The sequence below is a fragment of the Glycine max genome, chromosome 6 (genome assembly GCF_000004515.6).
Source record: "Glycine max cultivar Williams 82 chromosome 6, Glycine_max_v4.0, whole genome shotgun sequence".
Taxonomy (NCBI): Eukaryota; Viridiplantae; Streptophyta; class Magnoliopsida; order Fabales; family Fabaceae; genus Glycine; species Glycine max.
Window position 1 is genome coordinate 32,751,464 of NC_038242.2, and position 72,089 is coordinate 32,823,552.

A 72,089-nucleotide genomic window follows, 5' to 3' on the forward strand; every position below is an offset into this window, starting at 1 on the left:
ATAGGCTGGACCCTGGCATACATTCCTGGTATTAGCCCATCCACATGTATGCATCGAATAAATTTAGAAGATGGAGCTAAACCAGTAAGACAACCACAGAGAAGACTCAACCCGGTGATTCTTGATGTAGTGAAGAAGGAGATAACCAACCTTTTGCAAGTTGGAATCATTTATCCTATCTCCGATAGCCAATGGGTGAGTCCCGTCCAGGTAGTCCCGAAGAAGACTGGCCTCACAGTGATCAGAAATGAGAAGGAGGAGCTGATTCCTACTCGGGTGCAGAACAGGTGGAGAGTCTGCATTGACTATAGGAGGCTGAACCAGGTTACCAAAAAGGACCATTTTCCCCTGCCATTCATTGACCAGATGCTTGAACGCCTGGCAGGTAAATCCCACTACTATTTCCTTGATGGTTTTTCTGGTTATATGCAAATTACTATTGCTCCTGAGGATCAGGAAAAGACCACATTCACCTGCCCCTTCGGCACTTTTGCTTATAGGAGGATGCCTTTCGGCCTGTGCAATGCCCCTGGTACCTTCCAGCGGTGCATGATTAGTATTTTCAGTGATTTTTTAGAAAATTGCATAGAGGTGTTTATGGATGATTTCACTGTATATGGATCCTCTTTTGATGGTTGTTTGAATAGTTTGGAAAAAGTTTTGAATAGATGCATTGAAACTAACCTTGTTCTAAATTTTGAAAAATGTCATTTTATGGTTGAGCAAGGTATAGTTTTAGGCCACATTATTTCCAATAAGTGTATTGAAGTAGATCCTGCAAAAATTTCTGTTATTTCACAATTGCCTTACCCCTCTTGTGTGCGAGAGGTGCGATCTTTTCTTGGTCATGCAGGATTCTACAGGCGCTGTATAAGGGATTTTAGCAAAGTAGCCCTTCCATTGTCCAACTTGTTGCAAAAGGAGGTGGAGTTTGACTTTAATGACAGATGCAAAGAGGCTTTTGATTGCCTCAAAAGAGCGCTGACTACCACCCCCATCATCCAGGCACCCGACTGGACAACCCCTTTTGAGCTTATGTGTGATGCATCAAATTATGCATTGGGGGCTGTCCTTGCTCAGAAAATTGATAAATTGCCCAGGGTGATATATTATGCTTCTAGGACTTTAGATGTTGCCCAAGCAAATTATACTACTACTGAGAAAGAGCTTCTAGCCATAGTTTTTGCTCTTGAAAAATTTCGATCTTATTTGCTTGGTACTCGCATTATTGTTTATACTGACCATGCAGTTCTAAAGTACTTGTTGAAGAAGGCTGATTCTAAGCCTAGGTTGATCCGATGGATGCTCCGGCTCCAAGAGTTTGACTTGGAGATCCGTGATAGGAGCGGAGCACAAAATCTAGTTGCTGATCATTTGAGTCGGATCGAACGTGTATCTGATGCAGATTCACCTATTCGGGATGATTTCCCGGATGATCATTTGTATATACTGTATAGTATTTCTGACTCTCTTTCTACTCCCTGGTTTGCTAATATTGTCAATTATTTAGTTGCTTCTGTTTTTCCTCCCTTAGCATCTAAAGCCCAAAAAGATAAAATTAAAAGTGATGCTAAGCATTTTATTTGGGATGACCCCTACTTGTGGAAATTGTGCAGTGATCAGGTCATTAGACGGTGCATTCCAGATCATGAGACTGACTCAGTCCTGCAGTTCTGTCATTCTTCCGCACCGGGAGGTCATCTGGGTGTTCAAAGGACAGCTCGCAAAGTGCTTGATTGTGGTTTTTATTGGCCCACCATCTTTAAAGATGCATGGAAGAGCTGCAGCACTTGTGAGCAGTGTCAGAGAGCAGGAAATACACTTACATGGCGACAACAAATGCCTCAGCAACCTATGCTATTCTGTGAGGTGTTTGATGTAAATAAAATGCTAATCATCATATACACCAATATACACATACCAATTCCTTAATATTGGAACTGTAAATAAAATGCTAATCATCATTCAATTCCCTTTATTAAGTGATTCATCAATCAAGAAAATAAGTGGTTCTTTATAATGGTGTAATACACTAATCCATTCCTTTTAACAATTTTTTTAGTCTCGGTCACAAATTTTTTATTCTCAAAGAAGAAAAAAAAATAATCTTAATTTTTCTATTATAATTCGTGAAAGCTAATTCCAATATTAGCCCCTTATAGAACTCAATGAAAGGCGTACATTGATCCTAGGAAAAACCATAAGCCATTGACAGAACATTCAAACCATTTATATCCTTATTTCGAATGTCTAAAGAAAAAAAAATCCTAACAATCAAATAATGATTACCTTCTCTAATACCATTTATTAGAATATCTTTCATATTTATTCCTTATTCTTTATGCAGAAGTTAAAAATTCACAAGTCTATAATCTAGGACAATTCACCAAAATGTCCTAGGATCTCTACAACATGCTAGCTTATCAAGAATTAGCTAAAATACTTGGATTTGTAGTTAGTTCCTAATCAAAGAATTCTTCAACATTTGTTGAATCGGGAATAACCGACGGCCTTATGTTTGTCCCTCAATTGGAGTCTCTTTATTCCTCAACAAGACCTTCGTAACTCTTCAGATGAGTAGAAGAGAAACTATATGCGATGGATGTGGAACCCTCTACCCTGACATACATATAATTAAGAAAAAGAAAAAAAAATGGAATTTAATTAAATCATTTTTTATTCAAATTACTTAAACCAATTCACGTGGGTAAAATGGTCACATTCACTTCATTATTACCAAACAAAACTTATTAAAAACATCTTCGGCTTAAAACAAGGCCATCCAAGTTTACAAAAGAACTCAAGTTAAATAGTGGAATAAAATAAAGTAAAATACTTGTTTGGAACATCATGCAATTAAAATAGAAATCCATGCTCCAACGTTACATCTTATTAGAGCATTGTGTCTCAATATCCTCTAGCACAGGGTTCTTTAAAGTCATCCACCTAGTGATCTTCTTCCACGAACACAAGGTTCGAGATCATCACATGATCCAAACACAAACAACACATAGGAAGTGACAGTTGTCATATTTATAAATAAAATACAGATAACCAAAGATATAAGCAAAATACATTATAGAAATATTTATAACATAGCTTAACTTAATACAATCCATGTCACTTCACCACTTTATCATTTAAAATTCATTTTTCAATCACCAATCACATTACACATGAATCACACACTCGAGTCAAGGCATAACAACACTCACCAATTTCATAATAAGCAATTCATAGGAGTTATGCAACAATTATACTAAGTGATGAGGACATGACCAAGAGCAAGGGCAAGGATCCACTTGAAGGACTTGGAGGGCCTATGACAAGGGCTAGAGCAAGGAAAGCCAAGGAAGCTCTTCAACAAGTGTTGTCCATACTATTTGAATACAAGCCCAAATTTCAAGGAGAAAAGTCCAAGGTTGTGAGTTGTATCATGGCCCAAATGGAGGAGGACTAAATGATACCACTTTGTCTCAATTTTAGAGTGTATAGTTTGTCTAAATAATGGCCCAATCCTTGTAAAGTTGGCTGACCAAAAATATGTTTTGGGTTAATCAACTAAAAGGGCTTTAGTTAGGTTTAGTTCAAGTTGTAATAAGGGCCCAATTGGCAACCTAGGCATCAACCTTTTGGGAGACCAAATGGTGGCTGACTTGTTGGCTGTTGGGGGTGACTTTTGGTTGCCACAATTTCAGTTACACTCAGCCATTAAGTTTTTTTTAATTCCCTAGGTTAATGGCATTAAGTTATTTTAATTCTAGGTTAGTGGGTCATTACTAAAATCTGCTGTAAAGCTTCTATATATGCTAAACCATTTTATCAATAAACACAAGTTGAGTTCTATTCAGAAAATCAGAGTTTATCTCTTTTATCTTAGTGAGAGTGATTCTCCTAAATTCTTGAGTAATTCAAGAACACCCTGGCTGTAACAAAGGACTTTCACAACCTCTGTGTGTTGCCCTCGCCGAAAAGAGTGATTTTTTCCTTCCTTTCATCTTCAACCTTGTTCTTTCAAACCACAATTCCAGAAAATCTACTTCTGCCCAGAATTATCTCGTGGCCATAACTCTCATTTTACGCACTCAAATTAAGTGATTCTTGACTCCAAATTGAATTTCAAAACGAGACCTTTCACCTGGTTTTGGAATCACCTCATTTGGAGACCTGTAGCTTGAGTTATTGCCATTTCTATATTTCTGCCCAGCCACCACTTAACCTACATTTTACCATCCCATTAATCCATTTTATGCCAAGAACCACCTTATTAAGACCCACGAAATTAACCACTTATTTTCCATCCTTTCCTTAATCAATTCCGCATTTCCATCAAGGTTTAATCCTAGACGATCCTAAGTCAGCCCTTGTGCCATGAGGGTTCATATCACTAAGACTCAAGTCTATATGCAATGTGGTACCATGTCAATGAAAAACCACACTAGGGCACTTAGGAGTACATAACAAGACATGCCACACAATGGGTATGTCAGGTCACCTTCACTAAGTAAAATCATAAGGTGATCAATCAGGATCACTCTGTTTTGTGAGAATGCTCCAACCATATGAGATCAACATAAGCTTAAAGGAGCACTCAAACTGAGTGTATTTACCCCCAAGGCCTAAACCCTGAAGAATCCCTTAGGGCCTCACCTTTCTGATTTAGGTCCAACCCCTAAAACAAATATTGCACGCAAACGCTGCTCATGATTTTTTTTATACCACATGCACGACCTCACACTTGTTCTCAATCACGTTTAACACATTGCACTACAATTTAACACTTCAGGTTCCTAACTTGGAACCCTACACTTTCCTTTTAACACTTTGCGAATAAATTTTTTTCTCAAGGTAAGCACTAGTCGGGTTATTATATAATTCACTACTCACAACATAAATATTGTCACATCAAGTATTAACCACACACTTATTCACAACCAAATCCCATGTTCACAATTTAGTATCTCACAATGTCACAATCCACCATCACATGTTTACGTGTATCTCACAAATTAACACATGTTCAACTTTGCAATTATACTCAATTTCAATAACAATGTTATAATCTCAAAGGAACATGTTATCACACCTTATGAATCATATATAATATTTCAATATACATGTATCTCACAATTCATCACATATTCAATTTATTACTTACACCCAATTTCAATCACAATTTCATGATCCCAATATAATAGTTTATCACACAAATCTAGTAACTTAATTGTCCCAAAAAAAAATTATACAAAAATGTTTCTCACAACATGGTTCCAAGTTCACATGCATAAAAGATGCGGCAACAATATCTCTATTGGAAATCAAATGGAAAATATCTAATATTCAAAAAGTGATAAACAATATATTAGATATATCTTTATCTTTATTACATGCAAAAAAAAAAAAATTTCACATGTCTGTATATATACAACAATATATATACTTACCAATTCCTTAATATTGGAACCGTAAAAAAAATCCTAATCATCATTCAATTCCTTTTATTCAGTCATTCATAAATCAAGAAAACAAAATAATCGATTCTTTATAATGGCATAATATGCTAATCCATTCCTTTTAACACTTTTTTTTGGTCTAGGCCCACAAGTTTATTATTTTCAAAGAAGCAATACAATATTCTTATTTTTCTATTATAATTCGTGAACACCAATTATAATATTAGCCCCTTATAGAAATCAATGAAAAGCGTAAATTAATTATGGGAAAAGCCAAAAAGTCATTGACAGAACATTTAAACCAAGTATCAGTTATTTTGAATGTCGAAAGAAAAAAATCCTAATCAAATAATGAGGACCTTCTCTGATACCACATGCTACAATATCTTTATTCTTTAATCCTTATTCTTTATTTTTTATGAGGAAGCTAAAAATTCAATGGTCTATAATCTAGAACAATTCACTAAAAGCTCCTAGGATCTACAACATGCTTGATTATTAAGGATTAGATAAAATATTTGGAGCTATAGTTAGTTCCCGATCAAAGCGTTCTTTGATATTTTTATGTAGCGGCTTAGTATATTGGCTATAATAGCCTTCTTATAACGTGTTAACCTAACAAGGTTCCCATTATTTCCTAATTGGTCAACACTAACATCTGCACATTTAAGTTAATATCATCTTATTTAGTAAACTAATGAGCTCACTTAATTTGATCACATAAAATAAAACTCACTAATGATTAAAAAAAACTAATATAATTGTCTTGTAATGTTATCCCATGTTAACTATTGGATTAATTATAAAATTCCAAAATATTTGTGCAATTTCTATTAAATAAAGGTGAATTAAATGAGTGGATAATAAAAGATTACTTTGTCTGTTGTAAAATAAGTCGCCTTTGAAAAAAAATTGTCTAAAATAAGTATCATGTTGATTTCCTTTTTCGACTAATACTCCTAATAATTGTCACTTCAACTTTTCAATGCAATATTACTAAGAGTAGTTTTGTAAAATTACTATTCCCTATCACATATTTATGAACTTTTCTTGATTTGTGTAAAACAACCTACAATGAGACCTATTTTGAAACGAAGGGAGAATTTTCTATGACAATTTTTTTCTTTATGAAAAAGCGTGTCTAATTTTTTTCAAATATGTATAATCTTGCATAAATTTAATTATTTATATGTATATCTATTAAATGAATGCATTGATGCTAAATTCAATTTCATTAATAGATAGGACTAGCAATTCTTTAGGCAAAAACATGCCATGTTTTGTAAATTCAAACACCCATTTAATTCGTTCTTTAAATATTTTTGACTTGTTTAGGTTAATCATTAATTAAATTGAGGTCTATTCAATGCATAGATATTCAAAAAAATAATATCTTTGATAAATCTTTCTCTATATAATTGACATTTTATTAGTCTGCCCTTTTGTTCTATAGTGTTCAAAAAGTGTAACAATGGCTCCTAGCTCCATATTCCAATTCTCAATTCTCTTGGGTCTTTTCTTAGTTTCATTCTTGGGTGTTGAAGGGGTACTTCCCCAATCATGCAATCTTTGATGCAATCCTACCCCCCAAGGGCATTGGATAGAAAACTCTAAAAAAAGATTGGGCTAGAGATGCAGGAGAAGGCCCTAGGATTCTCATGAGCCTTAGAGTAGATTTTGGGCCCATGGGCTAAGTATGAACCCACTTTTCTTTGTAAATATTAGAATATGTTTTCCTTCTTTTGGGCCCATTGTCCTTCCCATGGAAGTATGAGAGGTTAATTTTAGCCTCTTGATGCTTTCTTTCCTTTTCTCTCCTATAGAAGTAAGGCCTAGGATGTGACCTATGCCTTCCACTATAATAGTCACTGAGTTCTTCACTCAGGCTCTTGCAGGAGTCATGACTACTATACGAGACATGTTTTTCTTTTCTTAACTCTTTTAGTATTCTCCTTCTTTATTTTTCCTTTATTTGGTCCCTCTCATTTTGATTTATTTCTACCCTCCCTTTTCCTTTTACTTTTCTTTCTAGTTTTTCTTTCCATAGCTTGAGGGAACTCAACTCATCAAATATTCTAGATAGAGGATCCTTATGACTAGTACCCTCACCATTAACACTAGATGAATGATGACTCATGTTGGTTCCTAAGTTGTGGTTCTTTCTTGTTGGGGGTATGCAAAAGATAAAAGCTAGGGTTCAAAAGAACTCAAGATAAGCGTGATAAGCTAGAAGAAAGTATTATGCTATAACAACATAAAATAGGCATGACTAGTAAAGAAAAATAAGCTATGAACGTAAGCAAGAATTTAAAGTGCAAGAAATGTAAACCAGGCGGATCCTAAGAGAGTTCAAATAACCAAATTTAATCCCAACAAAACACTCACTATCCTAAGGGAAAATTGACTAAAATTATTACACACAAATGGAAGTAGGGTAACCTTTTGGAGGCTCCCAACACACTTACAATGAAAGGCCTTTTATTTACAAAATTTGAAAGCAATGAAGGTAAACGTACAAGTGTCCAATTACAAGTAAGTTGCCAATTACAAAATTATAAAAGAAAGTCCTCAATTTTGGTGGTTGTTCTCTATTTGGTGTTTCACTCAATTTGGAGTGCTTCGTAGTCAAATAGCTCTTAAGGTGGTTGGCCCCTTGCTTCTTGTCTCAAATTCTTTAAGGGATGGCACCAATCCTCCTTTCCAATTCCCTATAAGGCAACTCACAAACAAGGAAACAAAGAGACAAGCAATAACCAAAGACCAAAAAATAAAATGAAAGCTAAACAAATAGATTTTTAACAAGACAAATTTCCGAGGATTATTCAACAATTAAAGCAATGAAAAGCATATAAAAGCAAGCTAGGACTCAAAGAGAAACCTAGAATGGCTCCAGGGTAGAGTAAAAGAAACTAAAAAAAGACTCAAGAAACCTCTAGTTTTTGCACTTGTTTTCACACTACTTTTCAATTGAAATTTCAAAACTAAGATTGGTCTAAAATAGACACTAATTACAGAACAAATTTTGAGCCAACACAACAAGCACACTTCCCTTTCACTTTTTTTTCCTGGACACTGATTTTCCTGTCAACTTGTATGATTTTTCTTATTTTTTCCTTTTATCCATATCACATGGTTGTTTTTTCTAATTTTTTTCTAGACGCCTAGAGAATTAAGTAAATATTTCAGCTCAAACTTTGCAATGACCAATTCCTAGTAAGTTTTTTTTTTCTATTTTCTTTATAACTTATTATTTTTTTTATTTTGAATATGTCAGGGGGTGGTGAACATCAATTGGATGGGGCACAAAGATTCTTGTTGGATGCTCTCAATGCTTAAATGCAAAGACTATTGAGAGAGAACAACAAGGAGTTGTATGAAAGAAATGAGCGATTAGAGAATCATTAACATCATGAGGAAGAAAGGAGAAGAGGAAATGGTGGTGGTCCAAGGCCAAACCCAATTGAAGGAGTTAAGCTCAACATTCGTTCCTTTAAAGGCAAAAGTGATCCAGAGGATTATTTGGAGTGGGAGCTCAAGATAGAGCATATCTTCTCATGTAACACCTATGAGGAGGCCCAAAAAGTGAAGCTAGCAGTCGTGGAATTCTCGGATTATGCTCTTGTGTGGTGGAACAAATTGCAAAGGGAGAGAGCTAGAAATGAGGAGCCTTTGGTGGAAACATGGGTTGAGATGAAAAGGATCTCGAGGAAGCGGTATGTGCCGGCAAGCTATACTAGGGACTTAAAATTCAAACTTCAAAAGTTGTCCCAAGGTAGCAAAGACATTGAGGAATACTATAAAGAAATAGAGGTGCTCATGATTCAAGCCAAGATAGAAGAGGATGAAGAGGTAACTATGGCTAGATTTCTTAGTGGTTTAAATAATGATATCCATGATGTTGTTGAGTTGCAGGAATTTGTTGAAATGGAGGATTTGCTTCACAAAATAATCCAAGTAGAGCAACAATTGAAGAGGAAAGGTGTGGCCAAAAGGAGTTCCACTAATTATGGTTCTTCTAGTTCGAAGGACAAGAGTAAAGGGGCTGCTACCTCTAATCCACCACCTATACCATAAAAAATTCCTCCAAAATTCCAAGAACAATCCTAAAAAAAGAGCCGGGATGTGAAGTGTTTTTGGTGCCAAGGCTTGGGATATTATGCATATGAGTACCCTAACAAGAAAGCCATGATTCTTAGAGATGGAGAGTACATTAGTGAGTTCGAAGTTGAAAAGGGAGAAGAGAGTGAGGATGATGAGGTGGAAGTGAAGAAAACACCGGAGGGGGAATTGTTGATGATTAGGCGGTTACTTGGCCATCAATTGAAGTCTATGGAGGAAAGTCAAAGAGAAAACATTTTCCACACTAGATGTTTGATCAATGGTAAAGTTTTCATGGTGATCATTGATGGAGGGAGTTGTACCAATGTGGCAAGTGCAAGACTTGTGTCTAAATTGAATTTAGTCACAAAACCACATCCTAAGTCGTATAAGCTTCAATGGCTTAGTGAGGATGGAGAGGTGCAAGTAAGGAAGCAAGTGGAGTTGGATATTTCCATTGAAAAGTACAATGATAAGGTGCTTTGTGATGTTGTTACTATGGAGGCTAGCCACTTACTCTTGGGGAGACCATGGCAATTTAATAAGAGGGCTAATCATGATGGTTTCACCAACAATATCTCTTTCACGGATCAAGGCACAAAGATGTGCTCCAACCATTGAGTCCACAAGAAGTGTGTGAGGATCAAAGAAAAATGAGAGAGAAAATTCTTCAAGAAAAGAGAGAAAAAGAAAAACAGAGCCAAACACTTGAGAGTTCAAAAAGTGAGGACAAAAAGAGGGAAACACAAGAGAGGAAAAAGATGAGTGAAACACTTGAAGTGAGGGAGAATTTTCTAGCTACAAAAGGAGAGGTCAAAGGGTTGTTTCATTCAAAACAGCCCCTATACTTGTTGATTTGCAAAAATTATGTTTTGACCACTAACACTTTTGAAAACTTAGAATTGTTTTCTCGTGTGAAAACTCTTTTGCAGGAATTTAATGTGTTTCCATCAAGTATTCCAAGTAGGTTGCCACCATTGAGGGGAATTGAGCATCAAATTGATCTCATGTCGGGAGCTTCTTTGCCTAATAGGCCAGCTTATAGGAGCAACCCTCAAGAGACCAAGGAGATCCAAAGACAAGTGGAAGAACTCATTGGTAAGGGATGGGTAAGAGATAGCATGAGTCCATGTGCTGTCCCGGTAATTTTGGTTCCAAAAAAAGATGGTTCTTGAAGGATGTGCTCCAATTGTAGAGCTTTAAACATTATTACTATTAAATATAGGTATCCAATACCTAGACTTAATGATTTTCTTGATGAATTGCATAGTGCTTATTTCTTTTCCAAAATTGATTTGAAAAGAGGTTACAATCAAATAAGGATTAAAGAAGGAGATGAATGGAAAACCGCTTTCAAAACTAAATATGGATTATATGAATGGTTAGTTATGCCTTTCAGTTTGACTAATGCACCAAGCACTTTTATGAGATTAATGAACCATGTTTTGAGAGAATTCATTGCTAAATTTGTGGTGGTGTACTTTGATGATATCCTTGTTTATAACACAACCCTTGATTTGCATGTTGCACACTTAAAATTGGCGTTGTGTGTGCTTAGGAAGGATCAATTGTATGCTAACCTTGAAAAATGCATTTTTTGCAAAGACCATGTTGTGTTTTTTTGGTTTTGTAGTGAGTTCAAAAGGGGTTCAAGTTAAGGAAGAAAAGGTCAAGGCTATCCAAGAGTGGCCTACACCTAAAAATGTGACCGAGGTGAGAAGTTTTCATGGCCTAGCAAGTTTTTATAGGCGATTTGTGAAGGATTTTAGTACCTTGGCATGACCTTTGAATGAGGTAATTAAAAAAAATGTTGTTTTCAAATGGGGGGATAAACAAGAAGAAGCGTTCAATGCTCTTAAGCAAAAGTTAACCAATGCCCCCATACTTGCTCTACCAAAATTTTCAAAATCTTTTGAAATTGGATGTGATGCTTGAAATATTGGGATTGAGGCTGTATTGTTACAAGAAGTCCATCCAATTGCTTATTTTAGTGAAAAATTAAGTGGTCCTACCCTTAACTATTCTACTTATGATAAGGAGTTGTATGCCTTAGTGAGAGCGTTGAAAACATGGCAACACTATCTTTATCGCAATGAGTTTGTGATCCATAGTGACCATGAGTCCCTAAAATAGTTAAAGGGGCAAGGCAAGCTAAACAAAAGGCATGCCAAATGGGTGGAATTTCGTGAGCAATTTCCTTATGTTATTAAACATAAAAAAGGAAAAAGGAAATATTGTTGCGGATGCCATGTCAAGGAGGCACTTTTTGCTTTCTATGCTTGAAACAAAAATGATTGGATTTGATTGCTTGAAAGAAATGTATGAAGGAGATGAAACCTTTGGTGAAATCTTAAAAAATTTTGAAAAGTTTTCTAAAGATGGTTTTTATAGATATGAGGGCTACCTTTTCAAATAAAATAAATTATGTGTGCCCAAGTGTTCTACTAGAAACTTGCTTGTGTGTGAAGCCTATGAAGGTGGGTTGATGGGGCATTTTGGGGTCCAAAAGACCTTGGATACATTGTGTCATACCCTAATTTCGTCCGGGGATTATTATTTGATGATATACAACCTTCGATTGGCCGCTTTGAGATACTTGGCACCCTTTGTTGCACGATATGTGAAGTCCCGAGACGTGCCGAAAATCAAAAGGAAGCAGGCTTACGCGATCTGTGAAAATTCCGTAAGGTGACGGAAATCGAAAGGAGGTGTTTTTCGTAATCCGTAAGTTTTCGTAACTTCTTCAAAATCTAAAAAAGAGTAAATACATAATCCGTAAGGATTCGTAACCTTGCGGAAGGAAAATAAGTATCGTTACGAAATTCGTAAAGTTTCGTAATGTTACGGAAAAAGAATTACCAAAAAAGGTAAAGGGGGTGCATTTAGTAAAAAGGGGGATACAAATAGCAATCAGGCCCACTTGGGGTTGCTTCTGGAGGAAGCAACCTTGCTCACCTAGGCGACCTGAGCTCGCCTGGACGAGCTGAGCTTGCCTGGGCGAGCTGGGTGGCAAGCTCCTCCCCTATTTTGCTATAAATAGGGGGAGGAGTGAAGAGAGAAGGGGTTCAGCCTTCTTGGCACTTCGTATTCTCTTAAATTTGTTGAGGAAAATTGTTTTTGTGAAGAAAATCCATGCCGAGGCGCTTCCGTAACATTTCCGTAACATTTCCGTGAGTAATTACGTGAAGATTTTCAACCGTTCTTCGACATTCGTCGTTCGATCTTCGTTTTCTTCAGTCTTTAACTGGTAAGTACCCCAAACCGAGCTTTTCAATTCATTCTATGTACCCGTGGTGGTCCACATTTTGCTTCATGTATTTTTATTCTCGTTTTCATTTACTTTCCGTACCCCCTTTTGACGTGCTTCAGTCATTTATTTAATTCGTTTCTCGCCTAATCTAAAAATAAAATAAAATTCCACCGATCATTTAAATTGTATCATCCGTTAACTTCTGTTAAAATGAATTCCTACCGTTCGGTCGTGTCGTAACCACGTTGGAAATCAAAAAAGAGGTAAAATAATAATATAATAATCTAAAAAATATCTTTTAGTAAAATGAAGCACAAAAATCAATCGGACGTTTTTTCTTTGGGATTTCTCATTCTTAATTGAATTGACTAATAACTAAAGCGAAACTAAGGCTAAAATCAATTCGCCAAGTCAAGCTCGTCCACCAAAAAATCACTAAAAAAAGGGTTTGAAAGTTTTATCTCAGCTTTTTCTTACCAAGTTAAATGGATCATTTTTAAAGGCCCAACACCTTTAAGTGATCACCTTTCAAGTAAAAGAATCGCTTGATTCACCTTTAAAGAAAGAACTACGTAGGTCTGATTTCCTCATTGATGGAGGGTACGTAGGAGCAAGAGCCCCGCTTTTGTCGACCTCAAAAATAAAAAGAATAAAAGTTAAGATAACACAATTTCCACAATTCTAAAAAATAGGTTGTTGTCCTTTGAGACAAGCGTAAGAGGTGCTAATACCTTCCTCAAACGTAAATACAACTCCCGAATTTAGAATTTTCGTTTTGATCGGTTTCCTTCGGTTTTTCCGACGTTTTCCACAAATAAACGTTGGTGGTGACTCCGCGCATCTTTCCTCCTTTGGAAAGCACACCCGTGAGCCTCGCCTCGCTCGCCCGCAAAAGGGCACGTTGCGACACATTGAAAGAGCATTTTTATTGGCCTAACATGAAGAAAGATGTGCAGAATTTTTGTGAGCGTTGTATCTTTTGCAAAAAGGCCAAGTCAAAGGTAATGCCTCATGGTTTGTGTTAGTTGTCTTATACGACTAACTTTTGTGTAGAAAACATTTTCCAAAACTTGTATAGTTTCCCCAATTTATAGTTATTTTGTAGATATTTGTAAATAAATCTTGTTTTATTGTTATAGCTATCTCTAGAGTATCTCCCATGTGATTTAATGATAAAATTTGCACAATTTCAGGTCAAAAGAGGCTAAAATCTTGAAGTGCTAAAGTGGCAGTTGCACTCAGCTCCATTTGGGCTCAGTGCGCATCCACCGCTAAACGCAACTTCAGCGTGCTTAGCACGACAGAAGAATAAATATCAAGGCCGCGTGCTAAGTGCAAGATCCGCTCGCTAAGCACGACGGTTGTCTTTAGCCAGGCTCAGTGCATGACTGGCGCTAAGTGCGAGGGTGACTCTAAGTGAAATGTCACGGATTCAAAGCATATTTAAAGCCTGTCTTGTGCAGAATTAGGGTACATACACACAATTTTTAGCAAGCAATACAGAATTCCAGAGCAAGGACACCGTAGTGCTAAATTTGAGATAAAAGCTCTAGAGGCAGCTAGAGGAATAGCTTTGCAGAGAAGCCTAGGGTTCATCAATTAGAGAGAGATTAGTGAGCTGTAGAGTGATTGTGAGGCGCTGAGAAGAGGAGGAGGGATCCCCCTTCTTGTGTAAGGAACAATTATTTTGTACTTTCAATCTCATTTGTGTTAGGGTTTTTCTGTAATGACTGACTAAACACCCTTGTTGGGGATTTCTAAGGAACAACTGATGTAATTACTTTAATATCAAATTAATTGTGTTTTATGTGTTCAATGCTTAATTTCCGCATGCTCTTGGTCTGATCACCCATTTGTGTGTACAGTTAGGTGACTTTAGCATTGGGAAATGTATTGTTGCCTTAGAACTTGATAGAAGCAGGACTGAATAACTACATTACCAGGGATGGATTGTGGGTTTTGGTTTTCTAAATATGTTGTGATGATAATGCTGTTTAAGTTAAGCCTAGTCTTACAAGAGGGATCAACGGACGAAGCTTAGGTTAAATTAGTCTAAACTTACGAGGGATTGTAGTTTAGTATTTTAGGCTACAGCATAGAACCCAAGAACATGATCAATTAGAGAAATATCCTCATATGCATCAACTTGTTTGTTAGAAAGACCCAATGCTTTTTACCTATTGCTTCAACTTTTACTTACTTGCATTTACTGTTTTTACCATAAAAATAGTTTATTTCTGTTTTTAACCATCAATTATCAATGTTTGTTCCAACAATGCCTTACTTCTGAATAAAACTTTGTCTAATAAGCAAGTTCCTTGAGTTCGATACTCGGATCACTCCATTTTAATTTTAAATACTTGACGACCCGATGCGCTTTATGGTATTTCATTTCCATTGAATATATTTGTTGAAAATTGGAGAAAAGGGAACCATATGGGAAAATGAACATTTTGTATACCCGTTTACCAATTCCGGATTCTCCATGGATTGATTTATCAATGGACTCGGTTTTAGGGCTTCCTATAACAAGTAATGGTAAGGATTCCATATTTGTTGTTGTTGATAGGTTTTCTAAAATGGCTCATTTTATTCCTTGTAGAAAATTTAATGATGCTAATCATGTGGCGGATTTATTCTTCAAAGAAGTGGTGAAACTCCATGGATTACTAAGAAGCATTGTTAGTGATAGGGACTCCAAGTTCCTAAGCCATTTGTGGAGGATGGGGAAAGTTGGGTACTAAGTTACTATTTTCTACTACTTGTCACCCTTAAACAGATGGACAAATGAAGGTCATGAATAGGACTTTGGGTACCATGCTAAGGACCCTTTTGAAAAAGAATCTTAAAAATTGGGAAGTTAGCTTACCTCACATTGAATTTTCTTATAATAGGGTTGTGCATAGCACCACTAGTTGTTCTCCTTTTGAGGTTGTTTATGGTTTCAATTCACTAACTCCTCTTGATTTGTTGCCAATGCCTAATATTTCAGTTTTTAAGCATAAGGAAGGACAAGCCAAAGTGAACTATGTGAAAAACTCCATGAAAGAGTCTAGGCCAAAATTGAAAAGAGGAACGAGAGCTATGCTAGACAAGCCAACAAGGGGCGCAAAAAGGTTGTTTTCTAACCCGGAGATTGGGTTTGAGTTCACATGAGAAAGGAGAGGTTTCCAGAGCAAAGGAAATCCAAGCTTCAACCAAGAGGGGATGGTCCATTTCAAGTACTTAAAAGGATAAATGACAATGCATACAAGATTGAATTGCCCAGTGAGTATAATGTGAGTACTACATTTAATGTCTTACTTAACTCTTTTTGATGCAGATGGAGAAGCTGATTTGAGGACAAATACTTTTGAAGAGGGAGAGAGTGATGTGGACATGGCAAGGACTAAGGGCAAGGAACCTTTAGAAGGACTTGGAGGACCTATGACAAGGGCTAGAATAAAGAAGGCTAAGGAAGCTCTTCAACAAGTGTTAACCATGCCATTTGAATTTAGGCCCAAGTTACAAGTGGAGAAGCTTCAGATTGTTAATTGTACCATGTTCCAAAAAGAGTAGAGGGTGCCACCTTTGTTGATTGGTTTTATTAGCATTTTGTTAGTTGAAATAAAGGCCCAAAATTGTGTTAAAGTGGCTGTCAATTCTCTTTGGATTTGCACCACCTATGGGCTTGTTTTAATTTGAAGAAATTAAGGTTTAATAAGGTGGAAACTCTAGGCTTGTCGCTGCCTCTTGGCTGACCAGGAGTTGTGTATTTTTCCACATGTTTTTGTGTCTTAATTCTAGTTTTAATTAGGTATAATGACACCATCAATTGTTGTGATTGTTGATATGACACCATCAATGCATGCACACACATGAAGATCACAAGGTGATTTGCCATTATTTTCTCCTATTTCTTAACCTTTTTTGCACCATTTTAAGTACTGATTAGTCTTAATTGTCAAATTAATTAGGCAATTGTATTATTTGGGCCCATTCAGCTAATTTGATGTTTTTAATCTAATTTTAGGAATTAATGAAGCATTGGGCTTGAATACAGAATTGGGCTTGGATTTGAAGAGGACAGACTATTTTATTCTACTAAATTAGATCTTATCTTATCTTATCTTATCTAGATATTATTTAGATTTGATCTCATCTAGATATTATTTCATCTAGATCTTATCTTATCTTATCTAGATTTGATTTGGTTTTATTTATGGGCTTGGATTTAAAACAAATTTGTAAGCTTTGGGCTGGAGAACTATATAATAGCACCAAGGTTCTAGTTTAGGTCTCTCTCTCTCTCTCTCTCTTCTCTCCTCTCTTTCCTCTTTCGTTTGGAGTTTTAGGCTTCTCTTCTTCTTTTAGACACTTTTTCATTTTGCAATTCCAATTGTTACTTTTCGTTTTAGCAATAAAATTTCGTTCTCTATTGATTAATGGAAGGCTAAGTCTCCAGTGTTGTTTTCTCTTGAGGATCAAGCACAGTTCTCTTTGAGGTTCTATTATTACTATTAAATTCTGTTCAATTTTTCCTCTTCACTAATTACTCTGAAATTATTGCTATTAATTAATGCATGCTTAGTGCTTGATTAATTGTCTCTGCGCTTAATTTACGTTCATGCTTAATGATCGTTCATGATTAATTGGTGTATGTGTTGCTTAATCACATAATGAATGCCTTATGTTAAATTTCGCTTAGTAATTTAATTTAGGGTGGGATTAAGTGGTTAAAGTGATAAAGGAAAAATTCTCGCAACCTAGGATAAGAGACTTGCTTGTGAATCAAGGGGAAGCAACATATTTTAATTCTGATATTTTTCTAATTCAATTTTACTCGCTATTTAATTTACAAAAGCAAACACCCCCCCCCCCCCAATTTGTTACTATTTCCTACTATCTGTTATGAACATTTGGTTTATCATTGCTCGTTGGAAAATGACCTAGGATCACTTCCTAGTTACTACATTTTAATGTTTATTTGATTCGGGTACGGCCTCGATCAAATTTGGCGCCGTTGCCGGGGAGCAGTGTCCAAAGGTTCGTAATAGCTAGTGTCGTGTTAGTGTTTAATTCTTTCGTGTTTTATGTTTAATTGTTAGTGTGTGTGTTAGTGTTGTTTAGTGTCTTGGTATTTTGTTTTGTGTGTGTTCTGTTTTAGTTTTTCTGTTAAGCGCTTCTCCTGTTTCAGTTTTGAGTGTTTTGTTGTGAATAGTGTTTTGCGACGGATTTAGCGACCACTTTTGCTTGCGGCAAAACAGAGAAGTAGTGGAAATCATGTAGCGACAGATTTTAGCGACCACCCTTGCTGAATTATTTGGGATTTTTTGTTTTAGTAGTTAGAGTCGTTATTTTTGGCTGAATTTTTTTGTGGTAACTTCTTTTAATCCATATTTTGCGGGAAAAATAGCTAGAGCCTTTAGTTTGGTCAGATTTGAAAGTTCCAAAAAAGTAGCAAATTTTATTTTTGTCAAAACTTCAAACGACCATAACTTTTGCTTCGGGTATCAGAATGACTATTATTGTATATGTATTTGGAGTAGAAAAAAATTTCCCATGCCATGGCAGCCTGCCATAGGTCTTCTTCTTCCAAAAATTGCAATTCTATCAAAAGCTTTTTATTTTCCAAGTACTATTCTCTTATTTTTCTTAACTTATCATTTTTAGCTTATATAGTTAGACTTCGAAATTTCATTTGAAATTTTTTGTGCTATCTTCTCATCATTTTATAAGGTCGCTCACAAAATTTCAAGTCATTTGGATATCATTTAATGGTAGTTGTAGTTCAAACCTACACACTATTACTTGCATAAGAAGGCAACTAGTTTTGCATGTTGAATGTAGTGTATGACTAGAGGGAATCCATCTGACTTACAACCCTTTGATCCTGAGATAGATAGGACATTTCATAGATTAGTTAGACGACATTTAGTACCTTTTGAGCATCCTGAGCATTCTATTATCGATGATTTTGAGCATTATAGTTTTGAACATTCTGATTTTGTACATTCTGAGAACATGGCACAACCTCCTCCCCGTGAGAGGACTCTAAGGGAAATGGCTGCACCTGATTTCACCTACGAAAGCATGTGCATCCAATACCCTGATGAGGATGTCCCATATGTTCTCAAAACTAAACTAATCCATTTGCTTCCAAAGTTTCATGGCCTTGCAGGTGAAGACCCACACAAACATCTGAAAGAATTCCATATTGTCTGCTTCACCATGAAACCCCCAGATGTCCAGGAGGATCACATATTTCTGAAGGCCTTTCCTCATTCTTTAGAGGGAGTGACAAAGGATTGGCTTTATTACCTTGCTCCATGGTCCATCACGAGCTGGGATGACCTCAAGAGAGTGTTCTTAGAAAACATTCTCCCTGCTTCCAGGACCACGACCATCAGAAAGGATATTTCAAGCATTAGACAATTTAGTGGAGAGAGCCTACATGAATACTGGGAGAGATTTAAAAAATTATGTGCCAGTTGCCCTCACCACCAGATTTCAGAGCAGTTTCTCCTCCAATATTTTTATGAAGGACTCAGTAACATGGAGAGAAGTATGATAGATGTTGCCAGTGGTGGAGCCCTTGGAGACATGACCCCTGTTGAAGCAAGAAATTTAATTGAGAAGATGGCTTCAAACTCCCAGCAATTTAGTGCTAGAAGTGATGCTATTGTCATTAGAGGAGTGCATGAAGTAGCCACAAATTCATCTTCATCAGTCGAGACTAAGAAGCTTGAAGGTAAACTAGATGCCTTGGTTAACCTGGTAATCCAACTGGCCATGAATCAAAAATCTACACTTGTCGCCAGACTCTGTGGTTTATGCTCCTCTGCCGATCACCACACAGACCTTTGCCCTTCTGTGCAACAATCTGAAGCAATTGAACAGCCTGAAGCTTATGCTGCAGACATCTACAATAGACCTCCTCAACCTCAGTAGCAAAATCAGCAACAACAGAACAATTATGACCTCTCTAGCAACAAGTACAATCCTGGGTGGAGGAATCATCCCAACCTTTGATGGTCGAGTCCTTCACAACAGCAACAATAACAACAGCCTTATTTCCAGAATGTTGCTGGCCCAAGCAGACCATACGTTCCTCCACCAATCCAGCAGCAACAACAACAACAGCAACATCCCCAGAAACAACAAACAGTTGAGGCTCCTCCACAACCTTCCCTTGAAGAACTTGTGAGGCAAATGACTATGCAAAACATGCATTTTCAACAAGAGACCAGAGTCTCCATTCAGAGCTTAACTAATCAAATGGGACAATTGGCTACACAATTAAATTAACAACAGTCCCAGAATTCTGACAGATTACCTTCTCAATCTGTCCATAATCCCAAAAATGTGAGTGCCATTACATTGAGGTCGAGAAAGAAGTGTCAAGGACCTCAACCAGCAACATCTTCCTCATCCACAAATGAGCCTGCCCAACTTCACTTTACTCCAGAAAAAGATGATGACAAAAATTTAAAGAGTAAGTTACCTAACAATTTCTATGCAGGTGAATCTAAATAGAAGCAACATATCCCTCTTCCATTCCCTCCAAGAGCAATTTCCAACAAAAAAATGGAAGAGACAGAGAAGGAGATATTGGAAACATTTAGAAAAGTAGAGGTAAACATACCTTTGCAGGATGCAATAAAGCAAATTCCAAGATATGCTAAATTCATGAAAGAGCTGTGCACTCATAAGTGGAAGCTTAAAGGAAGTGAAAGAATTAGTATGGGCAGAAATGTCTCCACATTGATTGGTAAATATGTTCCCCAAATCCCTGAAAAATGTAAAGATCTAGGTACATTCAGCATACCTTGTATTATAGGGAACAATAAGTTTGACAATGCCATGCTAGATTTAGGAGCTTCTGTTAGTGTTATGCCTCTGTCAATTTTTAATTCTCTATCTCTTGGTTCTTTGTAGTCAACTAATGTGGTAATTCACTTAGCTAGTAGAAGTGTTACCTATCCTGCTGGTTTCATAGAGGATGTCTTAGTTAGAGTTGGTGAACTGATTTTCCCTGTTGATTTTTATATTTTGAATATGAAGGAGGGATTTTCTAAAGGATCAGTTCCTATCATTCTAGGCAGACCTTTTATGAAAACTACTAGAACTAAGATAGATGTATATGCAGGCACACTATCTATGGAGTTTGGTGATATAACTACTCATTTTAATATTCTTGATGCTATGAAACACCCATCTGAAGATCTTTCTGTATTTTGTGCTGAAATAATTGACCATATTGTTGATGAATACATGACTGATCTTCATTCTAATCTGCATGCCTGTCACTCTTCATGCATTGAATCTGAATTTGTACTTGATCATATGTCTGAATTTGATGTTGAGAGTGAATCTAAATTTGATATTGATTACATGTCTAGTGATGTTTTACCTCTTGAGATTGATTTTATAGAGTAAGATAGAACTAACCATGTTTTTGGAAGTACACATACCTCTGACTTTCTATATGAGGTACAGGCTGAGAAACCATCTCTTTCTACCATTATCCAGCCGCCCACACCAGAATTGAAGCCTTTGCCATCAAATTTAAAATATGCTTACTTGGATGATAGCAAAAGTTTTCTAGTGATTATATCTGCCTCCCTTGTTGATGAGCAAGAGGAGAAGTTGTTATCAGTTCTCAAGAAGCATAAGAAGGCTATAGGCTGGACCCTGGCGGACATTCCTGGTATTAGCCCATCCACATGTATGCATTGAATAAATTTAGAAGATGGGGATAAACCAGTAAGACAGCCACAGAGAAGACTCAACCCGGTGATTCTTGATGTAGTGAAGAAGGAGGTAACCAAGCTTTTGCAAGCTGAAATCATTTATCCTATCTCCAACAGCCAATGGGTGAGTCCCGTCCAGGTAGTTCCGAAGAAAACCGGCCTCACCGTGATAAAAAATGAGAAGGATGAGCTGATTCCTACTCGGGTGCAGAACAGTTGGAGAGTATGCATCGACTATAGGAGGCTGAACTAGGTTACCAAAAAGGACCATTTTCCACTGCCATTCATTGATCAGATGCTTGAACGCCTGACATGTAAATCTCACTACTGTTTCCTTGATGGTTTTTCTGGTTATATGCAAATCACTATTGCTCCTGAGGATCAGAAAAACACCACATTCACCTGCCCCTTCGGCACTTTTGCCTATAGGAGGATGCCTTTCGGCCTGTGCAATGCCCCTGGTACCTTCCAGCGGTGCATGATTAGTATTTTTAGTGATTTTTTAGAAAATTGCATAGAGGTGTTTATGGATGATTTCACTGTATATGGATCCTCTTTTGATGTTTGTTTGGATAGTCTGAAAAAAGTTTTGAATAGATGCACTGAAACTAACCTTGTTCTAAATTTTGAAAATGTCATTTTATGGTTTAGCAAGGTATAGTTTTAGGCCACATTATTTATAATAAGGGCATTGAGGTAGATCCTGCAAAAATTTCTATTATTTCCAAATTGCCTTACCCCTCTTGTGTGGGAGAGATTTTAGCAAAGTAGCCCTTCCACTATCCAACTTGTTGCAAAAGGAGGTGGAGTTTGACTTTAATGATAAATGCAAAGAGGCCTTTCATTGCCTCAAAAGAGCACTGACTACCACTCCTATCATTCAGGCACCTGATTGGACAACCCCATTTGAGCTAATGTGCGATGCATCCAATTACACATTGGGGGTTGTCCTTGCCCAAAAGTTCTCCTTACTTCAGCTTACTTCTTTTCCACCATGACTTAGGGAGTTTTTCTTTTCCTATCTCTTCCTTTACTTTTATTACATTTGTCCGATTCTATTTGATGGCTTAATTGCTTTTAATCTGTTAATTGTGCTACATTGAGGACAATGTGTTGTTTAAGTATGGGGGGAGTGTGTTCTTTGGTTTTTGTTTTGTTAGTTGTGTTAAATTATTTTAATTTTGTTAGTTTTGTTGTGTTAAATTTGCATGTTTGTCTTTGAATTATAGGATATGTTCAAGTAATGGGTAATTGTTCTGAAAATAAAAGTCTCTTGACATTTTGTGATTTGAAATCCTTGTTTTTCCTCTACATGTAATGATAGTTTTGAAAGCTCAATTTGAAAGTGATAAGTTTACCTTTGTGAGAATTTGAGCCATCCATCATCATAATCGTTTGGTGTGTTTTGCCCCATTGATTGCTTGCACAATAGCCTTGGCTTGATTCTTGTTGATGCTTCCTAATTCACATGCATATTTGGAAATGATTTAGGCAATTTTGTTCTTATAAGCTTCTAGCCAAATGGACTTACCATGAATTAATTCATTTGATAGCCCCTTTGAGCCTATGTTCCCCTTTCTTTGTTTTGAAGCTCATTACAAGCCTTAAGTGAAAAACCATGATATCACCTTACCCTTAAGGAATATTGGAGCTTTGAAATTGTTTTGGGAATAAGTGTGTGTGTGGTGGGGGGGGCTATGTTTCATTGGAAGATATGATTTTTGGCCATGCTTAATGTTTTATTTTGGCCATGCTTGATGAATATATATATTGCCTAGTTCTTGCTTTAATCTTCAATTTCGTACTGTTCAATCTAAAAAAAACAAGTAAAAAAAAATTCAGTTTCTGCAAATTCTTCAATTTCGTACTGTTCAATAAAAAAAGAAGAAGAAAAGAAGTGAAGTTGAATAAATGAGGTCTTGTTATGAGGACTTGATTTGGGAGCCTTGGTTGATTTTGTTGATATTAGAGGGTTTGGGTTTACTACTTGTCCTTAATTTCCACTTATTCCCCATTGCTCCACTATTCCTTTGGGATTTAGCTACTTATTCCATATTTTTCCCTACCTTGTCCTTGACCCCATTACAACCTTAAAAGACCTTTTGATCCTTATGTGCTTGTGTTTATGGGTTGATTGTCAATTTTAGAATCTTGCCAAGTCTATGTGGTGTTTGTTTTCATGGGTGCTTCGAGAGTAAACAATAGCCTAGACACTTGAGAGATAGAGTGTATATCTTGTGAGGCTTTATCACTTTTCATTATTGAGCAGATTTACTATTTTGCCATGATTGGGTTGCTTGGATGATTTTCATGAATGTCTTGTCTCTTTGGATCTCTTCATGTTAGATGTTACCCATTCCTTTCATTCCTTGATGTTCATTGAGAAATATGTAAATGTTTTGTTTGTCTCTCTTTGATATCCTTGGCTTTTGTTCTTTATTTCATTTTGCCTAGGAGTGCAAAAGGCTAAGTATGGGGGGTTTTGATGTGCCATTATTTTCTCTTATTTCTTAACCCTTTTTGCACCATTTTAAGTAATGATTAGTCTTAATTGTCAAATTAATTAGGCAGTTTTATTATTTGGGCCCTTTCAGCTAATTTGATGTTTTTAATCTAATTTCAGGAATTAATGAAGCATTGGGTTTGAATCCAGAATTGGGCTTGGATTTGAAGAGGATAGACTATTTTATTCTACAAAATTAGATCTTATCTTATCTTATCTTATCTAAATATTATTTAGATTTGATCTCATCTAGATATTATTTCATCTAGATCTTATTTTATCTTATCTTAACTAAATTTGATTTGATTTTATTTATGGGCTTGGATTTAAAACATATTTGTAAGCTTTGGGGCTGGAAAACTATATAACAACACCAAGGTTCTAGTTTAGGCCCCTCTCTCTCTCTCTCTCTCTTCTCTCCTCTCTCTCCTCTTTCGTTTGGAGTTTGAGGCTTCTCTTCTTCTTTTAGACACTTTTTCGTTTTGCAATTCCAGTTGTTACTTTTCATTTTAGCAATAAAATTTCGTTCTCTATTGATTAATGGAAGGCTAAGTCTCCAGCGTTGTTTTCTCTTGAGGATCAAGCACAGTTCTCTTTGAGTTTCTATTATTACTATTAAATTTTGTTCACTTTTTCCTCTTCACTAATTACTCTAAAATTGCTGCTATTAATTCATGCATGCTTAGTGCTTGATTAATTGTCTCTGCGCTTAATTTACATTCATGCTTAATGATCGTTCATGATTAATTGGTGTATGTGTTGCTTAATCACGTAATGAATGCCTTATGTTAAATTTCGCTTAGTAATTTAATTTAGGGTTGGATTAGGTGGTTAAATTGATAAAGGATAAATTCTCGCAACCTAAGATAAGAGACTTGCTTGTGAATCAAGGGGAAGCAACATATTTTAATTCTGATATTTTTCTAATTCAATTTTACTCGCTATTTGATTTACAAAAGCGAACAACCCCCCCCCCCCCCCCCAATTTGTTACTATTTCCTACTATCTGTTATGAATATTTGGTTTATCATTGCTCGTTGTGAAACGACCTAGGATCACTTTCTTTTGATTTGGGTACGGCCTCGATCACAAGGACCATAACAATTCTTGTAACATGGCTTGGCTTGAAAGGAATTTGGTTTTTCTAAGAATTCAAATACCATGCGATAAAGAGAGCAATCAATGTCTTACAAATTTCACACAATCCCTCCTTCTCATATCAACAATCATCCAAAGACCTATCAATTTTTCAATCAAATTGGGCCTATGCCACTATTTTTAAAACTTGAATCATAGCTTTATTTTCTTCACTTCCTTAATCATCTTTTTATTTTTTCTCTCTTTTATTTTATTTTATTTGGAAGGACTAAAGTTTACAAATGTTTAAGAATTAAGGTTGTGAAACAAAATTCAATGAACATGAAAATGACCTATGATTGTACCCAAATTGATCCTCGGGCGTACTTCCCCAAACTTACTTTCAACCCAACATACAATTGCTCTACTATCCTATGGTTCTAAGGTTCACAATAATCAACAACAAAAATACCTTGATCATGTCTAAAGAGACACACAACATTAATCACAAGAGAATAATTCAAAGCCAATTTTGCCATCATTAATCAGAACATTGGTCATGTCTAAAGTGGGACACAACATTATTCAAAGGGTTGCACTCATCATTCACATTAGAGATACACCACTCAAACTATTTTTCAAGCATTATAAATTTGTCATCAAAGTCATGCAGTACTTGAATTTTCTAAAAACACAATGCATACAATACTTGAATTTCAGCTGAGTGCTCTTGATGGAGGTGAAGCATAACAACCATCTTCTGAATCCTAAGTGACTCAAAAGGACTCCATTGATGTGCAGGATCTAGTGGAGCTTCAGCTTCTGAACCTTCTTCCATTTGGTTAATGTTTCTAGCTGCAAGCTCTCTAGCCATTATCCATTCATGATCAATAAACCTCATTTCAAGCTTCTTGAGACGCCTTTCGGTAATCTCACCAGAGGCTATGGTAAATACCAAAGTCTCATTAGATACATCAACATTGAAGTAGTCAATGAATCTTGAGGCAAGCACAACATGAGGAAATTCACAATCCACCAGGCAATGAATTTCAACATAATGTCTTCAATCAGCAGTACCTAGTTCATCTTGATATCTGATTTATTCATTACCTGAGCATGTTTGCATGACCTTGGTGTGAGAATGTAGATAATGAGGTAAACTAACATTCTGTCCTTTGCAGTCAGTACACCAACTCCTAAGCAATTCTTTAAGTTCCTAGCCAGGTCAAGAAGCATTCCCCTATAGGTTTGCATCTTGTTGTACCTATCAAGTGTTTCATTGAACTTGCAGACTCCACCTATGTCCAGACCAATTACTTCCTTCCACAAAGCGACATCAATGACTATATCTACTCCATTAACAGTAGATAAGAGGTTACCTTCAAGCCTTAACTGCACCAGCTTTGACAGTCCTTGTACTTCCAACAGATTGGGGAAGCTGACCCTTGTTGAGAAAACAATTAATACGATGCATTAATCGATTCAAATAGAAAACCTTAAACCATAGCACCATAATAGCATGAATGATAATCAATTAAAACATAGGGTAATTGATTAAAATAGAAAGTTTCAAAACTTATAAACATATAACAACTCATTGTTTAATCTCTTGATAAACAATGTTTTCTCAACTTGACCTCTTACAAAAGATTTTCCAACTAAGAAATTGCTTAATCTTTCATACCAAGACCTAGGTGCTTGTTGCAAACCATACAGAGCCTTTTTTAGCTTGTAAACATGATTAGGATGTTTTGAGTCTACAAAACCTAGAGGTTCGTCTACATATATCTCTTCTTTAATGTATCCATTGAGAAAAGCACTATTCACATCCATTTGGTATAACCTGAAATCCATAATACATTCAAAAGAAAATAGCAGTCTAATTGCTTCCAATCACACAATAAACATTAAATAATTGATTAATCATAAACAACGATCAACAAATGAATTCAATGTTCAAATTACATAGGAAATGTCAAAAATGTTAAACCAAAGTAAACTAAGCTAAACTTAATGTCCCTATACCCTAAGTCTGATCTCTAACTCGGAGATAATACTGTGCCCACTGGATCCACAACGCCTTTAATCTCTCTGGCTCCAATAGTCTAGGATTGTTAAAATACTGCATGATGAAATAAATGATAATAAGTTAATAATGTAATACAAATTATAAAAAATTGAATTTGTTTGAAATAAACGTACCGCTTCCCAGTTATTCCTAAAACTTCCTAAAATGATGGTGGACATCCAGTGCATGACATAGTAGCCGCACTCAGTACTTCCTTTTTGTCTATTACACTAAATACATAATGAAATTTGGACATCATCAAGACCTTTAGGCTGAAATTTGGACATCAGTTGTTCCCTCATGTAAATGACGTACCTTGGCGACAATCCACCTAGCAGGAGTCTTTGATTTAGGCTGTGGAGCATCATCAAGACCTTTTAAAGCACTGTTCCAGATAAGTAACAATTAAAAACTGGTGTTGTTGAGGTATTTCAATGCAAATGTATTGAAAAGAACACTAACCTATTAATAATCCCCTTAAGGTAGTTGTCTGGCCTGTTATGCAATGAACAAAACCAGACAACTAGGTGTTCCTTGGGCAGGATGACCACCATCTGCCAGTGTTCGCTGTAGTGGAGACGAATATGGGTTAGTATATCAGTAAACATTAATTAAATTAAGTTATTTAGGTAGGCTCTAAGATAGACATCGCGTTTTGAACTCTGCATCCAAGTCTTTATGTAACTTTCAGACTCAAATTGTGATTGCCCAGACCTCTGAATGGACTGTGGCTCGAGGAATCCATAGATATCAGAATTCCTCGCTCGCATACTTGTACCAGTGAGATGCCTGTTTATGTTAAGTCAAAGTTAAATATTTATGAATTAAAAGCAATAACTTAGGTAATTAAAAGTAATCTAAAATGACTTACAGAATCCACAACTGTAACACTGATATACTGAGACATTGACCACCGTGTGTGTGTGTGTGTGTCATGAGTTCTCTTGCTTAAAATGCATGATACATAGCTGCTTCATTCAAGCCCTAGCTATTTGCCAAGAGAATGCAACAATCAGTTTCTATTTACAAGTGCCTTGAAGCTTTGTTAAAAGAGGAACCTCTTGGGCCAGAAGACCATCAAATTCTCATTTTTTTTAACTTCAAATCTTCTCAAATTAAATCAGTAAAATTGTTTTAAATCATCTTCTACTCAAAACTCATTATTCAAATCATCAAATTTCATATAAAATAGAAAATTCTCAAAATTTTCAGTTCCAACCATATTCTTATATCCTATAGAATCCTTCAAATTATATCAATTTTTGTATTCATTGTGTTTTAAACCCACGACTGCAACTGGATTTTTGAAGTGCATGGTTGCTTCTGTTTCAGGGTGAGGAGGGATTAGTACATTTTCAGTGGCTTGATCGCACACAAAATGTTGTTGAGAAGACGTGTTCGGTGCCTGAAAACTACAGGGTTTGTCCAAAAGCCACTGAAAATCTCTGCAGATCTTTCGTATTTATATCCGAAGGTTGAAAATGCTGGTTGTGGTGCCAACTAGTACTTGATTTGTCTGCTATCAAGCCTGTTGTTTCTGGCTTCACCTCATCACTACTGTAGAGAGAGTCTGTAGTTTGACGCTGCACTAACATGGTTCCCAGAAAGAAAGGGGTGTTGTTGAGATATTCAGACCATTTAATGTCTTCTTATTCCGATGATTGCAAAGGTACAACAACATGAGCATCTTTATCTGCCTTGGTGGAAAAGTCTACTTGCAGCCCCCATGTTATTGTGCTGCTATGATCAAGAAAGTTAGTGCTGCCGCTTTGTAATTGGATGTTGCAGCTACTGATCCCATTGCTTATGCTTGCATTGTTGTTATTTCTGAAGGTACTTGTTTCCCAGTTCTGAACCCCATCAGAGGATATGGAAGAAGGGTTGTTGTTGTAGGGCTGATATAAAGATGTGGAACGTGATCCTGAATGGTTGGTGTGTTTTGGGGAACTTGCATGAGACAAAGAGGGTGTGGAGAGACATAGTGGCTTCTCCATGCAAGCCTCATATATTTACCTATGCCACCTTCATTAAGGCATTGACCAAGAAAGGGAAACTTGGGACGGCTCTGAAGTTGTTCCGTGGCATGTGGGGCAAGGGTGGTAAACCAGATGTTGTGATATGCAACTGCATCATTGATGCTCTTTGTTTCAAGAAGAGGATTCCTGATGTGGCGTCCCTAAATTAATGACTGGTTTAATAGTAATGGTTTAAATAACAAAAACCATGGTAGATTTTTTTTTCTTCTTTTTCTTTTTCATTTCTTTCTCTTTTCACAATAATTAGGTTCAGAAGGAAAATCCTCACTATAGAGTCCTGAATGGCCAGTTCACAACCCTATTTGGAGTCATTTCTTTCTTACCACTCGTAATCTCTAAACTATTTTGCTGTTTCAAAAGGAAGAGTATACCAGCCATTACTTTAGGTCGTCACGTGATAATAATAAAATAAAATACGGTCCGTCAACACCGGGTCCCCAACAATCCTCCCAAGCTTCCACAACATCCAAGTAATTCAACATCCAAATCATCACAAACTAACAAACAAGCAAAATAGGGCAAAGACAGAAAACTCTGCCCAAAACTCAAACCAAAATCACAGCCTTTTCTCACTTAAAGACCCCAGTAACATTTCCTTCGTTCCAAATTCATTAACCGTTGGATCGACTTGAAAATGTTACTGGAAGTCTCTAGTACATAAGTCTACATTTTGACCGTTGGGATCTACTAGCAAACATCCAGAACTCATTCTGTACTACTCTTTCCACAGCCAACCACACAAGCATTTTTCTGCACAAAGCCAAAATTCTGCCGCACCTATTTGACAGCAAAATTCTGCATAAGTGCAGATTTTCGAAAACCACTCATGCCTTCATCCAATTTTGCCCAAATTGAATCCTAGAAGTCCAAAATCATGTATCAATCATGTCTAAACCAAGGACAAGCTTCAAACCACAGCAACACAAAATCTAGGTATCCAAAACCCCTCAATTTAATGGATTTTCAAGGTTTGAGAAGTGAAATTGAGAATAGGGTAAATTTGAAGCAAACTCTCACCTCACACAAGTCTATAACATCAATTTAAACTTGTTCAAACTGGATTTACACCTAAAATTCCCCCGAATAAAAATTTGACTCCTCAACACCAAAATTTACCCTAGAAATGGCTCTTTGTTCACTTTGGTCATTTGTTTTTCTCTCTAGCACAGCCCAAACTTTCTCATAAGTCCTAAATGGCATTTCAAGCTAGAATTAACTCACTCTAACCTCCAAATACCACTAAATCCAGATTTGGCCTTCCAACTCTCAAAGTCTCACTCTTTTTTCCACTCACAACACCATACTCTCACCTTCTAACCCTAGGTTAACTCTACCCTTCATCTCTAACAGTTTTCCATAAGCAATTTCAGCACATAACCATCACAAGCATCATCATAAAAACCCTAAAACACAATGGGTAAGCTTAACTCATCCAAACATGGCAAGTTCAACATGCTTTCAACAAATTTCTTCACAAATAACCATCATGAAGCAGAAACCTAGCAAGACTACCCATCATATCTCCCAAAACCCAATACCCACGAAAATCAAGTGAGAAAGAAGTCCACCCAAACCTGAAATTTCGAGGTCCCACACGTAGAGATGTGCTTCACGACTCCGAAAATGCCCTCCTTTCGCGATTTGGAGCAGAAATGATGACCAAAGGTTGGAGCTTTGTTGGAGCTTCAATGGTGGAGGAAGAAGAAGAGAATGGCAACGTGAGAGAGAGAAAAGAGCTTTCTGAAATTTTCTTTTGGCTGAGTGAGGAGAGAGAACATCTTTTGGTTAAAAAAAAAAGGCTTTTCTCTTTTCTTATTATTTTATTTAAGCTATGCCACATGTCTCCATTTGAGTGGAGCAAAAAGGGCCCACTTTCTCTTTTGATTGTGACCCATACTCAGCCACAAAAAGTGAGAAAATTCTGACCTTTGAAACGCTAAAATCCTACCTCGGTTTGTGTGCCATTTCTCTGATTCCAGTTCCTCGCATTTCTCTGCGTTCGTCGGGGTCAGTTTTCAAAAGTAAGCAATATATATATCAAAACGCTCAGAATAAAACCCCGAGCGTGGTTCAGAGGTTGGTTTTGCTAAATTTTAAGTCGCCTGCAAAACGATGATTTTTAAACTAATTAATTAAGAATTAACCCATAACCTCCCAGTTTTGGACTTCTCTTCCTTAATTAGCCTAACCCACGTATCTTGCCCCCCACTATTCCTACTTCTACCACTATTCCTACTTCTACCAAGAACATATATGCATATACACTGAATAATACTTATATATATATATATATATATATATATATATATATATATATATATATATATAATCATTCAAAATACATCGTTTTCAAAAATTTCGGGTAGAAATTTCCAGGATGTTACAATACTCCCACCCTTTTAGGAATTTCGTCCCCGAAATTAACTACTCTATGAACAAACTTGGGTACAATTCTCTCATCCTATCCTCCAACTCCCATGTAGAATCACCCTCATCGGTTCCCCACTGCACCTTCACCAACGCGATCTCCTTTCCTCTCAACGACTTCATTCTTCGGTCAGTGACCTTCTGAGGTTGTGCTTTATAGGTGAGGTTATCCTTCACCTGTACCTCGTCCACTGCAAGTATTTGTGATGGATCTGGGTTGTACCGTCTCAGTTGAGAGACATGAAACACAGGATGCAAATTCGATAAACTCGGAGGTAAGGCGATATGATAAGCTACAGGCCCAACCTTCTTCAAAATCTGGTACGGACCTAGATACTTGGGCGTCAACTTCCTAGATTTGAGAGCTCTTCCAACCCCAGTGACAGGAGAAACCTTCAAAAACACATGTTCTCCTTCCTGAAAATCTAGTGGCTTCCTCCTTCTATCATAATAGCTCTTCTGCCTATCTTGAGATGCTTTTATCTTCTCTCGAATCAATCTCACTTGTTCGTTAATCTGTTGTAGCATTTTAGGTCCAAGAAGTACTGCTTCTCCATCATCGTACGAACAAATAGGAGTTTTGCACTTTCGTCCATATAAAGCTTCAAAAGGAGCCATACCAATACTGGCTTGGTAGCTATTGTTGTAAGTAAACTCAATCAATGGCAAACAATCCATCCAGCTACCTTGTTGCTCTATAATACACGCCCGAAGTAGATCTTCCAAAGTCTGAATAGTTCGTTCAGTCTGACCATCTGTTTGAGGATGATAAGCTGAACTAAGCTTCAGCTTTGTCCCCAAGGCTTCATGTAGACTTGTCCAAAATCGCGAAGTGAACCTCGGATCCCTGTCTGATACAATACTAGAAGGAATTCCATGCAACCTTACTACTTCCTTGATGTACAACTCCACTAGCTTCTCCATTCTATACTTCATATTCACTGGAATAAAATGAGCAGATTTGGTGAGTCGATCTACTATGACCCACACAGCATCATGTCCACGACTAGTCTTGGGTAAACTAGATACCAAATCCATAGATATGCTCTCCCATTTCCATTCCGGAATTTCCAAGGGCTTCAATTCTCCTGATGGTCGCTGGTGCTCAGCCTTAGCCTTTTGACATGTCAAACATCTTGCTACATATTCAACTACATCTTTCTTCATGCCATGCCACCAAAAACTTCTCTTCAAATCTTGGTACATCTTAGTCATTCCTGGATGGAAACTAAGACGACTTTTATGCGCTTCTTCCAAGATCTTAACTTTCAAATCATCTAAAGATGGCACACATATCCTCCCCTTGAATCTAATTAACCCGGTTGTGTCCTTCTCAAACTCCACATCCTTATCTCCCAATGCATCTAACACCTTGCCTTGCAAAAACGGGTCATCCTCTTGAGCCTCGCGTATGTGATCTATGAATTCATTGGTAATCTGCAACACTCCCACAAATAAGCTCTTGGGTCGCACCTCGATTGCTAGATTCAAATCTCGGAATTCATCTATCAATCTCTGCTCCAAACTCATCATAGTCGCAACATGTAAGGGCTTCCGGCTTAGCGCGTCGGCTACTACATTAGCCTTTCCTGGGTGGTAGGAAAGACCAAAATCATAATCCTTGAGGAACTCCATCCATCTTCGTTGCCTCATATTGAGCTCCTTCTGATCGAACAAGTATTTGAGACTCTTGTGATCACTGAAAACTTCAAAACGAGTACCGTATAAATAATGCCTCCAAATCTTTAAAGCAAAGACCACCACTGCTAGTTCCAAGTCATGGGTCGGGTAGTTAACTTCATGAGGACGTAATTGACGTGAAGCATAAGCCACTACTCTTCCCTCTTGCATCAACACACACCCCAGGCCTTGCCCGCTTGCATCGCAATACACTTCAAATGGTCTCTTAGGGTCGGGTAAAATTAACACCGGAGCTGTCGTCAACCGCCTCTTCAACTCTTGGAAACTTTGATCACACTTCTCATTCCAGACAAACTTCTCGTTCTTATGAGTCAACTTAGTTAGGGGCAATGCCAATTTAGAAAATCCCTCAATGAATTTTCTATAATAGCCAGGCAACCCCAAGAAGCTTCGAACCTCCGTTGGAGTTGTCGGTTGTTGCCACTCCATAACCGACTCCACCTTGTTCGGATCCACCGCAACCCCGTCCTTAGAAATCATGTGCCCCAAGAACTGCACTTTCTCCAACCAAAAGTCACATTTCGACAGTTTGGCGAACAACTTCCTATCCCTCAGGATATGCAACACAATCCTCAAGTGCTTCTCATGCTCCTCCTTATTCCTTGAATACACTAGGATATCATCAATGAACACAACCAAGAACTGATCCAAGTAATCATGGAATATACGGTTCATATAGTCCATGAAAATAGCCGGAGCATTAGTCACTCCAAATGGCATGACTAAATACTCGTAGTGCCCATACCGGGTCCGAAACGCAGACTTTGGGATATCTTCCTTCTTAACTCGGATTTGATGATACCCCGATCGCAAATCTATCTTCGAAAATACCGTCGCTCCCCTCAATTGGTCAATCAAATCATCTATCCTTGGTAGAGGATATTTGTTCTTGATAGTGACCTTGTTTAGCTGCCGGTAGTCTACACACATCCTCATACTTCCATCCTTCTTTTTAACCAACAAGACCGGCGCTCCCCACGGTGATGCGCTTGGGCGAACAAATTGTTTGCTCAAAAGATCCTGCACTTGTGCCTTCACCTATGCTAGTTCTACCGGAGACATTCTATAAGGCGCGATCGACACTGGATTCGCCCCAGGCACCAAGTCAATAATGAATTCCACTTCCCTCTCTGGTGGTAATTCACAAATGTCGTCAGGGAAAACCTCTGGAAATTCTGACACCACCGGTATACTACTAACTTCAGCGTCCTCTTCCAAATTCATAGAGAACAACACCATGTAAGTTCGAACATCCTCCGTTCCTTCGTTGGTCGCATCCCCTTTCAAAGATTCACTTGGAACTACATCTCCACCAAACACTAGCATCTTCTCCTTGCAGTCTAGAAAGATATGGTTAGTAGATAACCAATTCATCCCCAAGATCACATCTAGGTGAGCTAAAGGTAGGCAAATCAAGTCCGCCATAAAAGATTGACCCTCAACAATTATAGGACACTTCAAACACACCTGAGAGGTGGTTACAGGCTCGCTCGTCGGAGTAGACACCACCATATCATATGGTAACTCCGTCGCACATAACCCCAACCTCTCCACACATGCATGAGATATGAAAGAATGTGTGGCACCCGAATCATAAAGTACATCTAGTAGTTTATCAGCAATCAAACACTTACCCCGTATCAAATCGTCGGAGGCAGCTGCTTCTGAACCACTCATAGCAAATACCCGAGAGGGTACTTTTGGTCTTCCACCACTAGTGTTGTTGTTGCTAACATTACCACTCCTTGTGGAATTAGTGGGTCCACGATTGACGGTGTTGGAATTGGCAGTCACCGTCGGTCTCCCAGTCACCCTACATTCTCGAGCATAATGGCCCACCTTGCCACACACATAACAACGGTTCTCCTGTGTCTGCTGGAGTTGTGGGCAATTCCTCTTAAGATGCGATCCCCCACACTGAAAGCACTGTACCCCAGTCCCCCTTGACTGGCTCATGTTGGAGGTAGCCATAGGTTGCTTCCCCTTGTTGCTAGCATACGGCTTCATCCTCTTGTTACCATTTCCTCTAAAAGGATAGTTTCTCTGCAGTCCTCCAACGCCTCTAGCTTGCCTCTCCTTCATCTTATCCTCAAAAATCCTGCACTTTGTTACCAGCTGGTTAAAATCCGTGATCTGCATATAACTAACTGCCTGTTGGATCTCCAATCGAAGCCCATTCTCGAACTGAGCACATAAATCTTCCTCATTCCGAGCATCTTGGTATTGAGGCCAATACTGCAGAAGCTCATTAAACTTAGCCGTGTACTCCCCAACAAACATGTTTTCTTGCTTCAAATCCAGAAATTCCCTCGCCTTCCGCTTCCTGAGATCTCGTGGAAAGTAATTCTCCAGGAATTTATCCTTGAAGGCATTCCAAGGAATCAAGCCTCCAGGTGCAACAAACGAAGGATTCACGAACTTCCACCAATTCTCGGCCTCCCCTTGGAGCATAAATGTCGCATAAAGGACCTTATGCTCCTCAAGGCAACCCATCGCCTCGAAAATCTTCTCCGTCTCAGCTAACCACAACCTAGCACCTTCCGGATCATAGTCTCCACTAAACTTTGGCGGGTGGTTCTTACGGAAAGCCATGAGTCCCCGATACTCCGCCGGCTCCACATCACGTTCCTGCACTAGAGTTTCCAGCACATCGGTGATGCGGTCGAGGACATCACAGTTCTGATCCCTACCACGTCCTGCCATACCTAACCTGTAGGGAAGCTATTAGTACCCAAGAAATCCTAATGAGAGAGTGTACCACACAGGCTATGACAGTTATAACAACATCCTTCTCTTTATACATACTTATACACACAACAATCCTATGAATCAATCACACATTCATGCTCAAGACAAAAAGGCAGAAATACACACCATGTGTGACTTAACGTCACTCCCCGAAACCTACTTCCAAGTTTCAGAGATACACAGCATTCACACAGCAAGACCATAACAGGTTCACTAGGATCCAACTTTTGCTCTGATACCACCAATTGTGGCGTCCCTAAATTAATGTCTGGTTTAATAGTAATGGTTTAAATAACAAAAACCATGGTAGATTTTTTTTTCTTCTTTTTCTTTTTCATTTCTTTCTCTTTTCACAATAACTAGGTTCAGAAGGAAAATCCTCACTATAGAGTCCTGAATGGCCAGTTCACAACTTTATTCGGAGTCATTTCTTTCTTACCACTCGTAATCTCTAAACTATTTTGTTGTTTCAAAAGGAAGAGTATACCAGCCATTACTTTAGGTCGTCACGTGAAAATAATAAAATAAAATACGGTCGGTAAACTCTTTTGCAAATAAAGTTTGCTAATACTTTCTTTTCAAATAACAAGATTAAACATAAGTACATTCATCATTTAAAAGTTGTCCAAAATATGGGAGTTTTACAAAATACATAGTGTCATCCAGAGCAAAGGTGTCCACTGTGGTGGCTTTAGCCACACGTATACAATCATCAAATTCCTATACAATAGGTCTACCCATACAAAAACAAAAGAGTAAACCTATCAGTCAGTCCTAGATACACCCACCCTCAAAAGTATACAAAACTAATCCAATGAGTTGTCTACTATGATGAAGAGCCTCCACTGATCGCCATCTCTCCAGGACCACTATCCTCCGTAGAGTCTGCCTCAGATGCCGACATGACGTCCTCGGGAGAATCCACCTCAGGGAGTGGGTCCTCATCACCCTCTAGAAAGTCAAGAGCATCCACATCAGGCTCAGGAGGTAGCTCCTCGGGATCCTCCTCAGGGTCTTCCTCGGATGACGTCACCTCGATCACTTGGACTGGCTCCACTAGACGGTATGGTGTAGGCGTGGGTAGTATCCACTCCACAGTACGCTGAAGCGTGCGCACAGGTTCATCTGGATGCACCAATGAAGTAGCCGTAAATCGAATCGTGCCCCGAAATCGGCACCTCGTGTTGCCTTCGAGTGTCTCCCAAGCTACCTCTAGGCACTCAATCTCCACTCGATCATGGATTAGCTGCGCCGCCATCACGATCTACAAGAAAGAAAAGAAAGGGGTAGACTCTTTCACAAGAATCTAACTAGGCCGCAACACAATGCGTCTCATAACACTACATGCAAGTAAAAGGGGTGTCTCTAGGCTTTTCATCTCTGGTAATCGATTACACAGCCTTGGTAATCGATTACCAGAGGCCAAACTCGAATTACACAGCTTCAGGACATGAAAACCTGAAAAAGGCACTGTGTAATCGATTACACATACCTGGTAATCGATTACCAGTGACCTATTCCTCTGTGTAATCGATTACACAGACTGGTAATCGATTACCAGAGGCCTCCACAATCTTCCAGTTCCCTTTTTAAGCCTGGTAATCGATTACACCCCTTGGTAATCGATTACCAGAGACCATCTTAGCCTCCTATCTTCATTTTTAAGCCTTGTTATCGATTACCCACCCTTGGTAATCGATTACCAGAGGCCATATCCCATATATCAATCAAAATTCATAGCTGGCCAGCCACCACACAAGCCTCCTTGCTTTGTGGTCTTTGTTCCTTTTATCTGTTGACTGCTAGGAGCTCGCCTGTTTAGGTACATCACAGGTTCTCACTGACTGACTATGCCCGGGTTGGGTCGGGATTGGTCAAGCTTGGTTTTGGGCAATAGCACCGCACCTGACGTCCCCAAGGTCTCCTGACCCCCGCGACATATCTCCAGGTACCACTCTGTGGTCAACGAATAAAAGCAGGAAGTTTCACCCTTCTACACTTCCTCATCTCAAGCTTGTAGGATTATGGGGTACCCATGACATGTGGTACTAGGTGTCAGTCGGGCGATGGTGCACAACAAGTTTTCCACATCCACAAATCGTGCATAAACCCACCATCGCCTGTTGCCCACCTCCAACTGAGCTCACGTACTCCCACGTAGCCCATATCCTCGTTTCTCTCAACACCGGGTCCCCATCAATCCACCCAAGATTCCACAACATCCAAGTAATTCAACATCCAAATCATCACAAACTAACAAACCAAGAAAAATAGGGCAAAGACATAAAACTCTGCCCAAAACTCAAACCAAAATCACAACTTTTTCTGACTTAAAGACCCCAGTAACATTTCCTTCGTTCCAATTCGTTAACCGTTGGATCGACTCAAAAGTTTTACTGGAAGTCTCTAGTACATAAGTCTACATTTTGACCGTTGGGATCTACTAGCAAACATCCAGAACTCATTCTGTACTACTCTTTCCACAGCCAACCACACAAGCATTTTTCTGCACAAAGCCAAAATTCTGCCGCACCTATTTGACAGCAAAATTCTGCATAAGTGCAGATTTTCGAAAACCACTCATGCCTTCATCCAATTTTGCCCAAATTGAATCCTAGATGTCCTAAATCATGTATCAATCATGTCTAATCCAAGGACAAGCTTCAAACCACAGCAACACAAAATCTAGGTATCCAAAACCCCTCAATTTAATGGATTTTCAAGGTTTGAGAAGTGAAATTGAGAATAGGGTAAATTTGAAGCAAACTCTCACCTCACACAAGTCTATAACATCAATTTAAACTTGTTCAAACTGGATTTACACCTAAAATTCCCCCGAATCAAAATTTGACTCCTCAACACCCAAATTTACCCTAGAAATGACTCTTTGTTCACTTTGGTCATTTGTTTTTCTCTCTAGCACAGCCCAAACTTTCTCATAAGTCCTAAATGGCATTTCAAGCTAGAATTAACTCACTCTAACCTCCAAATACCACTAAATCCAGATTTGGCCTTCCAGCACTCAAAGTCTCACTCTTTTTTCCACTCACAACACCATACTCTCACCTTCTAACCCTAGGTTAACTCTACCCTTCATCTCTAATAGTTTTCCATAAGCAATTTCAGCACATAACCATCACAAGCATCATCATAAAAACCGTAAAACAAAATGGGTAAGCTTAACCCATCCAAACATGGCAAGTTCAACATGCTTTCAACAAATTTCTTCACAAATAACCATCATGAAGCAGAAACCTAGCAAGACTACCCATCATAACTCCCAAAACCCAATACCCACGAAAATCAAGTGAGAAAGAAGTGCACCCAAACCTGAAATTTCGAGGTCCCACACGTAGAGATGCGCTTCACGACTCCGAAAATGCCCTCCTTTCGCGATTTGGAGCAGAAATGATGACCAAAGGTTGGAGCTTTGTTGGAGCTTCAATGGTGGAGGAAGAAGAAGAGAATGGCAACGTGAGAGAGAGAAAAGAGCTTTCTGAAATTTTCTTTTGGCTGAGTGAGGATAGAGAACAACTTTTGGTTAAAAAAAAAGGCTTTTCTCTTTTCTTATTATTTTATTTAAGCTATGCCACATGTCTCCATTTGAGTGGAGCAAAAAGGGCCCACTTTCTCTTTTGATTGTGACCCATACTCAGCCACAAAAAGTGAGAAAAATCTGACCTTTGAAACGCTAAAATCATGCCTCGGTTTGCGTGCCATTTCTCTGATTTCAGTTCCTCGTGTTTCTCTGCGTCCGTCGGGGCCAGTTTTCGAAAGTAAGCAATATATATATCAAAACGCTCAGAATAAAACCCCGAGCGTGGTTCAGAGGTTGGTTTTGCTAAATTTTAAGTCACACGCAAAACGATGATTTTTAAACTAATTAATTAAGAATTAACCCATAACCTCCCAGTTATGGACTTCTCTTCCTTAATTAGCCTAACCCGCGTATCTTGCCCCCCACTATTCCTACTTCTACCAAGAACATATATGCATATACACTGAATAATACTTATATATATATATATATATATATATATATATATATATATATATATATATATATATATATATATATAATCATTCAAAATACATCGTTTTCAAAAATTCCGGGTAGAAATTTCCAAGATGTTACACCTGAGGCCTTGGAGATTTTTTGTGACATGAGTGAGCGTGGTTGTGAACCGAATGTTGCTACTTACAAATCGCTTATTAAGTACATATGCAAGATACAGCAGATGGAGAAGGTTTACGAGCTGGTGGATGAGATGGAGAAGAAGAAGGGGAGTTGCTTGCCTAAAGTTGTTACTTATTGTTACTTGCTCAAGAGCTTGAAGGAGCCGGGGGAGATTTGCAGGGTTTTGGAAAGGATGGAGAGAAATGGATGTGGCATGAATGATGATGTTTATAACATGGTGTTGAGGTTGTACATGAAATGGGATGATGGGGATGGAGTGAGAAAAACATGGAAAGAAATGGAGAGGAATGGATGGGGACCAGATAGGAGATCATATACCATCATGATTCTTGAAAACTTTGAGAAAGGGAGAGTAAAGGATGCCGTGTGTTATTTAGAGGAGATGATATCTAAGGGAATGGTGCTAGAGCCAAGGACGAAGAAGCTAGTAAGTTCCATGAACATTCGGTTGAAGGGGAGGACAGAAAAATAGGAAGATGTTAAAGGGGGGACAACTAGTCTTTGAGCCTTGAGGTCTTGGAATTTGGTCTAATTGAAATGTTTGGACAATGTCTCCTTAGGCTTTGTAGTTTGGTTTGGTTGTAATCAATTTAGAAGTATGTTCACCTTGGTTGTAAAGCCTAAACCAAAACCATTATATCAAGTTTTGTAGAATGGTGAGAGGCAGGTTTAGAATCTCTAGTGGAATGCAAATTGGCAGTAGTGTTTCACTCATGTAAATTGGCATTAGCGGGTACCAGTTCTTCAGAGATTTCAGAGACTTGTTGAGCTTTTAGAAGGAAATATGGTTATGGAAATGAGTAAAAACACTCGCTCCAGTAATGGTAATTAGTAAACTGCAAGTTAATGTCCTTTTTATGGGTATAGCTAGAACCTCAAGCATAGTTAGCTACATAGCGTTACTGATATGCATATGTATATATAAACAAAGTAAATACAACAGAGTAACTTTCAGATTTCACTAGTAATTGCTATATTGCTTCTCTATCATAGGTGAAATCCTTGAAGTGATTGATCGAGCTCTTTGTTATAAATAAAATGTTTTTAGTTGTGCAATTAATATCAAAACTATCCAAGGGAATACATACAATGTGACATAGATCACTTTGACATCTAAGGCTTCATTCAAGCTATCAGTTCAGCCAATTTAGCTACATGCTCTACTCAATCAAAATGGCTCTAGGATTGAAGACATATCTACTGTAATAATATGTCAAAAGTTGCACAGATTTTCCTTTTTCTTCTCTACTAGTCCAGGATGTTAGGACAAAAAAAATGAAAATTTCCAGCAAAAAAGACCATGTTAAGAGCTGGTTCTCATATGAACATCTTGAAAACAACATAAAGAAAAAATACATGTAATTTCCCTGTGATTGAGGTCGTACCCGAATCAAATAAACATTAAAAATGCAGTATCTAGGAAGTGATCCTAGGTCGTCTCCCAATGAGCAATGGTCAACCAAATGTTCATAACAGATAGTAATAAAACAGTAACGAATAGGGGGAGGCTTGTTTGCTTTTGTAAATTAAACAACGAATAGATGTGAATTAGAAAATATCATAATTAAAACACATTGCTTCCCCTTGATTCACCAACAAGTCCCTTATCCTAGGTTACGAGAGTTTATCCTTTATCAGTTCAACCACTTATCCAACCCTAAATTAAATTACTAAGCGACATTTAACATAAAGCATTCATTATGTGATTAAGCAACACATACACCAATTAATCATAAACGATCATTAAGCATGAACGTAAATTAAGTTCAGAGACAATTAATCAAGCACTAAGCATGCATGAATTAATAGCAACAGATACAGAGTAATTGGTGAAGAGGAAAAACTAATCATAATTTAATAGTGTCATACCCTAATTTCGTCCGGGGACCTTTGCTTGATGACGTGCGACCATTCTTTGGTCCTCGTGAGGTGCTTGGCACCCATCATTAGGCAATTTGTGAAATTCCAAGACATGCCGAAAAACCAAAAAAAATATTGATGCACAATCCGTAAGTTTCCGTGACACACCGGAAATCAAATGGAAGCATCGTTGCATAATTAAGTGAGGTTCCGTAACATTCCGTAAGTCAAAAAGGGGATGATTATGTAATCCGCAAGGTTCCGTAACATTACGGAAAGAAAACAAGTATCGTTACGAAATTCGTAAGTTTCCGTAACTTTACGAAAAAAGAATCACCAAAAAAATAGCAGATGGGGGTGTACTTAGTAAAAATGGGGGTGCAAATAGCACCCAGGCCCATTTGGGCCCTCCAGAAGATTCCTCCAGAAGGCGGTTGCTTCTGGAGGAAGCAACCCTGCTCGCCTGGGCGAGCTGGGCGGCAACCACCTCCCCTATTTTGCTATAAATAGGGGAGGAAAGCAAGAAGGAAATGGTCCAGCCCCTTTGGCACTTCTCTCTCTTTCGAATTTGCTTGGAAAAATTGTTTCCGCGAAGAAAATCTAAGCCGAGGCGCTTCCGAAACGTTTCCGTAACGTTTTCCGTGAGGAATCTCGCAAAGGTTCGAACCGTTCTTCGACGTTCTTCATTCGTTCTTCATCGTTCTTCGATCTTCAACGGGTAAGTACCTCGAACCAAGCTTTTCGATTCATTCTATGTACCCGTAGTGGTCCACATTGTGTTTCGTGCATTTTTATTCTCGTTTTGTTTACTTTTTATACCCCCTGTTGACGTGCTTAAGCCATTTTACTTAAGTCGTTTCTCGCTCAACTTAAAAGTAAAATAAATTTCCACCGAACGTTTGAATTGTATTATCCATTAACTTCGGTTAAAATAAATTCCGACCGTTCGGTCATGCCGTAACCACGTTGGAAATCAAAAAGAGGTAAAAAATAATATAATAATCAAAAAGACATCTTTTAGTAAAATAAAGCGGAAAATCAATCGGACGTTTTCTCTTTGGGATTTCTCATTCTTAATCGAATTGATTAATAACTAAAGTGAAACTAAGGCTAAAATCAACTCGCCTAGTCAAGCTCGTCCACAAAAATAGGCTTTTGAAGTTCGTCATTTCAATTTTTCACTAAGTAAAATGGATCATTTTTAAGGTCCAACGCCTTAAAATGATCACCTCTTAAAATCAAAAAGAATCACTTGATAAGCAAGAACTACGTAGGTCTGAGTTCCTCATTGGGGATACGTAGGAGCAAAAGTCCCGCTTTTGTCGACCACCCCGAGAGATCGTTAATGGTCCGATGCCTTAACGTTTCTCTCCTTTCAAAAATAAGAGATCGTTAATGGTCCAATGCCTTAACGTTTCTCTCCTTTCAAAAACAAGAAATCGTTAATGGTCCAACGCCTTAACATTTCTCATCTTTCAAAATCAAAAGACCGTTTAATGGTCCAACACCTTAAATGACCTTTTGTTCAATAAAAACATATTTTACAAAAAAGACAAAAATAACTTAACCAAACACTTTGTTCCAAAAGAACTACGTAGGTCTGATTTTCTCATCCCAAATTGAGGAATACGTAGGAGCAAAGGGAAACACCCTTGTCGACCACAAAAAAGGAAAAAAATATAAAAAGGGTATAAAGGATATAAGAACATAAAAGGGAACATAAAAATCAAAGTCATGTTTGCACATTCGATTAAAGGCTGCCGTCCCTTGGGACGGGCGTATGGGGTGCTAATACCTTCCCCGTGCGTAAATACAACTCCCGAACCTTTCACTAAAAAGTTCGTAGATCTCGTCTTTTCCGGTTTTTCCGACGTTTTCCTCAAATAAACGTTGGTGGCGACTCCGCACGTATTCCTTTCGTGGAACACGCATCCCGCGAGTCTCGCGTCGTCCTCCCGCCGAAGGGTAGGTTGCGACAGTTGGCGACTCCACTGGGGACTGTTTTTAGAGAGTTAGGCCATTTAATTTTGTGCAATGTTTTACCGTGACTTACCCCTTTGTTGGTTTCCTTTCATTATGTTCTTGTGTATATAAACTCTTTGTTGCTTTTAGTGCGTTTTAAATGTATGCATGAGGTAAATATTTATTCATTTGATGCACACAAACACTAACACTATTTGCACACACTGTGAGTGAAAAAGGGCCCTATACCCGGGTTCATGGGAACATAAGGAGTGGAGGTGAATCTGTGATCGTGCTAGGTCTCCGACTTGCTTGATTACAGTGAACCCTCATCTAGAGCTTTTCTCTTTGAAAACTTATTGTTGCTAGTAGTCCCTACTGCTGCAATATGTTCTTCAAAGGGGATGATACCTCTAGAAACCATCAAGAGAGATATAACTACCTTGGGGTTTATTGCTAAAAGCCTAGTTAGTTCTCTCCCTTATAGGTCCCTTAAATAGGGGCACGGAGCAAACACGCTGCGTGCCATCTTTCACACTGCCATGCATGAGTATCATATACCCTTTTGCTTATGTTCGGTAAATATTGTCATACTGTGTACATTCCCGCATTGTGTCTTTTGCATAGGCATTGCATATGGGTTCTTCTTGATCCCTACTGTAAGCAAACCAACGGAGGGTCCGTGTCGCCTTCTTAAAAACGTGCGTTGGGGCATTTTGCTACCCCTAGACGTCGTATCTAAGAAGGGGACAAATTCCCCGGACCCCCGCATTCCTAGATTGCATCTGTGTCATATGCATTCCATCATGCATTCATCCATCCCACCCATGAGATATCGGAGTTTTGATTTGCACCAGCTTTTGTCTCACTTTAGTAAACATGGGAACAAATCAAACCAGCAAGAGGTTCTACCAAGTCAAAGTCAAAAGCCCAAATACCACCAGCATCAAGGAATTAGGGCGGTTGATGGAACCCCTCCAAATGCAAGCCTTCCGCAAGACTTACGGAAAGATCTTAGAGTTGACCATAGCAGAGGTGTCCATAGAAGCCATTGCATCACTTACCCAATACTACGACCAGCCTTTGAGATGCTTCACATTCGGGGACTTCCAATTAGTACCAACCATTGAAGAATTTGAGGAGATTCTAGGATGTCCTCTCGGGGGAAGAAAACCATATCTTTCCTCCGGGTGTCTCCCCTCTTTGAGCAGAATTGCAACGGTGGTCAAGGATTCCGCAAGAGGTTTGGACCGCGTAAAACAGACTCGGAACGGCATAGCGGGCCTACCACAGAAGTACCTAGAAGACAAAGCGAGGGGTATGGCCAATCAAGGAGAATGGGTCCCGTTTATGGATGTGTTAGCTTTGCTAATTTTTGGGGTCGTCCTCTTTCCAAACGTGGATGGTTTGGTAGGCCTAGCAGCAATCGACGCTTTCCTTGCTTACCACCATAGCAAGGAAAGTCCGGTGGTAGCTGTCTTGGCAGATCTATTTGACACATTTGACCGAAGGTGCGAGAAGAGTAGCGCACGGATCATCTGTTGCTTACCCGCCCTCTGTGTTTGGTTGGTTTCACACTTGTTCCAACAAGACACAAGACATCCATGTCCGCTCCTGAGCCATCGCTCGTGTACTGAAAAGAGGAGAATGGATTGGGACCAGCTCTTGGCCGGGATAGGAGGTAGAACAATCAGTTGGTTCCCCCGATGGAAGGAAGGAAAAGAAGGAGTCCTTTTCTCATGTGGAAGATACCCAAACATTCCGCTGGACTTCTCGGCTATTGTCAGCATATGATAGACTTAATGGCCCACATAATTAGAAATCGTTAGGAAACTTGTATGGTCTCTCAGACCTTGACTAGATATGACTTCCTTTTTGAAATAAAATGAGTTGGTCCCAGGTTTCTACTCCAAAAAGCTTGTGCAAATCAAATCACTCCTACATCTCATCTCTAGCATGCATTTTCTTTCTTTACCCACTCCTCACGTTTGGTTTTTTAGGGAAAAACACCATAACTAAACGCGCCGCAAGGGATCCCTATCGCACCAGATCCAAATCTAGAACGATGGGTGATCAAGAGGAGACGCAGGAACAGATGAAAGCCGACATGTCGGCTCTGAAAGAACAAATGGCCTCCATGATGGAGGCCATGTTAAGTATGAAGCAGCTCATAGAGAAGAACGCGGCCACCACCGCCGCTGTCAGTTCGGCTGCCGAAGCAGACCCGACTCCCTTGGCAACTACGCACCATCCTCCCTCAAACATAGTAGGACGGGGAAGGGACGCACTGGGGCACGATGGCAGCCCTCACCTGGGATACAACCGAGCGGCTTACCCTTATGGATTGCCGCCCAACTATTCACCACCCATCTTGCAAGAAGATGCGGGCCACATTGCTTCTCCCGTCCATGAAAAAGAGCCTCCTCAGCAGCCCGACGAAGTCCATAAAGACCCTCAAGATTATGCTCGGAGGGATGTCGAGTTTTATCCCCCGATCCCCGAAGGGCCGGCACCAGGCACGTTGCCCCGACCCAACATCGCAGCATCGCCAATAGTTTTGTCTATGGAAGGGCCGCCCCCGGCAACTGAAGAAAGGAGGAAGCTCGATCTCCTTGAGGAAAGATTGAGGGCTGTGGAAGGATTTGGGGACTATCCGTTTGCAGACATGACGGATCTTTGCTTAGTACCCGATGTTGTTATTCCCCCGAAGTTCAAAGTGCCGGACTTCGACAAGTATAAAGGGACGACTTGTCCCAAAAACCATCTCAAGATGTACTGCCGTAAGATGGGCGCTCATTCTAAAGATGAAAAGCTGTTGATACACTTCTTTCAGGATAGCTTGGCCGGAGCTGCGGTAGTGTGGTACACTAATTTGGAAGCTTCCCGTATCCGCACATGGAAGGATCTGATCACCGCCTTCCTAAGGCAGTACCAGTACAATTCTGATATGGCTCCTGACCGTACTCAACTGCAGAATATGTTTAAGAAAGAGGGTGAAACCTTTAAAGAATATGCGCAGCGATGGAGGGATTTGGCGGCACAAGTAGCTCCTCCCATGGTTGAGAGAGAGATGATCACCATGATGGTAGACACTCTGCCAGTGTTCTACTACGAGAAGCTAGTGGGTTACATGCCGTCCAGCTTTGCGGATCTGGTGTTTGCCGGGGAAAGAATCGAGGTTGGATTGAAGAGAGGAAAGTTTGATTACGTTTCCTCCACAAATGTGAACGCCAAAAGAATCGGGGCGACAGGGGCAAAAAGGAAGGAAGGAGATGCCCATGCCGTCTCTTCAACACCCGCGTGGGTCAAACCCCAGCAAACACCTCATGGTACCCATCAGTATGCGCAACACCACCCAAGCTTCTCGGCTCATGCGGGGAACGCCTCTAGTTCAACACCCGTGCAGCCCAAGGCACCCACCCAGAGGGAAGCTCCCCAAGTTCCAACTCCGAACGCGACTCGACCGGCCGGTAATTCCAACACGACAAGGAACTTCCCTCCGAGGCCGTTGCCGGAATTCACCCCGCTCCCAATGACGTACGAAGATCTTCTACCATCCCTCATCGCCAATCATCTGGCCGTGGTAACTCCCGGAAGGGTCCTCGAACCCCCTTTCCCGAAGTGGTATGACCCTAATGCAACTTGCAAGTACCATGGGGGTGCCCCGGGGCATTCCATCGAAAAATGCTTGGCCCTTAAATACAAGGTCCAACATCTAATGGATGCCGGATGGCTGACTTTCCAAGAGGATCGGCCCAATGTGAGGACCAACCCGCTCGCCAATCATGGAGGGGGAGCAGTTAATGCAGTTGAATCCGATAGGCCCCACAGGTCCAAACCTTTAAGAGATGTGGCAACCCCTAGGAGGTTTATCTTTGAGGCCCTACAAAAGGGAGGTGTAATTCCCCATAGCGGGTGTAAGGAGGATTCCTGTCTGCTACATCCCGGCGAGATGCATGACATGGAGACGTGTTTGGAAGTGGAGGAATTGTTACAGCGGATGATAGACCAAGGTCGACTAGAAGTCGGCATTGAAGGAAAAGAAGAGCAGCATATATGCATGCAATCTACGGAGGGGAGCGGTGTTGCGAAGCCCAAACCCTTGGTGATATACTTCACTAAAAGTGCAGCCTCGCAAAAGCCCGGGCACCCCTTAATGGCCAAACCTGTTCCTTTCCCGTACCAAAATAGTCACGCGGTCCCGTGGAGATATACACCTCCGGGGAAGAAGGAAGAAGAAGTCACTGACGTCAGCTCGCTGTCAGCTAAAGTAACAAATATCACGGGGCTGAGCGGTGTGACCCGTAGTGGTCGTGTGTTCGCACCTCCGGACCTACCAGTCCAACCCGCCGACGTCAAAGGAAAAGGAAAAGTGGTGGAGGAACAAGATGGCGAAGCACCCCACGCTTCGAGTAAAGATATGCCAGCAAAGGGGACCCCAGAGAAAAGGGATGGTAGAAAGGAGGTGTCGCTAGAGGAAGCCAGCGAGTTCCTTCGGATAATTCAGCAGAGCGAATTCAAGGTTATCGAACAGCTCAACAAAACCCCGGCTAGGGTCTCGCTGCTAGAGTTACTTATGAGCTCCGAGCCTCATCGGGCTCTGCTAGTAAAAGTGCTGAACGAGGCTCACGTGGCCCAAGATATTTCGGTAGAAGGCTTCGGAGGGCTGGTCAACAATATCACTGCCAACAACTATCTTGCCTTCGCCGAAGAAGAAATCCCCGCCGAGGGGAGGGGGCATAATAAGGCTTTACACGTATCAGTCAAGTGTATGGACCATATCGTGGCCAAGGTACTCATCGATAATGGTTCCAGTTTAAACGTGATGCCTAAGAGCACTTTGGACAAGTTACCATTCAATGCTTCCCATTTAAAACCAAGTTCAATGGTGGTTCGGGCCTTCGACGGCACTCGCCGAGAGGTTAGGGGAGAGATCGATCTCCCAGTACAAATAGGCCCTCACACCTGTCAAGTCACCTTCCAAATAATGGATATTAACCCCCCCTACAGCTGCCTGTTGGGGCGCCCTTGGATCCACTCAGTGGGAGTTGTGCCTTCTACACTCCACCAAAAGCTGAAATTCGTAGTGGAGGGGCACTTGGTCATCGTGTCAGGCGAGGAAGATATCTTGGTAAGCTGCCCATCCTCCATGCCTTATGTGGAAGCCGCAGAAGAATCGTTAGAAACCGCTTTCCAGTCTTTTGAGGTGGTCAGCATTTCCTCCGTGGACTCCCTCTTTGGGCAACCTTGTCTGTCCGATGCGGCGGTAATGATGGCCCGAGTTATGTTGGGGAACGGTTATGAACCCGGGATGGGTTTAGGCAAAGACAATGGTGGCATAACTAGTCTGATAAAAACCCAAGGGAATCGTGGGAAGTATGGTTTAGGCTATAAGCCCACTCAGGCGGACATGAAAAGAAGCATCGCGGGAAGGAAGAACAGTGGTCAGAGCTCGCGTTGGAAACAAGAAAGTGAAGGAAACCCGCCCTGCCACATAAGTAGAAGCTTTATAAGTGCGGGTCTAGGAGACGAAGGTCAAGTGGTCGCGATATGTGAAGATGATGTTCCAAGTACCTTGGATTTGGTCCGACCATGCCCTCCTGATTTCCAGCTGGGAAATTGGCGGGTGGAGGAACGCCCCGGCATTTACGCAACAAGCATAATGTAAACCTTTACGGTTTTAAAAGCTCTATAGTTGGGCCTAGGCTTTAGAGTTTTCATTTTGTTAAGGCTTTGTGTCTTTTGTCTTTGAATTTATAATACAAGGATCTTTCTTCATCTGTTCCTGGTCTCTACCCATTCTCATTCATTTGCATGTTTACTTCTTTTTCTGAAACGGCAGATTCGATGACGAGTCCCCCGAAGGTACTAATACCTGGGACCCGTCTATCAACTTCGAGCAAGAAATGAACCAAACGGAAGATGAAGGAGATGAGGAGGTGGGACTTCCTTCGGAACTAGAAAGAATGGTTGCCCATGAGGACCAAGAAATGGGGCCTCATCAAGAAGAAACAGAGCTAGTAGACTTAGGAATTGGCAGTGGAAAGAGGGAAGTAAAGATAGGTACAGGCATTACCGCACCTATCCGTGAAGAATTAATAACCCTGCTAAAAGACTACCAAGACATCTTTGCTTGGTCATACCAAGATATGCCCGGTTTGAGTGCTGACATTGTGCAGCACCGATTGCCTCTAAATCCCGGGTGTTCCCCAGTAAAACAGAAATTGAGGAGGATGAAGCCCGAAACGTCCTTGAAGATAAAAGAAGAAGTGAAGAAGCAGTTTGACGCTGGATTTCTGGCCGTCGCTCGGTATCCAGAATGGGTTGCCAACATCGTACCAGTTCCTAAAAAAGGTGGGAAAGTACGAATGTGTGTAGATTACCGGGACCTGAATCGGGCCAGTCCCAAGGACAATTTTCCGTTACCACACATCGATATCCTCGTAGATAACACGGCCAATTTCGCTTTATTTTCCTTCATGGATGGTTTCTCTGGTTACAATCAGATAAAGATGGCGCCCGAGGATATGGAAAAGACTACTTTCGTCACCCTGTGGGGAACGTTCTGTTACAAGGTGATGTCCTTTGGACTCAAGAATGCCGGGGCAACTTATCAACGGGCCATGGTAGCTTTGTTCCATGATATGATGCATCAAGAGATCGAGGTCTACGTGGACGACATAATTGCTAAATCTAAATCTGAGGAAGAACACCTTGTCAACCTGCGGAAGTTGTTCGAGAGGCTTAAGAAATATCAATTAAGGTTGAACCCCGCTAAGTGTACCTTTGGGGTCAAATCAGGGAAATTGCTTGGTTTCGTTGTAAGCCAGAAAGGGATAGAGGTAGACCCCGAAAAAGTGAAGGCTATCCTTGAGATGCCAGAACCCCGTACAGAGAGGCAAGTCCGAGGTTTCCTGGGGCGCTTGAATTATATTGCCAGATTCATATCGCAGCTCACAGCCATTTGTGAGCCGTTGTTTAAACTCTTGCGCAAAAACCAAACTGATCGGTGGAATGAGGATTGCCAAGAGGCTTTTGGAAGGATCAAAAAGTGCCTAATGAATCCTCCCGTGCTTATGCCACCAGTACCTGGAAGGCCTCTCATTTTGTACATGACAATCTTGGACGAGTCAATGGGGTGTATGCTGGGGCAACATGACGAATCCGGGAAAAAGGAGCGCGCTGTTTACTACCTAAGTAAGAAGTTCACGACCTGTGAGATGAATTACTCCTTGCTCGAAAGAACGTGTTGTGCTTTAGTATGGGCGTCCCATCGCTTAAGGCAGTACATGCTGAGCCATACTACCTGGTTGATATCCAAAATGGACCCGGTTAAGTACATCTTTGAAAAGCCAGCTCTCACAAGACGAATCGCCCGGTGGCAAGTCTTGCTATCTGAGTTTGATATAGTCTACGTCACCCAAAAGGCGATAAAAGGAAGCGCTTTGGCAGATTATTTGGCTCAACAGCCTCTTAACGACTACCAGCCCATGCATCCGGAATTCCCGGATGAGGACATCATGGCCTTGTTCGAGGAAAGGTTGGACGAAGATCGGGACAAATGGACTGTATGGTTTGACGGAGCGTCAAACATTCTAGGTCATGGCGTTGGGGCAGTGTTGATCTCTCCGGACAATCAATGTGTACCTTTCACAGCCAGGCTAGGATTCGACTGCACCAACAACATGGCCGAATATGAAGCATGTGCCCTAGCCGTCCAGGCAGCAATTGACTCCGATGTCAAACTACTCAAGGTGTACGGCGACTCAGCGTTGGTAATCCATCAGCTGAGAGGAGAATGGGAAACTAGAGATCCCAAGCTGATACCCTACAAAGCCTACATCAAGGAGTTGGCTGAGACTTTCGATGAGATCTCCTTCCATCATGTTCCCCGCGAGGAGAATCAAATGGCGGATGCACTTGCTACGTTGGCATCTATGTTCCAGCTAACACCGCACGGGGACCTACCCTACATTGAATTTCAGTGTCGTGGCAAACCCGCACATTGTTGCCAAGTGGAAGAGGAACGGGACGGAAAGCCCTGGTATTACGACATCAAGCGATATGTCGAAAGCAAAGAATACCCGCCAGAGATTGCCGACAACGATAAAAGGACATTGAGGAGGTTGGCAGCCAGTTTCTTCATGAGCGGAGGCACACTGTATAAGAGAAATCACGACATGACACTCCTGCGATGTGTGGATGCCAAGGAGGCAAATCACATGATCGAGGAAGTCCATGAGGGCTCGTTTGGAACACACGCCAACGGGCATGCTATGGCCAGGAAGATCTTAAGAGCAGGTTATTACTGGCTTACCATGGAAAGTGATTGTTGTGTCCATGTGAGGAAGTGCCACAAATGTCAAGCATTCGCAGATAATGTCAATGCCCCACCACATCCTCTGAATGTTATGTCCGCCCCTTGGCCTTTCTCCATGTGGGGAATAGATGTCATCGGGGCCATTGAACCCAAGGCCTCGAATGGTCATCGCTTCATCCTCGTAGCGATAGATTATTTCACCAAGTGGGTCGAGGCGGCTTCATATACCAATGTCACGAGGAATGTGGTGGTCAGGTTCATTAAGAAAGAGATCATCTGCCGATATGGTTTGCCAAGGAAGATTATCACGGACAACGGCACCAACCTGAATAACAAGATGATGGGGGAAATGTGCGAGGAGTTTAAAATCCAGCATCACAATTCCACGCCCTACCGGCCAAAGATGAATGGAGCCGTGGAAGCAGCCAATAAGAATATCAAAAAGATTATCCAAAAGATGACCGTGTCATACAAGGATTGGCACGAAATGCTCCCATTCGCGTTACACGGTTACCGGACTTCAGTACGAACGTCAACTGGGGCAACGCCGTTCTCATTGGTATATGGGATGGAGGCTGTGTTACCGTTTGAGGTAGAAGTCCCGTCATTAAGGATCTTGGCAGAATCCGGGTTAAAGGAATCAGAGTGGGCTCAAACACGCTACGATCAGCTCAACCTCATTGAGGGTAAGCGCTTAACGGCCATGAGTCATGGGCGCTTATACCAGCAAAGAATGAAGAGTGCATTCGACAAGAAAGTACGCTTACGCAAGTTCCATGAGGGAGACCTTGTGCTAAAAAAGATGTCCCATGCTGTCAAGGACCATCGAGGGAAATGGGCCCCGAACTACGAAGGGCCTTTTGTCGTGAAGAGGGCTTTTTCCGGAGGAGCTTTGGTGCTTACCAACATGGATGGCGAAGAGCTACCTTCACCCGTGAACTCTGATGTCGTCAAACAATATTATGCTTAGAAGCTGGGGCAATTAAGGATGTCGCTGCATGTTCTGTATCTTTATGCGTTTTCTGGATTTCCCCCAGGGATTTCCTGTCTGTTGTATCTCTCGTTACAATCTTTCAAAGAAATGAACGTGGGTTCGAGGCTTTTAGTCCTCACGTTAGTTTCACACCTTGCGTTAATTTGTGATCGCCTGAGCCCTTCCGCTCAGTTCATGGGATCCCCCAAGCGCTTAATTAGAATTGAACCTGAACCAACTTTCCCTAAATTTTCTACGTTTGAAAACATTCATGCATACGCATACGCATACGCATGTATATTGTTGTGGTAAAACAGGGGCAGGATCACCTTGGGCTACCTTCTGGAGTGAAGACAAAACATGAATGGCAGAAACCAGTCAAGGTAGGGTAATGATGCGGCCAAGATTGGCCATACCTGGTTGTTTATTACTTGCAGGTACTTAAGGATGAACGCAAGCGGGGATGGGGTCACGACCGACCGATCGTTGCTCTTCTCTGTGCGAAACAAGCAGGGAATGTCGCTGCAAGGCAGCCCCGTATCCTTTCTATTTTGTAGCTTTCTTTTACTATTTGTTTGTTTTAAAAAGGAAAAGAGTAATAATAAGATAAGTAATCAACGCCTGATTCTAACCTAAGTAAGTTCAAGTTAGGCAAAATGCTAATCCATGAGAAGGGAGGGGACATGGTCAATGTTCCCCTCAAAAAAAAAAAAAAAAAAAAAAAAAAAAAAAGTGCAGGTTAGCTCGCCTGGGCGAGCTGGGCTCGCCTGGGCGAGCCACCTCTGCACCAAAATATAAAAATGACGAAGGGGGGGACGTTTTTTTCATTCAAAAAACTCCTTTTCCCCTTTCAAAAGCCATACCCACGGGATTTACGAGTTTGCAGTCCTAGGGTCATCATTTTTCGCATTTTTTGATTCCGTTTCGCGCTTTTGTTCATCACCATCAAGTAAGTATTCCATCCCTAAGCTTTCTAGCTTTTCATTGGTGTATTTTGATCTCCTTTTGGTGCTCTAAATTGTGGGAATGTACTCAAATATGTGGGGCAATGTTGGTTTGTTTTCTTGCTTGATTAAGTTGAATTGGGGGTTTGTATGAGATGGCCCTAGGCCTATAATGCATTTTGAAGTAATGGGGCATGCCACATTGTCCCCGTTCTCTTGCTATTGATGCCTAAACGCGCGCCCACCAAGTGTTCGGTGAAATGCCTCAGTGGCATTAGCGCGGGATTTTTGTAGGGAAACAACCCATGGGGCAATTTGGTTTGCACATATTTTTGGGACATGCATTCATTTTCGAAAGAGCTAGAGTAATTGCCTCGCATGTGTCCTAGGCCTAGAAGCTAAAATTTTATGCAAAAAGAATACAAAAGGAGGTGCATATTGGGTAAAGTTACCCTTTTTGGCCAGCAATCAGCTATGGGCCACACTATAATATTTTCCCTACGCCTAGATGTTTAGGAATTGTGCTCGTCATGAATGTGTAGGTTTAGAATAGGTAGCAAGATACCTTTGGCAATTTGCACTTTGGGTATGAATAGCAAAATACTTGAATGTATGTATATATAATTTTTTGGTAGTCAAAATGTCCCACAAAAAAATATATATAAATATGTGGCATGAAGAAAACATATTGCAAAAAAATATACCTTTTAAATTTGAATGCAATTTTAGTCAGCAAAGAAAAATATGCTTAAATATGTAGCACCTTATTGTGTAGATAGTCAAGATTCATCATGAAGTTTGCGTATGTAGGTATTAGAAATGCCAAGATGTGCACATGTGCAATTTTTGGTGGTATTAGAAATGCCAAGATGTGCACATGTGCAATTTTTGGTGCCCCAAAATGCTTGAGTATGCATGTATGTGAGTTTAGCCAAGGAGATGTGTGTGATGTAAGTAACAAATACACCTTGGAGGTACGTGTAAATAATCTAGGTAACGAAGCTGCCTTGATTGTAAATGGGCGCATGTTTTTCGGTTAAATGTCTTGTGCAAGAGAACGTTTGTAAGGAAATAGGCGCATAAGCTTGCTCTAAATTTACATTGATGTTTGTATTGATGGGAGGAGGTTACATGCCATTTTTGCTTTAAGAGTAACGTCCCACTGGTAAAACTAACTTTCCAAATGTTTGCCTTCGCAGGAATGGCCCCGAGGAAGCTTGCCTCAAAGAGGTCCAGGAAGGACAAGGCGGCCGAAGGAACTAGTTCCGCCCCGGAGTACGACAGTCACCGCTTTAGGAGCGTTGTACACCAGCAGCGCTTCGAAGCCATCAAGGGATGGTCGTTTCTCCGGGAGCGACGCGTCCAGCTCAGGGACGACGAGTATACTGATTTTCAGGAGGAAATAGGGCGCCGGCGGTGGGCACCACTGGTTACTCCTATGGCCAAGTTTGATCCAAAAATAGTCCTTGAATTTTATGCCAATGCTTGGCCAACAGAGGAGGGCGTGCGTGACATGAGATCCTGGGTTAGGGGTCAGTGGATCCCGTTCGATGCCGACGCTATCAGCCAGCTCCTGGGATATCCGATGGTGTTGGAAGAGGGCCAGGAATGCGAGTATGGCCAGAGGAGGAACCGGTCTGATGGGTTCGATGAGGAGGCCATCGCCCAGCTGCTATGTATACCGGGGCAGGATTTTGCCCGGACTGCTGCAGGGAGGCGAGTGCGAATCATGCGCACCAATATGACCACCCTGACCCAGATATGGATGACGTTGCTCCTCAGCAACATCCTGCCCACCGATCATAATTCCGACCTCCCCATGCCTAAGTGCCAGCTGGTGTACGCCATCCTGACACGGATGAGCATCCATGTGGCTCAGTTGATCGCTGATGCCATCTATATTTTTGCAGGTATGGCGCCCACTAGGCACCCTTTGGACCCAGATAAGTCCAACAGGGCCCTGGGATTCCCCGCACTGATCACAGGACTCTGCCAGTCGTTCGGAGTCCCCGTTGCACCTACCAAGGTGATTCGGCCGCCCATCACCCGGGCTTTTATTGAGAAGTACTGTACCCAGAGACAGGGTCAGGGTGATGCTCCACAGGCCGCAGGCGCGCCCCCACCACCTCATCAGGCTGGCCAGGCTGGGGCATTTGACATGGAGCAGTATTTACGGCATTTGGTTCGCCAGCAGGCAGCCAACCACCGAGCACATGTACGGACCCATGACTGTCTGTACCAGATGAGTCTTAGCATGCAGAGCCAGGGCTTCGCTTCTTTTTCATGCCCTACTCCAGACCAGTTCAGGGCAGAGGTTGCATGGCCCGGAGATTGGCCCGAGGCCCAAGCAGGAGAGGCACCCCCAGAAGCTCCCGGCGATGGAGAAGAAGCCCACGAGGATGAGGAGATGGCCGATTTGCTTGACTTCTTGGGAGGGAGTGGAGACACGTGACTGGGAGATCCCCAGATTCATGTTTTCTTTCATATTTCTTTTGTCATTTTTTCTATGTTATTGTTTTGACTTGAGAGACTGACGTTTGTTTTTGTTGTTTCGATTGTCATTTTGTACAGCGCATACATTTTTGTTTAGATTGGTGCGTTAGTATTTATATATCATTACTATCAATGATGTCTGAAATTCTGGAACCGTGTAGAGTTCTTCGTTTAGGAACATCGTCCAAAAGTATATATGTAAAATAAACAAAAAAAAATCATGATAAAAATAAAAATAGAAAAGGAAAGAAAATGAAATAGAAAAGGAAAGAAAATGAAATAGAAAAGGAAAGAAAGTGAAATAGAAAAGAAAAGAAAGTGAAAAGAAAAAGAGAGCAAATAAGAAAAAAGCAAATAAGGAAAAAGGTGGAAAAAAAAAGAAAATAAGTTGTTAAGCTGAAAAACCAACATGCTTTTGAAAAGAGACGATTTCCAAATTTTCTTTGAAAAAGTTCATTGATCATAACCAATTTTTGGAAAATGTGTCTACACCTGAAGGGTGAATGCTGTGAAATTTCCCCGGACGCCCGAAATGGACTCGGATGAATGCACAAATTGATAAAAGAACGTATTTTGGAAACATTGGGTTGATTAAAATAGAGGAAATGAATCCTGAGCCCTAGCATCACATGACCATAAAAATTTGACATTTGAGTGTCCGCATAGATGCATGCATGACCAGTTTTGCATAAAGTTTCCAAATCATCATTTTTGCATTTGTGTCATGGAAATAATGTGGGGCATCCCTTTTATCCTTGAGCCAAACCAAACCCCGACATGTATCATGTCTAGCCATTCTACAAACCTTGAGCCAAAATCCTGACTCACCATAAACCTTGACCTAGGGTGAGAATGTCAATCCTTACCCTCGGAAGCAAAAAAGAAGGAAAATTTCCAATCAAAGAGAAAGCAAAAAAGAAAAGAAAGGAAATTCCCAATCAAAGAGTGGGAGAAAGCAAAAGGAAAAGAAAGAAAATTCCCAATCAAAGAATGGGAGAAAGTAAAAAAAAAAAAAGGAAAAAGAAGAAGAAGAAGAAGGAAAGAAAGCCCCTGATCGGGGATCGAAGAAAAAACAGAAGAAATATGCAGAGAGGTCTTTGGACCAGACAATATCTGAACAATACAGAATTGTCACCAAATGAACAAAAAGGAAGGAAAGGAAACCACGACCTAAAATGGTCTCCCCCCTTTAATTACCAACCAAAATTCCGTGCGCTAGCGACCCTTTTTTCTCGCCCCGCACTAAACAAAAAAAAAAAAACAAAACAAAAAACAGAAAAAGAAAAAGCCAGGAAAATCAAAAGCCAAAAACACACAAAAACCGAAAGAAGAAACCACCAAAAGAACCCATTCCCAAGGGAAGCCCTATTGATCCATGATCACGCATGTAATTTTTGATTTGATAGGAAATAATTTGCAAAGTCAAGTCATGACATATCTATGGTTCGGAATTAGGATGAAACACTTACCTGTGCGAGATTGATACACTTTGAGTGGATTTCTTCTATTTTTGTCGAACCCAGTGTTTCCTCTAAATGGTCATTTAGAAACGAAATGCTAACATCCAAGATCTCATTTATGGTTATGGGGGATCCCATCAGCAGACTCTCCTTCCCTGGTAGGCGCATTGTTTGTCACTCAAAAAGCATATGCTGCTCTAGATCAGTTGGAATATTTGTCTCTTTGCTAAAGCATGTTTGCATTTTAGTGGAGAAAACACCGAGACTTTTCCAAGTCTCACAAGTTATCCAGAACTACGTAGGTCTGAGTTCCTCATTGGGGGATACGTAGGAGCAAGAGCCTCGCTTTTGTCGACCACACCGCCTTTAGTCGCCATGACTCAAGAGCTGGTAGCCCGCGGAGACACCTTACGGTAATCCGCACCTCGTCATTCAGTGATCCCAAGTGTGATTGAAAGGCAGAGACCAATATGGTCATCTGCGCCCTTTCCGGAGATGTCAGCATTTTCCGATGGAGACTTTTCAAGTCTCACAAGTTATCCAGAACTACGTAGGTCTGAGTTCCTCATTGGAGGATACGTAGGAGCAAGAGCTTTGCTTTTGTCGGCCGCCCCATAATCTTTGTCATACTGACCCTGAGGTCATGTGACGCGCACCCTTTTGTCATCCAGAGGCGGCGGGCCCGATGACAAGCAGAGACCAAGTTTGGTCATTCTGCACCCATGATACGCGGAGATACCTTACGGTTATCCGCACCCCTTTGCCATTCAGACACAGTCGTGTCCGATGGCACGCAGAGACCAAATTTGGTCATTCTGCACCCATGATACGCGGAGATACCTTACGGTTATCCGCACCCCTTTGCCATTCAGACACAGTCGTGTCCGATGGCACGCAGAGACCAAGTTTGGTCATTCTGCACCCATGATACGTGGAGATACCTTACGGTTATCCGCACCCCTTTGCCATTCAGACACAGTCGTGTCCGATGGCACGCAGAGACCAAGTTTGGTCATTCTGCACCCATGATACGCGGAGATACCTTACGGTTATCCGCACCCCTTTGCCATTCAGACACAGTCGTGTCCGATGGCACGCAGAGACCAAGTTTGGTCATTCTGCACCCATGATACGCGGAGATACCTTACGGTTATCCGCACCCTTTTGTCATCCAGAGGCGGCGGGCCCGATGACAAGCAGAGACCAAGTTTGGTCATTCTGCACCCATGATACGCGGAGATACCTTACGGTTATCCGCACCCCTTTGCCATTCAGACACAGTCGTGTCCGATGGCACGCAGAGACCAAGTTTGGTCATTCTGCACCCATGATACGCGGAGATACCTTATGGTTATTCGCACCCATTCTTTTGCTATCTGTAAGACAGAACGCTTGATAGCATGCAGGGGCTGATACAGTCTTCTGCACCTTTTGTTCCTCCGGGAACAACAAAGTCATTTACATGCGGAAATTTCATGGTCGCCCGCGACTCTCGTCAACCGAGAGGAGCGAAATTAGTGTCATACACTGATTTTCGGGGACCTTTGCTTGATGACATGTGACCATTCTTTGGTCCTTGTGAGATGCTTGGCATCCATCATTAGGCGATTTGTGAAATCCTAGGAACGACAAGTCACGGTCACCCGCGACTCTCGTCAACCGAGAGGAGCGAAATTAGTGTCATACACTGATTTTCGGGGACCTTTGCTTGATGACATGCGACCATTCTTTGGTCCTTGTGAGGTGCTTGGCACCCATCATTAGGCAATTTGTGAAATTTTGGGAACAACAAGTCATTTGCATGTGGAGATTTTATGGTCACCCGCGACTCTCGTCAAATCGAGAGGGACGAAATTAGTGTCTTATCTTTACTTTTCTTTTATCTCCAATAAAAGAGAAGTAAAGAGGGGCAACTGTCATACCCTAATTTCGTCCGGGGACCTTTGCTTGATGACGTGCGACCATTCTTTGGTCCTCGTGAGGTGCTTGGCACCCATCATTAGGCAATTTGTGAAATTCCAAGACATGCCGAAAAACCAAAAAAAATATTGATGCACAATCCGTAAGTTTCCGTGACACACCGGAAATCAAATGGAAGCATCGTTGCATAATTAAGTGAGGTTCCGTAACATTCCGTAAGTCAAAAAGGGGATGATTATGTAATCCGCAAGGTTCCGTAACATTACGGAAAGAAAACAAGTATCGTTACGAAATTCGTAAGTTTCCGTAACTTTACGAAAAAAGAATCACCAAAAAAATAGCAGAGGGGGGTGTACTTAGTAAAAATGGGGGTGCAAATAGCACCCAGGCCCATTTGGGCCCTCCAGAAGATTCCTCCAGAAGGCGGTTGCTTCTGGAGGAAGCAACCCTGCTCGCCTGGGCGAGCTGAGCTCGCCTGGGCGAGCTGGGCGGCAACCACCTCCCCTATTTTGCTATAAATAGGGGAGGAAAGCAAGAAGGAAATGGTCCAGCCCCTTTGGCACTTCTCTCTCTTTCGAATTTGCTTGGAAAAATTGTTTCCGCGAAGAAAATCTAAGCCGAGGCGCTTCCGAAACGTTTCCGTAACGTTTTCCGTGAGGAATCTCGCAAAGGTTCGAACCGTTCTTCGACGTTCTTCATTCGTTCTTCATCGTTCTTCGATCTTCAACGGGTAAGTACCTCGAACCAAGCTTTTCGATTCATTCTATGTACCCGTAGTGGTCCACATTGTGTTTCGTGCATTTTTATTCTCGTTTTGTTTACTTTTTATACCCCCTGTTGACGTGCTTAAGCCATTTTACTTAAGTCGTTTCTCGCTTAACTTAAAAATAAAATAAATTTCCACCGAACGTTTGAATTGTATTATCCATTAACTTCGGTTAAAATAAATTCCGACCGTTCGGTCATGCCGTAACCACGTTGGAAATCAAAAAGAGGTAAAAAATAATATAATAATCAAAAAGACATCTTTTAGTAAAATAAAGCGGAAAATCAATCGGACGTTTTCTCTTTGGGATTTCTCATTCTTAATCGAATTGATTAATAACTAAAGTGAAACTAAGGCTAAAATCAACTCGCCTAGTCAAGCTCGTCCACAAAAATAGGCTTTTGAAGTTCGTCATTTCAATTTTTCACTAAGTAAAATGGATCATTTTTAAGGTCCAACGCCTTAAAATGATCACCTCTTAAAATCAAAAAGAATCACTTGATAAGCAAGAACTACGTAGGTCTGAGTTCCTCATTGGGGATACGTAGGAGCAAAAGTCCCGCTTTTGTCGACCACCCCGAGAGATCGTTAATGGTCCGATGCCTTAACGTTTCTCTCCTTTCAAAAATAAGAGATCGTTAATGGTCCAATGCCTTAACGTTTCTCTCCTTTCAAAAACAAGAAATCGTTAATGGTCCAACGCCTTAACATTTCTCATCTTTCAAAATCAAAAGACCGTTTAATGGTCCAACACCTTAAATGACCTTTTGTTCAATAAAAACATATTTTACAAAAAAGACAAAAATAACTTAACCAAACACTTTGTTCCAAAAGAACTACGTAGGTCTGATTTTCTCATCCCAAATTGAGGAATACGTAGGAGCAAAGGGAAACACCCTTGTCGACCACAAAAAAGGAAAAAAATATAAAAAGGGTATAAAGGATATAAGAACATAAAAGGGAACATAAAAATCAAAGTCATGTTTGCACATTCGATTAAAGGCTGCCGTCCCTTGGGACGGGCGTATGGGGTGCTAATACCTTCCCCGTGCGTAAATACAACTCCCGAACCTTTCACTAAAAAGTTCGTAGATCTCGTCTTTTCCGGTTTTTCCGACGTTTTCCTCAAATAAACGTTGGTGGCGACTCCGCGCGTATTCCTTTCGTGGAACACGCATCCCGCGAGTCTCGCGTCGTCCTCCCGCCGAAGGGTAGGTTGCGACAAATAGTAATAATAGAACCTCAAAGAGAACTGTGCTTGATCCTCAAGAGAAAACAACGCTGGAGACTTAGCCTTCCATTAATCAATAGAGAACGAAATTATAGATTAAAGCAAGAAGAAAATTTTATTGCTAAAATGAAAAGTGACTAAGACGAAAAAGAGAGTATCACTCTAAAACTAAAACGAAAAAGAGAGAGAAGAGAGGAGAGAGAGAAGAAAGACTAAACTAGAACCTTGGTGTTGTTATATATTTTTCAGCCCCAAAGCTTACAAATTTGTTTTAAATCCAAGCCCATAAATAAAATAAAATCTAGATAAGATAAGATCTAGATGAAATAATATCTAGATGAGATCAAATCTAAATAATATCTAGATAAGATAAAATTTGGTAGAATAAAATAGTCTGCTCTCTTCAAGTCCAAGCCCAATTCTGGATTCAAGCCCAATTGCTTATAATTATTCTAAAATTAAATTAAAAACACAAAATTAATCCAGTAAGCCCAAATGATGAAATTGCATAATTAATTTAACAATTAAGACTAATCAGTAATTAAAATGGTGCAAAAAGGGTTAAGAAATAGGAGAAAATAATGGCACATCAAAACCCCCCATACTTAGCCTTTTGCACTCCTAGGCAAAATGAAACAAAGAACAAAATCCGAGGATATCAAAGAGAGACAAACAAAAACATTTACATATTTCTCAATGAACATCAAGGAATGAAAGGAATGGGTAACATCTAACATGAAGAGATCCAAAGAGTCAAGACATTCGTGAAAATCATCCAAGAAACCCAATCATGGCAAAATAGTTAATCAACTCAAGAATGAAAAGTGATAAAGCCTCACAAGATATACACCCTATCTCTCAAGTGTCTAGGCTACTATTTACCCTCAAAACACCCATGAAAACCAACACCACATAAACTTGGCAAGATTCTAAAATTGACAATCAACCCATAAACACAAGCACATGAGGATCAAAAGGTCTTTTAAGGTTGTAATGGGGCCAAGGACAAGGTAGGGAAAAATATGGAATAAGTAGCTAAATCCCAAAGGAATAGAGGAGCAATGGGGAATAAGTGCATATTAAGAAAAAATAAGAAAACCTAAAGATAAAATTTAAACGTAAAGAGTAGAGCCAAGAGTCTCATCATTCTTTTTCCATTTAAGATCTTATTCACTCAACTTTATTGCTTTTCTTTTTCTTTTTTCGAATTGACTAAACTAATTTTTTTTGTTTTTTTTTTAACTGTAGCATTTGAGAAATAGCATATCATTCAGCATGTCCAACATTTAACCAATATACAATGTACATCAAGTATGGCCCAAAAATACATCATGAAGCATAGCCAACAAAACATGTTATCCAATAAACCCCCCCCCCCCCCACCCCCCCCACCAAGATTTGAAATTTTTGAAAAATAATTATCAATTCCTTAAGGGTAAGGTGATATCATAGTTTTTCACTTAAGGCTTGTAGTAAGCTTCAAAACAAGGAAAGGGAAACAAGGCTCAAAAGGGCTATCAAAGAAATTAATTCAAGGTAAATCCATTTGGCTAGAGGCTTATAAGAACAAAATTGCCTATATCATTTCCAAATATGCATGTGAATTAGGAAGCATCAAAAAGAATCAAGCCAAGGCTATTATTGTGCAAGCAATCAATGGGGCAAAACACACCAAATGATTATGATGATGGATGGCTCAAATTCTCACAAAGGTAAACTTATCACTTTCGAATTGAGCTTTCAAAACTATCATGACATGTAGAGGAAAATCAAGGATTTCAAATCACAAAATGTCAAGAGACTTTTATTTTCAAAACAATTACCTATTACTTGAACATATCCTATAATTCAAAGAAAAATAAGCAAAGTTGTACATGCAAACAGAATTGACCTAAAATATTAAAACTAGAAACCCAACAAAACTAACAAAATTAACAAATTTAAAACTACTAACAAAATTAACAAAACTAACAAAACTAGCAAAACCAAAAAACACTCCCCCCATACTTAAACAACACATTGTCCTCAATGTAGCACAAGTAAAAGATTAAAAGCAATTAAACCATCAAATAGAATCAGACAAATGTAATAAAAGTAAAAAAGGAGATAGGAAAAGAAAAACTCCCTAAGTCATGGTGGAGGAAGAGTAGGGTGGAGTAAGGAAGTCTCTTCCACCACTACGTCTACTAAAGAAGGGTTTGTGAGGAATGACTTAAGTCGGTGTCCATTGACCTTGAAGCTCTTGCTTGTGGAGTCGCTTTTGATCTCAACTGTACCATAAGGAAAGACATTAGTAACAACAAAAGGACCAATCCACTTAGACCTCAACTTACCACTCATGAGTCCAAGCCTAGAATTATACAATAACACTTTTTGCCCAACCCTGAAGTCCTTCTTAATTATCATGCTATCATGGAACTTCTTGGTCTTTTCTTTGTAGAACTTGACATTCTCATATGCTTCTAGGTGGATCTCATCTAACTCACTCAGTTGCAACTTTCTTTCCTCACCAGCTTGATCCATAAAGAAGTTGCAGGTCTTCACTGCACAGTATGCTTTGTGCTCAATCTCCATTGGAAGATGACATGCCTTTCCAAAGACAACCCGATAAGGAGACATTCCTATGGGTGCTTTGTAGGCAATCCTATGTGCTCAAAGAGCATCATCAAGCCTGGTACTCCAATCTTTTCTGCTTGCCTACACAATCTTCTCTAAAATTCTCTTGATCTCCCTGTTAGAAATTTCTGCATGTCCATTGGTTTGGGGGTGGTATGATGTGGATACCCTGTGTAAAACCCCGTACTTTTTAAGCAAGGCATGCATTGATTTGTTGCAAAAATGGGTTCCTTGATCACTAACGATTACTTTAGGTACTCCAAACCTGCAAAATAGATTAGATCTGACAAAATCTACAACAACCTTAGCATCATTAGTTCTAGTGGGCTTGGCTTCCACCCATTTTGAAACATAATCAACTGCAAGGAGAATGTAAACATAACCAAAAGAGAAAGGAAAAGGGCCCATGAAATCTATGCCCCAAACATCAAACACGTATCAGAAAAGCATAGGTTGCTGAGGCATTTGTTGTCGCCATGTAAGTGCACTTCTTGCTCTCTGACATTGCTCGCAAGTGCTACAAATCTTCCACGCATCTTTAAAGATGGTGGGCCAATAAAAGCCATAGTCAAGCACTTTGCGAGTTGTCCTTTGAACACCCAGATGACCTCCCGGTGCGGAAGAATGACAGAACTGCAGGACTGAGTTAGTCTCATGATTTGGAATGCATCGTCTAATGACCTGATCACTGCACAATTTCCACAAGTAAGGGTCATCCCAAATAAAATGCTTAGCATCACTTTTAATTTTATCTTTTTGAGCCTTAGATGCTAAGGGAGGAAAAACAGAAGCAACTAAATAATTGACAATGTTAGCAAACCAGGGAGTAGAAAGAGAATTAGAAATACTATACAATACATATAAATGATCATCCGGGAAATCATCCTGAATGGGTGAGTCCTCATCAGACACACGTTCGATCCGACTCAAATGATCAACAACTAAATTTTGTGCTCTGCTCCTATCACGGATCTCCAAGTCAAACTCTTGGAGCCAGAGCATCCATCGGATCAATCTAGGCTTTGAATCAGCCTTCTTCAACAAGTACTTTAGAGCTGCATGGTCAGTATAAACAATAATGCAAGTACCAAGCAAATAAGAATGAAATTTTTCAAGAGCAAAAACTATGGCTAGTAGCTCTTTCTCAGTAGTAGTATAATTCGCTTGGGCAGCATCTAAAGTCCTAGAAGCATAATATATCACCTTATGCAATTTATCAATTTTCTAAGCAAGGACAGCCCCAATGCATAATTTGATGCATCACACATAAGCTTAAAAGGGGCTATCCAGTCGGGTTCGTGGATGATGGGGGTGGTAGTCAATGCTCTTTTGAGGCAATCAAAAGCCTCTTTGCATTTATCATTAAAGTCAAACTCCACCTCCTTTTGCAAAAAGTTGGAAAATGGAAGGGCTACTTTGCTAAAATCTCTTATAAAGCGCCTATAGAATCCTGCATGACCAAGAAAAGATCGCACCTCTCGCATGCAAGATGGGTAAGGCAATTGTGAAATAACATAAATTTTTGCAGGATCTACTTCAATGCCCTTATTGGAAATAATGTGGCCTAAAATTATACCTTGCTCAACCATAAAATGACATTTTTCAAAATTTAGAACAAGGTTAGTTTCAGTGCATCTATTCAAAACCTTTTCCAGACTATCCAAAAAAATATCAAAAGAGGATCCATATACAGTGAAATCATCCATAAACACCTCTATTCAATTTTCTAAAAAATCACTAAAAATACTGATCATGTACTGTTGGAAGGTACTAGGGGCATTGCACAGGCCAAAAGGCATCCTCCTATAGACAAAAGTGTCGAAGGGGTAGGTGAATGTGGTCTTTTCCTGATCCTCAAGACCAATAGAGATTTGCATATAACCAAAAAAACCATCAAGGAAACAGTAGTGAGATTTACCTGCCAGACATTCAAGCATCTGGTCAATGAATGGCAGGGGAAAATGGTCCTTTTTGGTAACCTGGTTCAGCCTCCTATAGTCGATGCAGACTCTCCAACTGTTCTGCACCCGAGTAGGAAGCAGCTCTTCCTTCTCATTTTTTATCACGGCGAGGCCGGTTTTCTTTGGGACTACCTGGACGGGACTCACCCATTGGCTGTCGGAGATAGGATAAATGATTCCAGCTTGCAAAAGCTTGGTTACCTCCTTCTTCACTACATCAAGAATCATCGGGTTGAGTCTTCTTTTTGGATGTCTTACTGGTTTAGCCCCATCCTCTAAATTTATCCGATGCATACATGTGGATGGGCTAATACCAGGAATGTTCGCCAGGCTCCAACCTATAGCCTTCTTATGCTTCTTGAGAACTGATAACAGCTTCTCCTCTTGCTCATTAGTAAGGGAGGCAGATATAATTACTGGAAAACTTTTGCTATCATCCAAGTAAGCATATTTTAAATTTGATGGCAAAGGCTTCAATTCTGGTGTGGGCGGCTGGATAATAGTAGAAAGAGATGGTTTCTCATCCTGTACCTCATAAAGAAAGTCAGAGGTATGTGTACTTCCTGAAACATGGTTAGTTCTATCTGACTCTAGAAAATCAATCTGAAGAGGTAAAACATCACCAGACATATAATCAATATCAAATTCAGATTTACTCTCAGCATCAAATTCAGACATATGATCAAGTACAAATTCAGATTCAATGCATGAAGAGTGACAGGCATACATATTAGAATGAAGATCAGTCATGTATTCATCAACAATATGGTCAATTATTTCAGCATGAAATACAAAAGGATCTTCAGATGGGTGTTTCATAGCATCAAGAATATTAAAATGAACAGTTATATCACCAAACTCCATAGATAGTGTGCCTGCATATACATCTATCTTAGTTCTAGCAGTTTTCATAAAAGGTCTGCCTAGAATGATGGGAACTGATCCTTGAGAAAATCCCTCCTCCATTTTAAAAATATAAAAATCAACAGGGAAAATTAGTTCACCAACTCTAACTAAGACATCCTCTATGAAACCAGCAGGATAGGCAACACTTCTATTAGCTAAATGAATTACCACATCAGTTGACTGCAAAGGACCAAGAGATAGAGAATTAAAAATAGACAGAGGCATAACACTAACAGAAGCTCCTAAATCTAGCATGGCATTGTCAAACTTACTGTCCCCTATAATACAAGGTATCCTGAATGTACCTGGATCTTTACATTTTTCAAGGATTTGGGAAACAGATTTACCAATCAATGCAGAGACATTTCTACCCATACTAATTATTTCACTTCCTTTAAGCTTCCGCTTATTAGTGCACAAATCCTTCAAGAATTTAGCATATATTGGAATTTGCTTTATTGCATCCAGCAAAGGTATGTTTACCTCTACTTTTCTAAATGTTTACAAGATCTGCTTCTCTGCCTCTTCCATTTTTTTTGTTGGAAATTGCTCTTGGAGGGAATGGAAGAGGGATATGCTGCTTCTGTAAATCAGAATTAGCAGTGAAAGATTCACCTGCATAGAAATTGTTAGGTAACTTACTCTTTAAATTTTTTTCATCATCTTTTTTTGGAGTAGAGTGAAGTTGGGCAGGTTCATTTGCGGATGAGGAAGATGCTATTGGTTGAGGTCCTTGACACTGCTTTCCCGACCTCAATGTAATGACACTCACATTTTTGGAATTCTGGACAGATTGAGAAGGTAATCTGTCAGAATTATGGGACTACTATTGATTTAACTATGTAGTAAATTGTCCCATCTAATTAGTTAAGCTCTTAATGGAGGCACTGGTCTCTTGTTGAAACTGCATGTTTTGCCTCACAAGTTCTTCAAGGGAAGGTTGTGGAGGAGCCTCAACTGTTTGCTGTTTCTAGGGCTGTTGATGTTGTTGTTGTTGCTGCTGGATTGGTGGAGAAACGTATGGTCTGCTTGGGTCAGCAGCATTCTGAAAATAAGGCTGTTGTTGTTGTTGCTGTTGTTGTGAAGGATTTGACCATCTAAGGTTGGGATGATTCCTCCACCCGGGATTGTACCTGTTGTTGGAGAGGTCATAATTGTTCTGTTGTGGCTGATTTTGCTACTGAGGTTGAGGAGGTCTATTGTAGATGTTTGCAGCATAAGCTTTAGGCTGTTCAATTGCTTCAGATTGTTGCACAGAAGGGCAAAGGTCTGTGGGGTGATCGGCAGAGGAGCATAAACCACAGAGTCTGGCGATAGGTGCAGATTTTTGATTCATGGCCAGTTGGGTTACCAGGTTAACCAAGGCATCTATTTTACCTTTAAGCTTCTTAGTCTCAGCTTATGAAGATGAAATCGTGGCTACTTCATGCACTCCTCTAATGACAATAGCATCATTTCTGGCACTAAATTGCTGGGAGTTTGAAGCCATATTCTCAATTAAATTTCTGGCTTCAGCAGGGGTCATGTCTCCAAGAGCTCCACCACTGGCAGCATCTATCATACTTCTCCCCATGTTACTGAGTCCTTCATTAAAATATTGGAGAAGAAGCTGCTCAGAAATTTGGTGGTGAGGGCAACTGGCATATACTTTTTTAAATCTCTCCCAGTATTCAGATAGGCTCTCTCCACTAAGTGACATGCATTCATTATGTGATTAAGCAACACATACACCAATTAATCATAAACGATCATTAAGCATGAACGTAAATTAAGCGCAGAGACAATTAATCTAGCACTAAGCGTGCATGAATTAATAGCAACAAATACAGAGTTATTGGTGAAGAGGAAAAACTGATCAGAATTTAATAGTAATAATAGAACCTCAAAGAAAACTGTGCTTGATCCTCAAGAGAAAACAACGCTGGAGACTTAGCCTTCCATTAATCAATAGAGAACGAAATTATGGATTGAAGCAAGAATGAAATTTTATTGCTAAAACAAAAAGTGACTAAAACAAAAAAGAGCGTAGCACTCTAAAACTAAAACGAAAAAGAGAGAGGAGAGAGGAGAGAGAGAAGAAAGACTAAACTAGAACCTTGGTTCTGTTATAGATTGAAGCAAGAACGAAATTTTATTGCTAAAATGAAAAGTGACTAAAACGAAAAAGAGAGCAGCACTCTAAAACTAAAACGAAAAAGAGAGAGAAGAGAGGAGAGAGAGAGAAAAAAGACTAAACTAGAACCTTGGTGTTGTTATATATTTTTCAGCCCTAAAGCTTACAAATCTGTTTTAAATCCAAGCCCATAAATAAAATAAAATGTAGATAAGATAAGATCTAGATGAAATAATATCTAGATGAGATCAAATCTAAATAATATCTAGATAAGATAAAATTTGGTAGAATAAAATAGTCTGCTCTCTTCAAGCCCAAGCCCAATTGCTTATAATTCTCCTGAAATTAAATTAAAAACACAAAATTAATCCAGTAAGCCCAAATGATAAAAACTGCATAATTAATTTGACAATTAAGACTAATCAGTAATTAAAATGGGGCAAAAAGGGTTAAGAAATAGGAGAAATAAAATGGTGCAAAAAGGGTTAAGAAATAGGAGAAAATAATGGCACATCACCCTGCCTATAACTAAGGTGTTTATGTCATGCGTGCTTTCAAATGTGTAGATAGCTTCTATGTCACAGAATTCATGCAAAATTGGAGAACAAAAGCATAAAACATCTCAGGAAACAAATAAATCATTTTAGTGTCTTTACATATCTGCCTGCTACCACTCTTAAAAACCATTTGCCAAGAATACAACAGTTTAGTTATGATATGACATTGATATATTTTTTAGTTATGATATGACATTTATATATTTTTTTTCAAAAGTATAGGAAATTAGCTTTGAAAAACAAAGATAAGAAAAACAAAGATACCAGAAACCTGTAAATTTAAATTGCACTTCTGTTATTATTGTTCTAGTTTGTCTAAAATACATAGCCCTACTTTGTTTATAGGCAGCTACCCAATAGTTATGAAATCCTATTTGATGGTAGCTGGCTAACTAACTAATTAACATTCTTATCCTATTTGTATTTACATAACAATACCCCTTCCCTAAAATAGAACCCTTGTCTTAAACTTCAAACGAGATGGTAAGAGGAAAATCTTCAGTTCAATCCTCAAAAAGTTTTGAAGAACTCTTTCCAAAAATTACTCACAATAACAGGATCCTTATCACTAGTTATCTCTATTGGTGCTCCAAGCAGTCTATAGATTTGATACATGAAGTGCTCACTACTGAGCATGTGTTAATGGCTGCGAAAGGACCACAAAATGGGCATACTTTCTCATACAATCAATCAAATAGTATCCTTGCCTTGGTTTTGGCAGTAAAAAAAAATTGGGCTGTTTAGATCCTTCTTCTACAGTTAAAGTGTGTGTTTGTATTAATGTTTTGTCATCCATTGCAGACGTTCCTAGGAACCAAGTGTGGCTGCAAGAATTTGTATGATCTCCGTTGAATGGAGTTTTAATGAGTAATAAAACACAGTAAAAACTATCAGTTTTTTTGAAGAGTTCTTGGGGGCGAAAGGAACATTCTTGGCTATCCCAGTTGCTGACTTCTCTTTTGGCTAGGTCCCAAGACTTTAATATTTTAAACCTTTTTTTAATAGAAGGTTACTTGTCCATTTTTTTAACAAAAAGTGAAGCAAGTAGCAGAGTCCCATTAACGGCAAAAGAAACCTGAATTTCCCGATTCGAATGGAAAAAAATAAGAGAAAGCAATCAAAGATTAATTCCAGTATATGAACTTTCAGAAAAGAAGTTGGAGGCACATTCAAATACTACCTTGCCTAATGTCTAGAAATCAAAAGAAAACCAAGACATAAGGTTCAATGCATGCTTAGTTTAGCTTAAATTTTAGGAAGTAATTGTGTTCATTTTTTTTAATTACAAACTATTTTTTTATCACAAAATAGTAATCCAAAAGTACACCTGATCTTGAAAATTGAAACTTGTAAAGTACTAGACAAGCTTAAATTACTAGAAGGCCAAAACTTGGATACATTTTCTTAGCCAAAAACACGTAATTAACTAATTGCATCTAATTTTTTCCCCTCCACAATCCCATAGCCAAATTTTATTAGAGTAACTAATTGGGGTGTACTTGTTAAGCATCTTTTAGTAAACACTGCATTTTATAATATGTACATCATATATAGGTGGGAATTTTATAATCCACTTAACAGAGACAAACTTCAACATGTTTCCTAACTAAACTACAAATGAAAAAGAGGCCAAGCTTACCTCAAACACAAACAGTGACAATGGCAGTGAGATCTAACAAAATGGCACGGAACTTGAAGCTTTCCTCGTACCTTAAT

The 72,089-nt window shown here is 39.8% G+C and overlaps 1 protein-coding gene and 1 non-coding gene across 2 annotated transcripts; one reads left to right on the plus strand and one right to left on the minus strand.

Annotated features, from left to right (window-relative positions):
- Positions 1–19,182: 19,182 nt before the first annotated feature.
- LOC113002044 (small nucleolar RNA R71) lies at positions 19,183–19,289 on the minus strand. Its single transcript, XR_003267572.1, has one exon. It is a non-coding gene; the product is annotated as a small nucleolar RNA R71 (small nucleolar RNA).
- A 9,571-nt stretch (positions 19,290–28,860) lies between these two features.
- On the plus strand, positions 28,861–40,763 carry LOC113001871 (putative pentatricopeptide repeat-containing protein At3g15200). Its single transcript, XM_026128742.2, has 3 exons — positions 28,861–28,952; positions 29,015–29,348; positions 40,236–40,763. The coding sequence occupies exons 1-3, from the start codon at positions 28,861–28,863 to the stop codon at positions 40,761–40,763; spliced, it is 954 nt and encodes a 317-aa protein (XP_025984527.1).
- Positions 40,764–72,089: the final 31,326 nt, after the last annotated feature.

What these genes read in the sequence shown, in the direction of transcription:
- LOC113001871 (XM_026128742.2), top strand. Translation starts at nt 28,861, where the DNA reads ATGAGCATCTTTATCTGCCTTGGTGGAAAAGTCTACTTGCAGCCCCCA. An exon ending in AAAGTTAGTGCTGCCGCTTT is followed by an intron (nt 28,953 to 29,014) that starts GTAATTGGATGT and finishes TTATTTCTGAAG; the next exon opens with GTACTTGTTTCCCAGTTCTG. An exon ending in TCAAGAAGAGGATTCCTGAT is followed by an intron (nt 29,349 to 40,235) that starts GTGGCGTCCCTA and finishes GTTACACCTGAG; the next exon opens with GCCTTGGAGATTTTTTGTGA.